This window comes from Oppia nitens, unplaced genomic scaffold (assembly GCF_028296485.1).
Source record: "Oppia nitens isolate AA-2021 unplaced genomic scaffold, nextdenovo-longstitch-racon4-pilon3 scaffold4_pilon_pilon_pilon, whole genome shotgun sequence".
NCBI classification, from domain to species: Eukaryota; Metazoa; Arthropoda; class Arachnida; order Sarcoptiformes; family Oppiidae; genus Oppia; species Oppia nitens.
The window spans coordinates 80,365-152,453 of NW_026533232.1; the positions used below are offsets into that span (position 1 = coordinate 80,365).

The 72,089-nt window shown below is 23.7% G+C and overlaps 7 protein-coding genes and 1 long non-coding RNA gene across 8 annotated transcripts; 3 read left to right on the top strand and 5 right to left on the bottom strand.

Moving 5' to 3' along the window:
- The first annotated feature begins 3,829 nt into the window (after positions 1-3,829).
- LOC128959622 (uncharacterized) lies at positions 3,830-5,949 on the top strand. The gene is made up of 4 exons (XM_054305616.1): positions 3,830-3,925; positions 4,096-4,219; positions 4,626-5,129; positions 5,246-5,949. Exons 1-4 carry the CDS (start codon positions 3,830-3,832, stop codon positions 5,947-5,949), a joined length of 1,428 nt encoding a protein of 475 aa, XP_054161591.1.
- Positions 5,950-6,446: 497 nt separating this feature from the next.
- On the bottom strand, positions 6,447-9,224 carry LOC128959624 (myb-like protein D). The gene is made up of 3 exons (XM_054305618.1): positions 9,212-9,224; positions 9,041-9,136; positions 6,447-8,942 (listed from the first exon to the last, which is right to left on the bottom strand). Exons 1-3 carry the CDS (start codon positions 9,222-9,224, stop codon positions 6,484-6,486), a joined length of 2,568 nt encoding a protein of 855 aa, XP_054161593.1. The 3' UTR covers positions 6,447-6,483.
- A 46-nt stretch (positions 9,225-9,270) lies between these two features.
- LOC128960499 (uncharacterized) lies at positions 9,271-9,679 on the bottom strand. Its single transcript, XR_008484590.1, has 3 exons — positions 9,562-9,679; positions 9,415-9,453; positions 9,271-9,325 (listed from the first exon to the last, which is right to left on the bottom strand). It is a non-coding gene; the product is annotated as an uncharacterized LOC128960499 (long non-coding RNA).
- Positions 9,680-10,654: 975 nt separating this feature from the next.
- Positions 10,655-12,692, bottom strand: LOC128959660 (zinc finger protein 665-like). Its single transcript, XM_054305663.1, has 3 exons — positions 12,680-12,692; positions 12,350-12,610; positions 10,655-12,261 (listed from the first exon to the last, which is right to left on the bottom strand). Exons 1-3 carry the CDS (start codon positions 12,690-12,692, stop codon positions 10,655-10,657), a joined length of 1,881 nt encoding a protein of 626 aa, XP_054161638.1.
- A 952-nt stretch (positions 12,693-13,644) lies between these two features.
- Positions 13,645-19,541, bottom strand: LOC128959661 (zinc finger protein 62-like). Its single transcript, XM_054305664.1, has 2 exons — positions 19,088-19,541; positions 13,645-15,317 (listed from the first exon to the last, which is right to left on the bottom strand). Exons 1-2 carry the CDS (start codon positions 19,539-19,541, stop codon positions 13,645-13,647), a joined length of 2,127 nt encoding a protein of 708 aa, XP_054161639.1.
- Positions 19,542-26,028: 6,487 nt separating this feature from the next.
- LOC128959908 (uncharacterized) lies at positions 26,029-27,388 on the bottom strand. The gene is made up of 2 exons (XM_054305943.1): positions 27,194-27,388; positions 26,029-27,049 (listed from the first exon to the last, which is right to left on the bottom strand). The coding sequence occupies exons 1-2, from the start codon at positions 27,258-27,260 to the stop codon at positions 26,103-26,105; spliced, it is 1,014 nt and encodes a 337-aa protein (XP_054161918.1). The 5' UTR covers positions 27,261-27,388; the 3' UTR covers positions 26,029-26,102.
- Positions 27,389-31,311: 3,923 nt separating this feature from the next.
- On the top strand, positions 31,312-32,422 carry LOC128959955 (uncharacterized). Its single transcript, XM_054305996.1, has 2 exons — positions 31,312-31,463; positions 31,693-32,422. Exons 1-2 carry the CDS (start codon positions 31,391-31,393, stop codon positions 32,370-32,372), a joined length of 753 nt encoding a protein of 250 aa, XP_054161971.1. The 5' UTR covers positions 31,312-31,390; the 3' UTR covers positions 32,373-32,422.
- Positions 32,423-37,492: 5,070 nt separating this feature from the next.
- Positions 37,493-39,223, top strand: LOC128959665 (uncharacterized). Its single transcript, XM_054305667.1, has 3 exons — positions 37,493-37,608; positions 37,684-38,529; positions 38,846-39,223. Exons 1-3 carry the CDS (start codon positions 37,606-37,608, stop codon positions 39,221-39,223), a joined length of 1,227 nt encoding a protein of 408 aa, XP_054161642.1. The 5' UTR covers positions 37,493-37,605.
- Positions 39,224-72,089: the final 32,866 nt, after the last annotated feature.

Sequence of the window (72,089 nt, forward strand, 5' to 3'; positions counted from 1 at the left end):
ATTGTACGATTCGGGTACGAGATTGTCATCGGATTGTAGTTGCCATCGATAGAAGACAACATCGGTTAGCCATTGATGATAGAAATAGAAGATTAAACTGAGAGTTTTTTTTACAAAAAAAATAAAATAAATTTATATTAATAGAATACAAGGTAAGTATAGGTGGTATAGCACAGGTAGTTTTTGTACACAAACTAATACACATACATACACACACATACATACACACACATACATACACACACATACATACACACACAAACACACACACACACTTACATATACACACACATTTACATACACACAAACACTTAAATACACACACACACACACACACAAACATTTACAAACACATACACACACATATATATACACACTTACATACACACACACACTCACACACAAATTTAAAAATAAATTACTACTAACTCGTACGGTGCGTCCGTATTGCTCATGTGTCCCATCCAACCGCCAATGTTGTTATGTACCTTAAAGTGTGGCGAATTCATCAAACGAAACCAGTCCGCCATTGTTCGGGCCTTTTGTAGGATACTGTCGATAAACTCCGTAGGATTCCAGCTGGCAATGTACTGGTCATGGATCCACTGGCGCCTAACACACTGGTGGTGGTGGTGCTGATGATGATGATGATCGTTGTTGTTGTTGTCATCATCATCATCATCGGCACTGGTGATGGTCGTGGTGCTGGTGCTGATAGACATGTTAGCAAAAAACACCGTATCCTGTATACAATGATTGTTAAATCGATTACCAGCCCGGCCTACATAGTCCCAGACAATCGACATGTGCGGCTGATCAAACTCATCAAAATTGGACTATCGGGGTTAATAAAAAATAACATCAAATTATCAAGGTCAAAACATAGATAGATCCCAGCCCACCCCACCCCACAGCACATACCCAGTAGGGTAGTGTAATATCCGGATAGATTAGGCGCATCTGGCGTTCAATTTCTACGGCAATCCACCGATGCCAGGGTATGAACTCCTGAAACTTGTGTGTCCGGCCCCAGTAGCGCGAATGTATCTGGGCCATACTGGCCATAACACCCTGGTCGTATAGTATACGAAATACGTGCATCACTCGCACGCGTTCATCGTGGCTGAGACATTTGAAATCTTTGCGCACGTGTAGCTGTTTGCAGGGCGCCCGTAGTGGTAGCGGCCGCTGATGATGTTGATGATGATGGTTAGGGTGGTGACCACCACCACTACCGTTAGCCGCATCCATAAAACGCTTCTGTATGTACAGGCGGACAGTGTCCAACTCATCATCGGTAAACTCAGACCTATGGGTGCACTTATAGTATATACTTTCCACACATTTGTCTATAAACTCTTTTTTTTTTTTAATTTAAGTTTTAGTATAATTTTTTTTAGTAATTATTTATTAAATTTATTTTTTTTAAAAAAATAACACTTACTATTATCATGATATTTTTGTTGTTGCTGATTATTATCATTATTATTATTATTATTTATAGTATTAGTAGGATTATCATCATCGTCAATATCAAAAGCACTGGTAGTGATAGCACAGGTAGTAAATGCTAACAGTGCTAGAAATTGAATAGTTATAGTAGTAATTGAAACTGATGGCGATAACTGTTTTAGTGATGATGATATTAGTAATAAAAACATTGTGTTAAAAAACACAAAAATAATTTTAAAAAAAACAAAAAAATATATATATATTATAAGTAAATAATTTATTTAAATATTAATTAAAATATAAATGTATAAAAAAAATTTATTTATTTATTTATTCGATAAAAAATAATATATTTTGATAATAAAAAAATATTACATTGCTATTTTTTTGTGAGAAAAATTAATTTAATTTTATGATAATAATAAAACTAACCTAGTAACAAAACTTTTTTTTAAAAATTTCCCAAAAATATAATATATATAAAAAATCTTGATTTTACATTTTTTTAAATTAATTTTTTTTCATATATACAGTATAAAAAACATTGAAAATACATATGTTATTATGTAATTATTTTTTCATCATCATGCAAAGTTAAATAAACTCATTTAGTTTAAAATAAAAATTATTAATATTATATATATATATTATATAGTATATTGTATATCAGTTTATAAAATTAAATATATTAAATATATATTATTTAATAAATTATTAGTGCATTTTTTTGTTATAATGATAATAATAATTATTATTAAATTATAGATAAAAAAAATTATGATAAATACTCATAAAAAATACTATACGGTAGTTCAAATAAAAATGATAATTATATCATTGAATTGTTAGTAATATTGAATTTAAAAAAAAAATCATTTAATACTGTAGTTAACTATACTTGTAGTAATAATAATAATATTAATGATAATTACTTTTTATTAATTTATTTATCATATTTTATTATAAGGCACATACATATTATCTATCAACTTACAATAAAATACTGTATTAAATATTATATCTTATATATATATATATATATTACTATACCGTACTGTCTTATCATATATATTAATTGATAAAATATTTTCAACAACAAAAAAATCTAATAATTAAAACATTATATCAAATAAATAATAATAATAATAATAATAATAATAATAATCAGATCAGTTGTAAATTGTTAAATAATTTTATTTATATTTTATTTTTAATTTTACCGACATATTTATTTGCATACACATTGTTATATATTACATTAGTTTGTGTACGTGTGTGTGTGTGTGTGTGTGTGTGTGTGTGTGTGTGTGTGTGTGTGAGAGAGAGAGAGAGAGAGAGAGAGAGAGAGAGAGAGAGAGAGAGAGAGAGAGAGAGAGAGAGAGAGAGAGAGAGAGAGAGAGAGAGTGAGAGTAATAGTAAGATAAGTGTAAACTTAGATATCATTTTAAAATTATCTATAATATTGACATTAAAATTATATTGTATACAATAATATTTAATTTTTTTACAGTATATCACTATATATTTAACAGTATTTATGTTATTTGTATTAATAATAACTAATGTTTTTTTTTAATTTATTAATAGATATTTCATTTTGAAAATTATAATTAATTATTATTATTTTTTGAGTTGTGGTAGTATTTGTTTTCACATGTGTTTTTTGTTTCATCAAAATAATAAAATAATAGTAAAAAATAAAATAACAAATAAATATATATATTGAATATATTTTATTTTTAAAAATATGTAATATTTAATCGTATAAAGTTATTCAATATTATTATTATTATAATAATTATTTTCAAATATCATATGATTATTTATTAATTTTTTTTAACTATAGTTATTTAATGTACTGAAATTTGAATTACATACCAGTATATAAAAATTATATTATCATAACAGTGATTTGCAATAAAATAAATTAATAATTACAACATTTTATTTGTTATTCAAATAAGTTATTATTATTATTAGTATTTAGTATTAGTAATTGATAAAACTAATAGTAAAATTCATACATTATCAAGCATATGATAATTGTTGACTAATTAATTATAAGCAACAAAAAAATTAATACTAATGTTGTGTATGATTTGCAAACTACTGTATTATTATAAATATATATAAATTTATATATTAATTAATAATAGTTTTGATATACTATAGTGAATAAAACAATATGTGATTTAGTAATAATAATAATAATTCTAATATTTTAAATTATAAATTATTTTTCGACATATAATGTAAACAACATAATAAAATAAATATTTATTTATTAAAAAAATTATTTATAATCAATTTTGGATTAACTATTATATTATCAAACAGTAATAATAATAATAAATATTATTAAAAAAAAAAAAATAAGATGAAGTGGTGGCAAAAATTTAAATTACAATTATCTGATTTAGGATATACTAAGCTAACATATACATCAATATTATTGTACATACATTTTGCATTTGTAAGTTTTACCTTGATAATTTTTTTTATATAAAAAAATAAATAAATAAAATATTTAATTTATAAAAATATATGCATACACAATAAAAATTATCTTATTATTATTATTGATTTTTTTTAATTTTTTGGGCTATAATTTATAAAATTATTTGTTAAAATTGTTTGTTTCAGTGTCTAAAGCAGGCACTGTCTGGTCCAGCATTTGTCGACTTTAGCTACATATTGGACGTACCACTGGAACAGGTGACCTATGTTCCCACATTGACATCGGCCGGCATCATAATCGGCACACTATGTAAGTGGTTATTGTCCCATATTGTATACATGACATTGTTGTACCACAAAAAAAATATTGTTTATTTTTTAAATTATAGTTAATTTTATTTTTTATTTTTTTGTGGGAAAAATATCATCAAGTACATATATTTTATATAAAAATAAACTTAGTTATACTTTAAATTAGTTAATTATTATTAGATAAACTAAACTAGCAAACTAAAAATACTATAAATAATATTAAAATTAATAGTTTATATATATATATATATAAACAAATTATATTCAATATTATAATTATATAATTACTACTATTTAGTTTAGTACAGTAGTTATTATACTTTTATATAAATATATAAACAGTACAATTGAATCGATATATATTAATAATTTTAATTTAATTACTAACTAACTAACCAAATCAGTAGGACTATTGCACCGGTATGTAAACAGACAGTTTACCGTAGTGGCCATACTGATCGTACAGAATGTGGCCAACACCATGATGCCGTTTAGCGTACATCTATGGCAACTGTATGTTTGCGCATTTTTTATGGGCCTAACGGCCAGTGCCTGGCTGGCCACCTATAATGTTTGGCTTATCGAAATGTGGCAGGACAAGTCGGTAAAAGTGCTACTATTTTCACAGCTTATGCACGGCATTGGACAGGTATGCGGCGAACAATTGGATCGGCCGTATCTGACTGGCGAACAACACCACCAACCAGTGTCGTCCCAACAAAAACATAGTACCGATAGTTCAGTGTTTTATAACTATACCGCTATGACTACTAGTACTACTACTACTAATGATAACTATACGTTATATACCGGTGCCAGTGGACCGGCAGTCCATATGGTAACAGTTGACGAAAGGCGAGCCAAACTGATTATGCCGTTTATCATCAGTGCTGGCATTCATGTTATCGGTAACTAACTATATATTATTTGGACAGTTATATTATATCATATCCATGCAATTGACTAACTGACTAACTAACCACCCAATTGATGTCTCCACCCCCACCCCCCATTAAACCTCCAGGTCCTATACTGATGCTTATAATGTTCAAAATCAAGCCCTACCGGCGCACACAAGAAATCTACAAAATTGATGAAACAGCTGAACAACAATCAGCAGATTCGGATGGAGCCGCCGCCGCCAACCGGCTGACCAGATTCGACATCATAGCCCGGGCACTGGTAATCGTTAGCCTCGGCTCTGTCCATACCATCGACTCGCTGTTGCCCGACTTTACCGTCACATATCTCCAGTACATACCCGTACACTTTACGGCATCGGATGCCGCATCGGTAACATCGGCCATATCGTCTACCTATACAGTAGCCCATATGCTGGAACTGTTGGCCAGTTTTGTACTGTCGACCGGTTGTATCATACACTTGCACTTTACAATAGCACTGGTAGCTTTCCTGTGCCTGTTTGCTGTCCAACATTCAGTTACCGGCGTATGGATTGTTTGTATAGCTACTGGGTTTGGTGTATCCATACTGTTTCCGTCGATGTTGGCCTATTTTGGCCAGTATGTACCGATTACCGATCGTATGGCCACTGGCATATGGATGGCCTGGGGTGTAGTCAATTTTATACCGCCATTTTTTATGGGACATTTTATTCAGCAATTCCCGTCGGTGTTTATCATAACAGCCGTAGCGTTGATTGTTATTAGTTTTACAACGCTTCGCGGTTTTATGTATTGGTTTCAATTGAAGCTAACTGTGCGCTGATATACTGTATTATATTAGCCACTAATCGGTAATACCTGAATAGTATTGACCAAAGATATAGGTATACAATAAAAAAAAGTAATAATAATATATTTTTTTAATTTTTTTTTTTGTTAATTACTACTAATAATTTTTTTAAAAATTGGATTAATTTTATTTATATTCACATATTTATTAAAAAAAATGTAACAAATATTTAGATTAATTATAATTAAGATCTTTTAGTACAGTATTAACCGTAAATGTCCTAACAGTACAACAACAACAAAAAATACATTTAAAACGATTGATATTATTTAAAAAAAACAATTTAAAAGCAATGATAAGTTTGTGTACAATAAAAAAAATACATTTAAAACGATTGATATTATTTAAAAAAAAAACAATTTAAAAAACAATGATAAGTTTGTGTACAATAAAAAAACAGATTAAATGAATAATAATAATAATATTTAGTCAATCAATTGATCGTATTTTAAGGCAACATTACTGTCCCCTCCCCTATCCATCCATGGACTGGACTACCGGTAATGGCTAACCATTTTGTTGTTGTTTATGTTTGATGGCTATATGTCTGCTTAAATTGCCATTTAGTTGATATGTCTTATCGCAGTCGGGCCACTGGCACCGATAGACAGTGACACCCGTATGTACGGTCATGTGTCGCAACATTTCGAGTTTTGTCGGAAAACGTTGGTCACAACCAGCGGGCCATTGGCAGCCAAACCTACCCGAGTTGTTATGCTTGAGTGTGTCAGCATCGCCGCCACCACCAGTACCACCGTGTGCTCGACGCCTGTGCTGTTCGTATAGTTGTTTTCGCGAAAACATTTTATTGCAACCCTTATAATCGCATTCAAACTTATTATTATTGCCAGTTGTTTGTCGTCGCCTGGATTGAGTTGTTTTGAGTTTGTGGTGTCGGATCCGTTGGTGTCGATCGAGTTGTAGGGCCTGTTTTGTCTGATAGGTGCAACCAATTACCGGACATTTCATCATCATATAGTCACCGTTGATGTTGTTGTTGTGTTGGTGGTCTAAGGAGTCGATTGGATGTACGAGCAAACGGTGCATATTTAGCAAATGTCTGGTCGAAAATAGCCGTTTCGGGTCACAGTCGTCACATTTGTACGACGACTTGTCACCGCAATCATCGTCATCGACGGCTGTAATGGTAGTGTTGTTTGTTATCTGCATTGTCTGATCATTTGCTGATGATTTCACTAATGCCGGATCGGTAGCTAATAAACTGGTCTCACAATCATCATCATCGGCGTCATCATCATCATCACTGTTGCTGCAGCTGTTCCTGTAGACAACAAGTTGCTGATGATGTTTGCCATAGTGTTTGCGAAACAATTGAAACTGTTTGGTACCAAACGTTTCCGTACAGCCAACCCATGGACACCTATAGGTGCCATCAGTTTCGCGACATTTTTCTGCTGTAATCAATTTGTCGGCGGCTTTCATACGATTGACGGACAGTGTTGTTGGTGTTGTTTTAGAGACAGTTGTCTTCACTTTTTTCTTGTTATTATTATTATTATTGTTATCTTTCAATGGATTCTTCATCTTCCTCTTCAATATCTTGTTTTTACCATTACATTCATGTGTCGATTGATGTAATTTCAATTGACTGGGAGCACAGGCCGAAAACGTACAGTCGTTGATATTGCACCTATAGGTTCCTCGATGTTTAGTCAGATGAAAATAAATTTGTCGTATATGTGTAAATGTTTGCGTACAGCCATCACCCCATTGGCACCGATACGTGCCATCAGTTTGTTTTGTATACAAATGTTTTGTATGTTTACTTTGTTTTCTGAAATCAATTGACGATTCTTTTAATTTTTCGTTACTTTTCTTCTTCTTCTTCTTCTTCTTCAGTACTGTTTGTTTCACTTGTTTCTTGTCTTTCAGTTTATTCATGTCTTTCGATTGATTCTTGTCTTTCGATTGATTCTTGTCTTTCGATTGATTCTTGTCTTTCGATTGATTCTTGTCTTTCGATTGATTCTTGTCTTTCGATTGATTCTTGTCTTTCGATTGATTCTTGTCTTTCGATTGATTCTTGTCTTTCGATTGATTCTTGTCTTTCGATTGATTCTTGTCTTTCGATTGATTCTTGTCTTTCGATTGATTCTTGTCTTTCAGTTTATTCTTCAATGTCTTTCTACTACCTCTTTGACGACCGATAAGTGTTTGTGTAATATGTTGTTTAGTGACACCGCTATTGTTAGTCAAATCCCTATCCTTTTGGTGTTTATTTTTATGCATACTAAGTATGTATTGATTGCGGAACCGTTTCGTACAGTCATCCCAATCGCACTGATATTTATTTCCGGTTTTAGTCTTCGTATTCAATGTTTTTGTTGTTGTTGTTGTCGATTGTCTTAATTTCTTAACTATCACTTTAGTCTTCTTCTTCATCATCAATGGTTTTCTACCTCTTCTTCCTCCAGTTCTTTGACTTTTTTGTATGATATGTTGTTGTTGTTTAGTGACACCACTATTGTTGTCGACATTATTATTATTATTATTATCATTCAAATCCCTATCCAATTGATGTCTATTTCTATGTCTATTAAGTACATATCCATTGATAAAACGTTTGTTACAGTCATACCAATCGCATTGAAATTTATAGACAATTTTAGTTGTCTTTTGATTAGTAATCAAAGATCGTTGTCTATTATTAACCATCAATTCTTCATCATCTTCTTCATCATCAGCAACAACACCATCACTGTTGTTGTTGTTGTTATAGCTATCGTTTGCATCCAAATTAATGATAACTTTATTTGACGATTGTTTGTTACAACACTTATCATCGCTTAAAAGTTGGTCATTACTACTACTACTACTAGTGGTTTGCAAACCAATTGATTTACAACTATTAACTACTAACTCATGAGTAGTTTGTGTCCAAGTGTCCAACAATAATAGACTATCCAATTGTTGTGTTTGACAACCAATTGATTTATTGTTATTAACTATTTAAAAAAATATTATAATAATTTTTTTTTTAAATAAATAAATAATATTTAAATAATAAATTTAATATTAATTTTTCTATTAGTTTCATTCATACCATTATTCAAGTGTTGACTATTATTAGTAGTTTCAATGCACTTATCTTTACTAATATTTTCAACACTACTTGTTTGGCCATCAATTGATTTGTTAACTAATTTTTGAATTATTATTAATTATAAAAAAATTTAAAAAATATATTTTTAAATAATAATTTTTTTAAAAAAACTATTAATTTTCATACCATTAGTAGTTTCAATACAATTATTATTATTATTATTATTATTATTATCTCCTATAATATCATTACCACTACTTGTTTGGCCATCAATTGATTTGTTAACTAATTTTTGAATTATATTATTATTAGTTTTTATATATATTTATATAATATTTAAATAATATTTTTTAAAAAACTATTAATTTTCATACCATTAGTAGTTTCAATGCAATTATTATTATTATTATCTTCTGTAATATATTTTTAAAAAAACAAAATAATTTTAATTAAAAAAAATACAAAAATCTTAAATTATTATTATTATTATCATTGATTACCACCATTGATGTCTATATTACCATTCAATTGATCCGATTGTTGTTTAGTTAAATCTAAAGACACGGAACAGCTGTTATTGAAATCATTCAACGATTTAATAGTTTGTTTGATTTGATTTAAATCAATAGTTAGTTTATTATTGCCATTTGAATCATCAATAAATTGCATATATTTTTCATAATTTTCAGTTAATAACTGATATCTTAATAAATCATTTGTCAAACAATTGACTTCACGTTTGAGTCGATATATCGCTGAATATAATTCATATCGACTTAAATCACATAACGATTCAAATGTTTCACACATTTAAGTACTGTATTTAAGTATCAATTACTTAATAGCTAAATATTAATATATATTTATTTTTATGTTGTTATGCAATAACTATTTGAAAACTACTGTATAAACAAACAAACAAACAAATTGTTTATATATATAAAAAATTTTTTTTTGTTTATCATATGTTTTTCAATAGTTTATAATATACTGTAATAACAGCACGTGTTTTGAAAAATATACAGATATTTATTGAATTTTAGTCTACAGTATAATACTATTAAATATAATATACATGTACTGTAAAAGTAATATACAGGTAGTTATTATTATTATTATTACCTGTATATTATTAATACAGTGTAAATGTATTTTATTACTACAATATATCAGATATTATTATGTATTATAAATACAGTGAAAAACTATTTCTCAAACAAAATCAATATATAAACGTTTAAATTTACCACACATTTCAACATTATTTCAATAGATAACGTCTTTTTTAATAATAATTTAAAAAAAAAAAAGTTTTTTTTCTAAGTATTAAAATTATTTATTAGATATTTATAATGTATATACAATTTTCATACAGTTTTCAATTAATTACATAAATAAAAAAATATCAAAATTTATTATTATTAAAACTTTATACATAATAAATATGAGCTATTAATATACAGTATATATATAATTTTACTATAATAATCAAGATAATATAATAATACTATAAATTTAATGTATACCTTAAAAATATTTATTTTTATTTTTTTTGATATAACATTTCAAACATTATGTAAACTTATGTAACAAAAAAAAAATATATTGTAATAGCTATGCAATGATAGCCTTGTGCTTAATTATATGACTTTTATATCTAATATTATTTGCTGAACTGTAATGGCATTCAGGCCACGAGCACCGGTATATACTTCTACCCTGGTGTCGGGCCATATGCGCTTGAATCGATGCTTTATTGATAAAACTTTTATCGCAATCAGGCCACGAGCACCGGTAGACAGTAGCACCCGTATGTGTGTTCATATGGTAAGTCATCGAAGCGTTTGACTTAAACCTACGATCACATCCCGGCCACTGACACCAGTGAGGACGGGGATCGACATTGGGGTTGTCCTTGTCGTGTGTTTTCCGATGTTGAAGATATTTTAGTTTAATAGTAAACGATTCGTTACAGCCATCGTAATCACAGTTAAAGTCCATTAGTTGATGGTGTAGCTGATGATGTCTAGTCAGGTATAGCCGTGTTTTGAATTGTTTGCCACATAAACTACATTTGTATTGTTTGCCGGACTGATGGACAGATTGATGTACTTTCAGATGAGTATTATCTCTGAAACGTTTGCCACAAACAGTACAGCAGTATAGCATAAGATGAGCTTTTTTATGCTTTGTTAGTAAACGTAACAGTTTTGTACGATATGTACAACCAGTTTCTGGACATTTCAGATAAGGTATGTCGGGATAGACATCGGGATGTACTACCAGTTGATGTGATTTTAACAAATTTTCGTATGAAAAACATTTCGTACAATCCGGACATTCAACTGATTTGTCCGACGAGTGTATGGTTTCATGTATTCTTAATTGACTAAAACAAGTGGCCAGAAAACCACAATCAGATAATGGGCACCGGTATGTACCTAAATGGTAGTGCCGATGTCTGAGAAAGGTTGATGACGACCCGAATGTTCGCATACAACCATCCCATGGACACCGATACGTGCCATCAGTTTGCCGGCATTTTTTGGTGTCAAACAGTTTCATGGCTTTCAGTTCATCTTCGGATTGAATTCGCTTTACTTTCTTCTTGATCTTCTGTTTCACTGATTGTCTAACTTTACTATCAATTACTTTATTATTCTTCAATGGCTTTCTTCCTCCTCCTTGTCGTCGTCGTCTTTGATGATTGTTTTGTCTGATATGTTGTTGTAGTTGTTGTTTAGTGTCGACACCCGTATTGTTGTCGACCATAGTATTGGTATTCAAATCCCTATCCAATAATTGATGTCTATTTCTATGTCTATTAAGTATATATTCATTGCGGAACCGTTTGTTACAGTCATTCAAATTGCATTGATATTTAAACACAGTTTTACTCTTTTTATTCTTCACTGATTGTTGTCTAACTTTTACCACCAATTCTTCATCACTACTACTACTACTCTGTTGTAAACCATCACAACTGTATTCTTCAGTTTCGCTACCATTTGATTGACAATTAATGTCTTCATTGATGTCTTCATTCTTATTATTATCAGATTGATTATCATCTCTACTATTAATATCAATATTATCGACATTTTCATCGACTATTGATTCACAAATAATATGACTGTCATTGTTGTCATCCAAATCAATGTTAACATTATTTGTCAATTGTTTGTCATCTCTTTGATTGTTAATATCTTCAAAATTATCAACTAATTTGTTATCGAAAAAAAATAAATTAAATGATAATAAGTTAAAATTATAATAATACTAATAATAATAAGTTATAATATTGAATACCATTTATGGTTTGATTTACATTATTGTTATCACAATTTTCATCAATTGATTCACTATTACTGATAATACTATTGATATCGCAGTCATTGATATCACTATCACTTAAAACTTCATCAATTGTTTTGTTAATATTTTGATTGCAATTATCTATAAAATCATCAGTTGTTTGACAATCACTTGATGTGTATCGTGTAATGTCTTGAGTTTGTGTCCACACATTCATCGATAGTGAAGATGTTTGACAACCAATTGATTTGTTGACTATTTTTTAAAAACAAAATAAAAATTTATTAAAAACTTTTGATAACTATTTTATTTGTTTTTATATACCGTTTGTGTCCATCAAGTGATACAATTGTTTCAATAAATCCAAAGACACGGAACACCTGTTGATATCATTCAGTGATTTAATACTCTGTTTGATCTCATTTTCATCAATAATTGTGTCATCAATTGTATCAATAAATTGCAGATATTTTTCATATTTTTTTGTTAACAATTGATATCTTAATAAATCATTTGTCAAACAATTGACTTCACGTTTGAGTCGATATATCGCTGAATATAATTCATATCGACTTAAATCACATAACAATTCACTAAATGATTGCATTGTTATTATTATTGATATTATTATTACTTAATAATCACTTAATTTAAAATATTTAAAAAAAACATTTAATACAAGTATTAATATTATTACATAATATTTATTTACATATCAATAGATTACGTTTACATTAATATTTGACTAAAACTAATAAATTTAATTAAATAAGTTTACTGTAATTATATAATACTTAAATTTTATTAACTAGATAATAATTAATTTAATTATATAATTTTAATAATAATAATGTTATAATAAACTTATTAAAACTTAACAGTAATAAACAAAAAATTAGTTTATAATAATAAAATAATATATATTACAAACTGTAATTAATTAATTTTAGCATTTTATTACTTAGTTAAATATACTAGCTAAGTTTAATTAATAATAGCCAATAAAAAAGTAATTTAATTTATATTTAAAATATTTTTTAAACTTTTTTTTAAAAAAATAAACATATATTTTATTTTAAAAAACAGTAATATTTATTGGTTTAATTGATATCTTTTGGATGATTATGTTTAAGTAAACAAAAACTTAATAAACTTATAAATTATTTATTTTTATTTTTTAAAAATAAATTTAACAGTAATACTAAATAATGTAAAGTATTATTATTATCGCGTTAACTATAAATTAGCAAATATATAAAATATAAAAAAATATTGTAAATTATTAATATCTATTTGTCGTCGACTACTATACCCTTGTGTTTCATTATATGACTTTTAAGTCTAACAGTGTTTTGTGTACTGTAATCACATTCAGGCCACGAGCACCGGTAGGTATTTTTACCCTGGTGTCGGGCCATATGCATATCATACGATGATTTTATGATAAATGACTTATTACATTCAGGCCATTCGCACCGGTAGACAATATCACCCGAATGTGTATTCATGTGGTAAGTCATCTCAGCGTTTGACTTAAACCTACGGTCACATCCCGGCCACTCACAGGCGTGCGGACGGGGATTGTTGTTGTCCTTGACATGTGATTTCCGATGTTTAAGATATAAATGTTTAATAGTAAACGTCTCGTTACAGCCATCGTAATCACAGGTATAGTCCATTTGTTGGTGATGTAGGCTATAATGATGTGTCTGGGCTTTAATCGACTTAAACTGTTTGCCACACACTTGACATTTGTGTTGTCTGATAGACTGGTGTTTGGTTTGATGATACCGAAGCAAATAATTGCTTTTAAAACGTTTACCACAATCAGCGCAAACAATTGGTAAACTATGTCCGCGTTTATGTTTATTAAATTCACCCAAAAGTTTTGTCCGATAAGTACAACCTGTTTCCTGACAATTCATATATGGTTTGTCGGGATAGGCATCGGGATGTTTAGTCAATCGATGAGTATGTAGCAGTTGTTTCGATGAAAAACATTTACGACAATCCCGGCACTCGTATGGCTTATCATCCGAATGAACCGTTTGATGTACTTTCAAATGACTGTTACTTTGGGCCATAAAATTGCACGAATCGATCGGACACTTGAATGTACCCAAATGTTGGTGTCGGTGCTTAAGAAACGCTGAACAACTGTTCAATAGTTTCGAACAGCCAACCCATGGACACCGATAGGTACGGCCATCCGGTTGACGACATTTGTCGGTATCAAACAATTCCATGGCTTTCAGTTCATCAGCCGATTTGATTCGCTTCTTAATAACAACAGCTGTCGTTGACTTTTTCTTCTTCAACTTCTTCTTCTTCGTCTTCGTCTTCTTTATCACTGTTTTATTCATTTTATTACTTGTTTTCTTTATATGACTCAATCGATGCGCTTTTAAAAGGTGGGGACTATCGGTAATATACTGACAATCGTCGTCGTAATCACACCTATAGGTTCCCTCTCTATGTCTATGCAAATGTTGTTTGAAATGTTGTAATTGTCTAAATGTTTGCATACAGTCCGTCCATTGGCACCGATATGTACCGTCCGGTTGTCGGCATTCAGTTATATTCAATAGTTTTTCCTTTTTATCGGTACTTCTCTTCTTCTTTTTCTTCTTCACTGTTTGTTTAACTTTCTTCTTGTCATTAACTTCTTCATCACTACTATTACTCTGTTGTTGTTGTTGTAAACCATCACAACTGTTGTATACATCTGTTTCGCTACCATTTGATTGACAATCAATGTCTTCATTAATATCTCTATTATTATCATTACTTAAATCATTGTTCACTTTATTTGTCTGAATATTGTTGTTATTGTTGTCTTCATTGATGACCACATTGTTTGCGACATTTTTATCGGCAATTGTTTCGCTAATATTATTATTATTATTACATTCATTGGCAGACAATACAGGTATCACTGATACATCAGTCAGTTGATTGATATCTTCAGTATTATTATTATTATTTTGTTTATCATTTGATTTAAAATCTGATTAATAAAATAAAAAGTTTTAATAATAGTTATAATTTAATTATAGTAATAATAATAATACTAATAATAGTTATTATATTGAATACCATTTATGGTTTGATTTACATTATTGTTATCACAATTTTCATCAATTGATTCACAACTGATAATACTATTGATATCGCAGTCATTGATATCACTATCACTTAAAACTTCATCAATTGTTTTGTTAATATTTTGATTGTAATTATCATTTAAATCATCACTTGTTTGACAATCACTTGATTTATATGTAATAATACTAATAATGTCTTGAGTTTGTGTCCACACATTCATCGATAGTGTTGTTGATGAAGATGTTTGACAACCAATTGATTTGTTAACTATTTTTGTTAAAACAAAATATAATTTTATTAAAAACTTTTAATAACTATTTATTATTTTTTTTATATACCATTTGTGTCTATCAAGTGATCCAATTGTTTGAATAAATTCAAAGACACGGAACACCTGTTGATATCATTCAGTGATTTAATACTCTGTTTGATCTCATTTTCATCAATAATTGTGTCATCAATTGTATCAATAAATTTCAGATATTTTTCCAACTTTTTTGTTAACAATTGATATCTTAATAAATCATTTGTCAAACAATTGACTTCACGTTTGAGTCGATATATCGCTGAATATAATTCATATCGACTTAAATCACATAACAATTCACTAATTGATTGCATTATTATTATTATTATTGATATTATTATTAATACTATTAATACTATTTATTTATTTATAGATTTTAAATGTATTTTATATTTTAAAAATAATAATTCAATAAATGTTTTCAAAACAAAACAAAAATACAGCTGTTTTTTATTATATTAACATATATTTCAATAGATAACGTCATAATATTTTATATTATTATTAGTAATAATAATAATAATAATTAATATAATACTGTATAATATATTTACAATATTTAGAAAATTAATTTTAATTAAAAAAAAACCTAACAATCAATAGATAGTAAATAAACAAAATATTTTTTTAATTATAATAATTTTTTTTTTTTGAAACTTTGTTTTGTATTAAAAATTTTTAGTTATAAAAATCACAACAATTTAACCTAAGTTTATCATATATACAGTATAATAATAATTTTATTTTCAAATATAAATTAAGTATTAATGTTTGAGCTAACATACCGGTGCCACTACAACAGGTAAGTTATGTTTATAATATACAGTATTATAAATTATAGTTACAATACTTTTTTTGTGATTTACTTTTTTTTTTTTAAAATAAATAAAAACTTATGTGAGTATATATTTCTAAAAGTTTTGTTACAATCGATATAATCATTAATGCGGCGGTAATTTTTTTTTTGTGGTCACTGCACCATTGCTATTATTTATGATATATTTTTATTAGTATTATTTATTTTACCGAAAAATTGTTGTCCACTACCCGGGAACTGGTTAGTCAACCAACCAGTCAGTCAGTCAGTCATTACAGATCCCGTTTTTTTTTAACAAATATTTTGTGTCTATTTTTTTCCTCTCTATTATCAGTGACTGGTTTGTTCATTGGTGGGGAACCGTTAGTTATTATTATTTTTGTTACTATACTTATACCAATCGGACATATAGTTAAATTCATTATTATTATTATCATTAATTTTCTTCCTCTTATTATTTACGGATACATTTACCACCACTTGTTCATCATTACCACCAACACTACTACTACTACTTTGTTGAACAATTGATTGATTGAAATTGACTTTATTTTCTGGTTTATAGTTTTCATTATCAGTAATATTATTGTCCAAATAAATTATAACTTTATTATTAGTATTATTATTATTATTGTTTGTCAATTGTTTGGCATCAGTGATATGATAATTGGTATTATTATTATCATCAGTTGTTTGCAAATCAATTGATGATATTTTTTGATTTGTATTATTATTATTATTATTAAATTCATAAGTTTGTGTCCACATGTCTAGTAATAGACTATCCAATTGTGTTTGACATCCAATTGATTTGTTAGTATTATTATTATTATTTATAGCATTAGTTTTATTGCAATTATTATCATCACTACTTGTTTGACAACCAATTGATGAATTGTTAGTCAAACTAATGTCCAGTTTATGTTTAATCATTAATTTTTTATCATCTCTTGTATTATTATTATTATTATTATTACTTTTATTACCAATATTACAATCAATTGCTATTTTTGCATCTGTTTTGACTTAAATATAAAATATTTTTTTTTTTAAATATAATTATAATACTATGAATAATTATAATATTTATATAAATAATAAACATTTTTATAATACCAGTTAATATTTCTTGTTTAATATTGTGATTAACTTTAATATCATTGAAACTATTATTATTATTACTTTGAATCAAATTATTTGTATTATCAATAGATTTAGGTTTAATATTGTCATCAGTTTGTGTCCACGTTTGTACCGATTTGTTCACTAAATTTATAAATAATAATAAAAAAAATAATATTTAACTAAATTAACAATAATTAATAATAACTTTTGTTTTTTTTAAAAAATAAATACCATTTGTGTCTATCAAGTGATCCAATTGTTTCATAAAATTCAAAGACACGAAACACCTGTTGATATCATTCAGTGATTTAATACTCTGTTTGATCTCATTTTTATCAATAATTGTGTTATCAATTGTATTACTAATTGTTTGAATAAATTGCAGATATTTTTCCAACTTTTTTGTCAACAATTGATATCTTAATAAATCATTTGTTAAACAATTGACTTCACGTTTTAGTTGATATATCGCTGAATATAATTCATATCGACTTAAATCACATAATGATTCAAATATTTCATACATTATTATATATTTAATATATAAATTGTAAATAATTGCACTTTTTTATAACAAAAAAAAAATAAAATATCAAACTATTAATATAATTAACACAAAAAAATAATACAATGTATAATAACATATATAATTTTTATGAAGAAAAATAATATAAAATTAGAAACAAAACATTTTAACACGTTTTAAAATTTAAAAAAAAAATCAAACATTAAAAAACTATTGAAACATAATTATAATAATAATAAATAATAAAATATTTCAATAGATAACGTAATTTTATTATAACCTGTTTTTATATTACCTGTAATTACCTGCTAGATAAATATACAAAATATGCTTAATATTATACTATTAGATATGATTTTGGACATTAATGATATTATTATTATTATTTTTTAAGTATATAAACTAACATTTTAAAAATATTAGTTTATAAAAAAAATAATAATCACTATTAAACTAATATTGATAATTAATATTGTTTATTAGATAATAAAATTATTTTTTAAAACATATTTATTATATTAACTATATTTTTTTTATTTTATATTATATTTTTTTCAATAGTAATAATTATAATTATAATTATAATTATTATCATTATAATTATCATTATTATTATTATCGTCATCATCATCAGTACCATCACTATAGTATGGATATCTATAATAAATAAAAAAAACATGTATTAAAAAAATAATTATTGAACAAAAATACTGTAATATTCACAAAATACATACCTAGACAGCAACCGGTTACCGGTAAAAAATACCGGTGCAGCCGATTGTTGTCTACCTATAGGTGCTGGGCGTCGCCGTCGTCGTCGCCGCCGCCGCGGTGACCGATAGTTGTACCAACCGTTATAATAATCATTATCATCGGCAACAATGTCATTGTCTTCTAGTAATGGTAACGGTATGTTCGGTGGCTGGTCGTACATGTGGTCCAGGGAACTCATAAAACTAGTATTATTATTATTACTACCGGTATTCCTATTCCTTCTAAATATACTCTTCAACCACAATGTTTTTGTTGTTGGTGTTGTTGTTGGTGAACCAAAACTACTACCAGTCCTACTATCGTCCAACCAGTCATCAGCCATACGTTTTGTTGACCACCAGTCCTTCAACCAGTTCCACAGTGACGGCCGCCGTTTGACTACTACCTGCTGGCTCTGGCGTTTCAATTGTTTGGTCAGCGGGTTATAGTGGCCAGCCTTACGATAGCCTTGGTATGGTATGTCTAGATTGTGATCGTGATATTCACGGCCCGACTCTTCTACGCTGTCTATCCGGCCGTCGGTGTCTTTCATTGATTTTTTTCTATTCATATGAGCTTTAAATATAAATTTTTTGCCGTTTACTGTAGTAGTAGTAGTAGTAATAATCGGTAGTAATAAAAATAATAGGACTTTCCGTAAAAATTAAAATAATAATAATAATAAACTTTAAATTTATTTAATGACATTATTATTATTATTATTTGAAATTATATAATATATTTACCAATTAATACTAAATAAGTGCATAATGTAATTAATTTAGCATTTTTTATCATTAGTAAAAAATTAAACATTATTATTTTATCATCATCAATAATAATAATAACTTTAATATTATTTTATTTATTTATTTTTAATGGCAGACATTTAAATTAATTAAATATATAATTAAAAAAATTTATTTGTAAACAATATTTTTATACAAATAGTATTAATTAATTATTTTCTAATATAATTACCGGTAAGTGTTTTAATTTTTTTGATTTTAATAATATATTATTGTCTTTATAATAATGTATTAATATTTTAGTATATAATTTACGTAATATTTTTTTAAAAAAGTTTTTTATTTATTTAAATTCAATTTAAAAAAATACATATTAATTATAATTAAGTAATAAATTCTCACTAATAAAGTTATAACAATCACAATATGTATAGAAATAATTGCTTAAATAAATAATAAAATAATACAAAAAAAAATTAAATATTTGTTATTAAATCATAATTAATTAATTAATTAATAATTATTATTATTATCCAAAAATAAGTACCGTAAATTGTAAAAAAATGATATAAATAATAATAATAATTACTATTATATTGATAGTATAATATTTGGCAGTAAATTTGATTATCTAAAAAATTATTATAATAATAATAATACAAATTAATATTATTATTATTATTATAAATCACAATAACAAAATTGATTTCAATTCAATTCAATTATAAAAAAATTAAATAGTTGTCTAAAACAACAACATTAACAACAATAATAATAACATTAACAATGAGAGTATCATTCAATAAAGTGGTTAATCAATTACCGCTAATTGTTGATTAACTAAATTATCGGTAATTAATTATTTGTTTTTTAAAAAAAATACCTATAAATCGTATAATTATTAATATAAAAATAAATAAATATTTATTTTATATAAATATAATGTAAATATTATTTAAATAGGAACTCATAATTTGTACGGTACGGTATATTATCCGCACATATATATATATAATTATTTGGCACTATAACTGGCACTACCGGTACTAGTATTACTACTACTCTGGCCAGTAAACCGTTTACCGCCCAACAGTATTGTCTTCAATCGGGGACATTTTCCGATCCATTCCTCTACGGCCCGGTCGGTAATCTTGGCCTGACATCCGCTAATACAAATCGATTCCAATTGAGGTAATTTGGCCAACTGTTTGACCGTTTGATCGGTCATCAGATCTTTGGCCCGATAGCTATAGATCAGCAGATCCCTGAGTTTTGGTAAATGTTTGTCGATATTGTAGAAAAATATATCGTTAACATCGATGTCCATGAGTTTCAAGTGTGTTAACTGTCGACAGGCAGTCAATGGTTTACATTTAAAGTGTAGGTCACTGTCGTCGGCGGTCAGATCGCCAACACTGCCGGCATTACTGATAAATAATGTCGAATAGTATAGACTAAGGGACAGTCGTTTCAGACTTTTGTAGTATTTCATCGATTCGAGTACCTGACGGGCCATTAGTTTGGATTTCAGTGATAAATGTAGATTCAATTCAATCAATTGTTTGCATTCGGTGGCTACCGATCGGAGAATATCGGGTAAACCCATTTCGGGTGTATGTTGTGCGTAGCTGTCGATCAGGAGGTGCCTCAAATTGGCCAGTCCTGAGATTTGGCCGCACAATACCCGCGTGAGGCTGCCATTGGTTGTCAGTTTCAGATACTTTAGTGACGCGGAGTTGGTTTTCAAATATTTTTTCAATATATGAATGTCGCCGTTCTTATAGTTGATGGCCAGCCGTTCCAGTTGATCGAAAAAACATTGACTATCGGCATAGATATGGCACAGATTTAAGGCTGAATTACCGTCAAACCAGCGGACATTCGGACACAGTTTGAGTACCGATAGTGGCCGATCTCTGTCGGCTTTTTTCAAACTAAACGGAAAACAACCGTAGATTGTTATGGCGTGAATGTCGGGTCCAAAATGTTCAAATAGTTTACGATAGGACTCAAAGTTGGCCACTGCTGGATAGTGGCGATCGTTAATCGATAGTATAATACGCTCGATTCGGGCACAGTTGGCCACTATTGTGTCGACAATCGAGTCGATGTTGGCAAAATCTTTCAGTCGTTTCAAATCGATTACCCGTATTGCCCGACATTTGCGCAACAAAGTGGCCAATCTGTCCAAATGCATGATCGGCAACGGTTCCAGAATCAAGTCTTTTGTTGGCCGCTGAATCAGCGACCAGTTGTTAGTTTGTTGTTTGATTGACTGTCCACTACTGGTTTTCGCCACCGCCGCCGCCTCCGTAACTGATATTTTGCAGGCGTCTACTGTATCGTTGGCGGTCACCTCTCGTTGTTGTTGTCCAATAGCGGCGGTTGATGTCTCCTTATGAAAGTCTATGCGTGACTGTCGTCCGTCGGCAACTTTTTTGACACAACCAGCGGGTGGATTGTTGGCCACAATATTATCCGGCGCTAATTGTAAGCTATTATCTCCGCCGCTGCCGTTATCTTCATAGATGTCCACTAATAAAAGTTGATCCGATTTTACATCATTTGGCGGCACAACAAGATTGGCAGTACTTGTTTGGCTATTATTATTACTACTACTACTACTGGATGATTGTTCCCCGAAATTGATGGCCGATTTTGTATCACTATCGGTGACCATCAAACAATCAGTAGATGCGTGAGAATCATCTTTCATTGTCCATTCGGATGCTTCGGGTAAGAGAACTGCCGACAAATCGGCTGTTGACGACTCGTTGTCATCCATACAATCCATAAGAGACGCCGTCGCCGAAGTAGTACCGATAGTAGTAGTAGTAGTGGTAACAGTAAGAGACTCGTCAGCAACTAAATCATCGATAACTTCGGCATCAGAATCGATGGCCATTTTGGCCGCCGCTGCCAATTCTTCTTCGTCTTTGTCATAATAACAATGATTAGCAATATTTATATTACTGTTATTATTATTATTATTATTAGCAGCGGTCGCGGTATCAATCGTTTTAGTGACCGATTCAATCGGTTCACTACTGATCGGTACTATTTGAATGTCTGCTTCGTCGTTATGCTGGTCGTCAACCATCCGATGTTGTCCCGAAATGCCGTCACCGTCGCCGCCGCCGTCGGTTCCATTCAGTTGATGATAGTTAACACCAGTTGATTGTCCTCCAGCAGCCGTATGATCACCACCACCACTGACGACATCGATGACCATCAATAACTCCGGCTGGGGATCAGCTTTCGGTAAAGTGGACACAACTGTGGCGGCAGCAGTGTTGTTGTTTTTGCTGAATAAACCTCCGGCGGCGCCGTCGCCGTTCAAATGTTGGCCATTATTTTTTGCGGCGGCCGCCGCCGTTGACTGATTGGCTGCAGCAGTGACCGCCACTACTTTCAGCCGATTGATAACATTGGCGTCGATGTCGACTACATTATGATAGACACAGCGCTGAAACTGTCGGGACAGACATTCGCATCGAAACTGGTCTTCGGTCGATAAGTGGCCGACAATTTGCCGAACAAGACTGTCGCCGAAGCGGCCAATCGACTTGTTTGGCTGCGATACGGTTGTCGTTGCTGTTGCGGTGGTGGTCGTCATCGCCGCCGTCGGTAACGACATGTCCAGTCCTGTAGTAGTAGTAGTAGTATAGCGCGCGTGCAGTGACTACACACGTGTTGATTGCTTATCTGTCCTCGCGATTGGTCAGATGTTTACTTGTGTGTGTGTGTTGGCCAGCGATGATGTCCACACGTGTTGCGCCGCTATCGGCCACCCGATACCCGCCGTCGCCGCCGCCGATAAAATGTCCTCAAAAAAAACTAGACAAACAAACTATAAGTCAATCAATCAATCAATTGTTTTGTTGTTTTAATAATTCACACAAAAAAAAGTTTATCAAAAAAAAACAATTTTTTTTGCTATTGTTTTCAAACAATTTTTTTTGTATTATATTGTATTTCAAACTTATATTAAATTTTTTTTTGTATTATATATTATTTTTCAAATAAAGTGTTGGTTTTCACAATAAACTGTTTTTTTAATATTTTTTTAATAAAAGTGCAAAATATATAAAATTATTAATTAATAGCACACTAGAGGGCACAGTATATATACAGTGAATATACTGTACTTTTAGTGTGTAATTAAACACATTGTGTATAACTTTTATTAAAGTTTATATCACTTTTTGTTAATTAGTATTGTATTGTACTTTAATTTTTATATAATAAAAACAACTAATTAATTACTTATATATATATATAATTATAAATATTTTTGTTGTTTTTTTTTCTCAAAATCATTTAATTTAATTAAAAAAATCTAGAGTTAGTATCACACATCAGGAGCATTTAAATGTTGATAATAACAATATTGTTAGGCAACTATTATCGCTTTATGAGACCAAATAAACAAATTAATTAAATTTTCATAAATTATACTAATATTAATTTTTTTTATTCATAATTGACAATAAAAATAAAATGAGTATTTAAATTTTTTTATGTAATTTTTATATAATATAAAGTTATTAATATTTTTTCCGGCTTATCAGCTATTATTTAATATATTGTTTTATTTGTTTTCAACTTTAACTCATTCATTCAAAATTATTCAATTGTATCTGTTGTATGGTTAGTATATATGACTAATAATAATAATAATAGTAATTATTATTATAACAAAATAATTTTAAAAAAAAAATTATATCTATACTAAAAACCCAATTGTTATTAAATTAACTATAAAATTATTATTATTATTATTTGTTTATATTAATTTTAGTTTTACAAACTTGTAATTATATATATAAACTGTAAGTTATCAATAACAAATAATTAATAATTAATAATTTTTAAAAAGGGATTAATAAATCATTATTTTTTTAAATAATAATTTTGTTAATTTAGCATAATAATTAAACATTTATTGAATTATTAATATTATTAATATTATTAATATTATTAATATTATTAATATTATTAATATTATTAATATTATTAATATTAATTAATATTAATTATAATAAACAACTTACTAAATATTTATTTATTTTTCTATAAATCTTTACAAATAAAAAAAACAAATATAATTAATTAACTAATAATTTATTAAAATACATAATATATTGAATATATTAATAAACTGTAATTTATTAATATAGACATATTTTATTTATGTATAAATTGTACATGTTGATTTTGTTAATAGAGTGAGAAAGAAATATATTACAGTACTTAATGTAATAATTTTTAAAAAATATTTAATTTATATAAAAAATTTTTAATCTAACTAAAACAACTCAGTATTTAAAAATTATATTTATATTTTAAAAAAATTAACTTTTAATTTTAACTTAGAAATAAGTAAATAATAATAAATTGTTATATAAATAATAGTTGTAATATAATTTTTAATTGGAATAATAAAAAATTTATTGAATTAATAATATTATTATTGTAATATTAATTATAATAAACAACTTAATAAATATTTATTTATTTTTCTATAAATCTTTACAAATAAAAAACAAATATTATTAATTAACTAATAATTTATTAAAATACATAATATATTGAATATATTAATAAACTGTAATTTATTAATATAGACATATTTTATTTATGTATAAATTGTACATGTTGAATTTGTTAATAGAGTGAGAAAGAAACATACTACAGTACTTAATATAATTAATTTTTAAAAAAAATTAAAAACAATATTTAATTAATATGAAAATATTTTAATTTAACTAAAACAAAAGAGTATTAGAAATAATATTTAAAAAAATAACTTTTAATTTTAACTTAAAAATAAGTAAATAATATATAAATTGTTGTATAAATAATAGTTGTAATATAATTTTTTTTTTTTAATTGGGATAATAAAAATTGTTATTATTATTTCTCAGTAAATAATAAATACTATTAAAAAACAAAATAAATACAAAAATCACAAACAAACCTATAAAAAATTATCTAATAATAAAAATTAAATAATAATAATAAATCACTGATTTTAATATCATATTTATAGAGAGAGTGAGAGAGAGAGAGAGAGAGAGAGAGAGAGAGAGAGAGAGAGAGAGAGAGAGAGAGTAGATATAATGCAATAAAAATAAAATAAAAGTTAAAATACAATACAATAAATAGTTATAAAAAATGTTTATTAAAGTTAATATACTTTAGATTATAAATAGTTTTCTTATTAAATGCAATAAATCATACAAACAAACAATCAAAAAAAAATTTCAGATTATTTATCAAATTTTAAGTACACTTTTTTATATATTGAAACCCCCGTTCCCCTCCCACCATACTATAGTGCAGGACCTCCCGGTGCCACTCACTCAGACATGTCCTAAATCATGCCATTTGCCGCCCTTTTTCATACGCAAAGTCCGACGATAGGACACGATTTCCAGTTTGACGTCTTCGACCAAATCGGCAACTTTGGCGGACAACGGGTCAAACTTTTCGGTCAGTTTAGCGAGCAGTTCCTTTCGCAGGGCTTCCAAGTCCTTAGAGGTAACACCGCCGCCGCCACCGCCACAGCCGGCGCTGCATTCATCGTGCAGTGCAAGCAAACCGTCGGTTAAACGGTCGGTAATGTCTTTCAGGTCGAGTATATCGCCGCTGAGCTCCTGATTGTCGCCCTTAAGCCTATCCAGCGATTTGTTAACATAACCGGCAAAATGGTCGCTAAAATCGTCGATCTGGTTGCTAACCGATTCCAGCTTATGGTTGACGGCATCCATCGATTTGGCTAACTGTCCGATTAGGCGATCCTTGGCCTGTAGTGCATCCCTGAGCTGCTGACTTTTATATTCGAGTAGCTCCCGGAGCTCGAAAAACATTAACTGCAACTCCGGAAAAGTCATGAATATGGTTTTTTCGCAAACTACCTGTGCCTTTGAAGCACAGCCAACATCCAGCCAGTGGCCAGTTTTGGTGTCCAACACTACACAGTCGTTAGTCGACGACCCATTTGTCGGGCTATTGGGTGCCCAATTGGCGTAGACCAGTGGCGTACCATCAGCTGTCCACTCAAAACGTCCTGTTTGGTTGTTTAGTCGGGCGCCCAACCATACCCTACCCGCCCGGCCGCTCAAATAGCTGAGCACCTGGCGTTGTTGTGTCTTGGATCGTATGGTCAACAGTGTCGGATGATATTGATTGGTTAGTTCGGCACCCGAACATAGGGTCACGGTTTCATCGTTGTCCGCTTGTTTGTCGGCAAAATCTTTGTAACACTTTTGGTCGCCGACTTGTTTGAAACTATCGCCACATCTGAACTCTAGATAGGAATGGTAGGTATGGATGGGTTGGATTAGATTAGGTAGAATAGAGAGGACAGGTATTTAATTTTTTGTTAAACATTTATTTATTTAAATAATAATTATTTATAAACAACAAAATAAAATTATTTTTTTTACATTACCTTCAATTGTGTGACAAAAAACTAATGAAAATAAAAAAATTATGCCAATAGTTGACAACAATTTCATAATTATTTTATTTTTTGTTGAATATTTTAATTAAATATAATAATTCAAATGTTATTGAATTCACTGTTAAGGTTATTGTAACTAAAAAATTTTTTTTTTTGTTTATTATATTTTCATCTTATTTTTTTAAAAAAAGATAAATCTTACAAATTTACTTAGAGTTTCTTATATAGCAAATAATAAAAAAATTTGTTATCAATTTATGTTTTAAGTGTTGATAATTATTTTTTATGACTTAATTGTAATTTATTATACATTGTATCTGTACTGTACTATAGACTATAGTTATTAACTATTTCATTATATTTAGGAAATTATAATTTAACAGTAATTTATAAATAATTGTAAAAAAATAAGTTTACTGAAAAAAATAATTAATTAATATATTTTAGATTTAATCTAATATACTATTTATATTATTAATTTTTCAGGAAAAATAAATATTTTAAATTAAATATTTATTTAAATTAACAGTTAGTAACTAAAATGAAAAATATTTATTTTTTTAAATCAAATTTCTGGTATTAACTGTATATAAGATATAATTTTCTTAAGTATTTCATATAATAATTATAAATAATCTTATAATACATAATAATAATGAGATTATCATTTTTGTAATGATTTATTATAATGCTAATAAATTTTTGGATATTAAATTTATTTTATTTTTTTGTTGATATAAACAATTACCTGGTTGGTAACAATTTTATTTTATTTTTTTTTAGTTTCAGCATTTTATTTTTCATATGAATTAATACATGATATTACCTTTATATTGATAATATTGATAATAAAATAATAAATAACAAAAAATACAAATTAATAATCTGAGAAAACACTGGGGTTTTAGTAAAAAAAATGATTAGAAGTTAAATATATTAAAAATCATAGGATTTATAAATAAAAAATTATAGGATTTATAAATTAAAAATTATAGGATTTATAAATTAAAAATGAAATTATTTATATAATACACTATAAATATATAAAATTTTCATTATATTTATCATATACTATATAATAGTATTTGTTGTAAAAATTATTTTTTTCAGAAATATATTAATAATAATTAAAAAAAACATTACTATAAATATTTATTTGTTAATTAAATGTTTTATTTTATTTTCTACAAAATTTTTTGTTTGTTTATAATTATTTCAATATTATATTTTTTTAATATTTAAATAAACTAATAACTTAACTAAATCATTGTTATTTTAAATAAAAAAAATAAAATAAAAAATTATTAAATAACATAATTTTCATAAATATTTTGTTTTCTAAAAAAATGTTATTTTAATTTAATATAATCAAATAATTAAATTAAATATTTTTGTTGTGAAAACAATTTTTCTTTTAGACTACAGTATAACATATTTTATTTTTTTATATAGAAAATAACTTTTTAATTAATAAATTAAAAACTACAAACAAATAATATTAAAAATACAGCAGCCATTCAATTAATTGTTAATTTTTAAATATATAATACTATTAATAATATTTTATACACAAAAAAATAAGTAAATATTTTATAACTATTTTATTTAAGATTTTATTATAAAGAGATCAATTATGAAACAATTAAACACTGGTCGCCACCACACGGGTATCTATGTATGTCCACTACTGCTACTTGTACTACTACTACTAGTGCTTGAGGCACCGGTATGTTTCGGTAAATTAGGCTACAAAATGGCCGACGGTGTGGCCTGTTCTAGTGACAAATATTGCGAATCGGGTCAGTGTAAGGACTGGGATACAAAAAAATTTGGCGACAACCCTAACGATGATCATCGGGGTTATTGTGCTAACCAGGATCGGCCAAAATGTAAGCCAAACAGTATTACCTGTAAAAAAGATAAGGACTGTTGTAGCGATAGGTGTGAACTGGCCGGACAGTCGGTATGGAAATATTGTACACAATATGCCTGAATCAAAAACAATTAGGGTGGGGTGGGTGCGGGTGGGATGATCACATTCACGTAAATTACATATATATATATATATATATAAACAATATAAAAGTCAATTATTGTAATTTATTATTATTATTATTATATATATACAGTATATATTTATTCAATTAATTAAATACTTATTTATAATTATTGTATATATAATCATATTTAATTTTTTTATATTAATAAGAATAATAATAATTAAATTATAATTAAATATTTGATTTGATTTTATAAAACTATTTATTTATTTATTTTTTTTGAAAAATTAATTGTTTATAATAATATCTAACTTTTATAAATTTAAAATGAATAATTAAACTAAAACATTATAATATATAAATAGTATTTTGAATAAATAAAAAATCTTTTTTTTCTACAGTAATTAATTCAATTTATTTATAAACTTTTGAAAAACAATTTATAATAGAAATACAGTATACTGTATATTGAAAATGTTATGTAAAACTATTATATACAGATATCAAATAATAATAAATTAATTTTTTTTTAAAAACACACACACATTTCATTAGAAAATAACACTTAAGAATTTAATTAAAAAAAACAAAAATATTAATTAATTAAAAATTATTAAAAAATATTAATATACAAATAGCCATTTAATATATATATATATTTTTTAATATACTGTACTGTTTATACATTATAATAATAATACAACAAAAATAACTATTTATTATATAAAAAAAAATTAGTGGAAATAATTATGAGACAACTAAACATTGGCCACCATCAGCACCATCACATATCTGTGGATATCATCTATTTATGTCTACTACTTGTACTACTAGTGCTATGGGAGGCACCGGTATGTTGGGGCAAATTGGGCTACAAAATGCCCGACGGTACCGGCTGCGAGGATAACAAACATTGCGAATCGGGTAAATGCAAGAAATGGGACGACAAAAAATTTGATAACAATCCCAAAGATGATTGGGGCTACTGTGCTAACCAGGATCGCCCTAAATGTAGGCCAAACGGACTTAAGTGTAAAAAAGATAAGGACTGTTGCAGCGATCGGTGCGAATTGCAGGACGATTTAGGAAAATTTTGTACTAAATATTCATAAAAAAAAGTGGGTGTGGGTGGGGGTAGGGGTGGTGTTGTTGATGTGTATTGTATATACCGGTAAATATATATATATATATATATATATGCAAACAGTATATATCATATCATTTATGCAAAAAAAATTAATAATTTTATTAATAATTTTAATATTAATAATAATAATAATAAACTAAATAATTATTAATTAATTTGATTTATTTATTAAATAATATTTTTATTTTATTCTTGTTATTTGTTTTGTTTTTTTTATTCTCTCTCTAATTGTATTAATTAAAATAATTAATAATAAAAAATGTTATAAATTTGATTCTAATATTTGATTTTAAAAAAAATTATTATTGTAAAATTTTTAAAAAATTTTTAATGATAGTATTTCAGATAAAATAAATTAATAAAAAAATTTTTTTAATCCAAACAAACAAAAAAATTAGTGGAATTTTTTTCATAAAAAAATATTTGTTTGTTTGTTGTGTTGATTACAAATTACTAAATGATTTTATTTTTTATATTTATATTTTTTTAGTATAGTCATTACACTGTATACAGTAAATATCATTTTAATAACATTTAAATCCCATTAAAAAAATAATTATAAACTAATTTCAATCTAAATTGTAATAAATTTTAATTACAATTTTGTGTTAATTAGCTAAATAATTATTAAATAAAAAAATAACTTTATCAATAATAATAATTATAATAAAAATCTATATAATATAATAATTTAACTAATAATTATATTTTAAAAAATTGTAAAATTATTAGTATTGCACGGTTTTTTAGAAAAAAAATAAATTAATTAAAAAAATATTTTTAAGTCATTAAAAATTTTTAAATGATTATTTAAAAATGATTATTTATTGATTTATCATTAAAAATTATTTAAATATTTTTGTCAACATATAGTATACTGTATATACAGTGTATATTAATGCACTGTATATTGAAAATTTATATAAATACAGCACAAATTAGGTACTTATAAATTAAAACTAATCCAGGATAACTTACAAATAATATTATTATTTTATAAGTTATATTATATTACAGTTAAAACTATTTTTTTTAAAAATGCAAATATTATCATTAGTATTGCCAAACAAACTACTTATTAGTTTAATCATAATTTTATATTATGCTAATTGTAAGTATATTATTATAATTATAATTATTACTAAAACTTAAATTATAATATATAACAATAATAATAATAATAATTTGATAAAAATTAATTTATTAAGTATATTATTATTATTATTAAAACTTAAATTATAATATATAATAATAATTAGATAGCATAATAAATAGATTTATTAAATAAAACATTACTAATTTTTTAAATTTTATTTATTTTTAATAAAATATATATCCAGGTAATGCAGCACCCACCACTGGTATTAATGCCGATGTCGATAGTAGCTACCCGGCCATCGACATAGGCGAACTAATTAATAAAGCTGGTTTCGGTTTTGTTAACGTCCTAATCGGCAAACAGGTCAACCAGTTTAGCAACGATATGAACCAAGTGTTCCTGAAGGCTGGCACCGATAGCCAACACTTTGACTATATTGTACGCCATAATATCGGCGAACTGGTGGACACTTGGCAATGGGTTGTCGACTATCATCGTCGACTGCACAGCGATCACGGACCCGAAGTCTATGGCCAACGATTGGATTCGGTAGTCCAGGCACTCGGTCAGCTGTCCCAGTCGATTGACAAAATTTTCGACCCGAAACTCGGTGGCCAAACGGACGCTAGCGATGATGATGGCCTGGAGCCGGTATCGGCTGATATAAAAAATTTGCTAACAATGGCCGTCAATTCAATCGGTCCATTGATTAGCAAACAACTTGAAGACGGTTTGGTTGGCTTTTTTGATAGTGTTTTTGCAGCCATCAACCAGGCTATGAACTGGTCGCTGGCCAAACACTACGGGGAACTGGGCGTTAATGCTGAACAATTGCCCGACAAGTATGCCTACCTGAGCCAATTTCAACATGAATGGTCCAAACAGTTTGCTAGTATACATGAAATATTATCAAAAAAATAGTTTAGTTTGTTGTTGTTGTTGTTTATTATTATTATTTTATTTAATCAACTAAACAGTATTAATTAATTTTAATTTAATTAAATTAATTAGATAAAAAATTAATATTATTAATAATATAATACAATATTTTTTTATATATAAGTAAAATTAATCATATCAATATTATCATTTTTCATGTAATTTACATACAGTATACAGTACTGCATTTATTTTACTTGCTAATTACAAAAATAAAATAAACAATTTGTTTGTATTTTATTATTTATATATATATATATACAATATATAAATATGAAAATATATTATAATACTTGAAACATTTTATGATATATATTTAAATAATATTTACAATATTAGTGTTTACAATATAAATACATTATAGTAATTAGTTGTTTGTTTTAATGTTTTTTTAATAAATTTTTTTTATATATAATATTCAAAAAATAAATTACTTTTCTATTTGCATAATATGCAACAAGTACAATTAATTTAAATAAAAATATTAGTATATTATATATATATAAATAAATCTTATGTATACAGTATATTCAATATATAAAAATAAATCAATTTATATATTGATTTATTTTTTAATAAATATTACACTTTTATTATTGTCTTTAACAAACAAAATATACTGTAAAATAATTGTATTATTTATTTGTCTATAGAAATAAAACTAATAAAACGTAAATTGACTAAAATATACTAAATCTATTGAATTGAACGAAATCCTAGGACAGGTATATATACTAAACAACCAACAAACAAACAGTATGTTTGGCCTTAAATGTCTGATAGCTTATCATCGTATTACTGGACACACCTATTTGGGTTCAAGTGTCGATAATGATGAAAAATCAATGAAATTTTCAAAAATTAAATCATTATTAATCCTATGGAACATTATGCTATTGGCACTGGTAGCCAAACATTGTTATATTGAATTGTCAATTGTAGTCTATGGTGGTCATCCACCCCGACCACCACCACCAACACAACCAACACAACAACAACAAGCAAATGGTGGCCACGAAATGGATGAACGACCCGATAGTAATCATTTTTATATGAAACCAGAAGCGGCTGATGACAGGATGTCGACACCCGATGGACAGTCAACTAATGGGACCGGTGGTGATAAAAACGGGTCGTCCAGAAAACTATTGCTACGTGTGCTCAACGGTGTACGGGGTGTTAGCTATGCCTCCCAGTCGCTTATCATATGCCTGTTCATTGCCTTCAGAGGTCATCGCCTACTTGAGCTGTTACGCCAGTCGGAGCTTCACCTACAAGCTGTTACAGCCGGGTATGAGAAGCGCACCGGTATATGGATAGCTGGTCTACATCTATCATTAGCCCTAGCTTTTCACCTGGTACACACTGCCATTCATATGGTATGCGATAATCGCTTCTCCGGTTTTATGCTGATGCCTACCCTTTCATTTTTTGCAATTACAAACTCGCAACTATTGCCCATATCGTTGATAGCCTACCTGAGCTGTACGGTACGTAAGCAATTGATGGAAATGTCCAGTCAATTGTCTATTAGGACAAACTTGAAACAAACCTATCGATCAGTTTGTCGATTGCAAGCACTGGTCAAACAATTTGATCGACAAATTTCTGTCTATAATGCCATACAACTGTCCCTTTGTTCACTGATTTCCATATCGTTTACATGTTTTCTGTCCATTGATAGCAACCGTACCCGCAATCCCAATGCTATCATTGGTCTAATCGGATCGTTGTTGATAATACTGGCCATATGTTTGACTTCGGATATCATACCCAATACCTATCGGGAATTTTGCGACCAAATCGACCACCGATTTACTGAATATATGTTCAATGATTTTGGGATAACAATACCGACACCGTCGACAACATTAATGATAACTAAGCTGATGACAACACAAGCAATGGTGACGACACCCATACCACCACTACCACCACCACCAACAACAACAACGGTAACCATCAATCTTATATGGGTTCGCCTGATATTGAATCACATGAAAGACATGCGACCCGATATGTGTCTAACTTTTCGTCAACTGTTTCCCGTCAATAGCTATACTTTCCTAACATGTATGGCACTTATACTGTCCTATTCGGTAATTTTAATACAAACCTATTAAAAAAAAATTATATCATGATTACATATAAACAATTATTATTATTAACCAAACCCCTACCCACCCACACCCACTAATTTTTAATTAAATAATAACACTTACAAAATAATTACAAACTGTAACTAATAAATTAACTATATTTATAACTATATTATATAAAAATTTAAATTATTTAATATATAGTTTATCGTTATTTAAAATATTATAATTAATTAAAAATATAAGTAGTTTAAAAAAAAGTAACTTTTATTTATTATATATATTTATTATATATATATTATTTTCAAATAATTAAACAATTACATTTTTATTTATAATAATAATAATATAATTATTTATATTTATATATTAAATTGTATTCAATAAACAAGACAATAATAATTTTTTAAATTAATTAATTTTACATTACATTTATATACTGTTTTATTCTCAATATTAAAAAATAATACAAACCTATTAAAAAAATTGATTTAAAAAAATATTATATTATAAAACAATTATTATTATTAACCAAAACCCCCATCCACTAATTTTTAATTAAATAATAATATATGATATAAAATATCCTTTATTTTACACTATATAATATTTTATGAAAAAAAATAAAATAATTACAAACTGTAACTAATAAATTAACTATATTTATAACTATAATATATAAAAATTTTAATTACTTAATATATAGAATATTTGGAAGTCGCATTATTTAAAATATTGGTAGTGTTTAAAAAAAGTTAATTTTAGTTATTTTACATTTTTAAATTTATATACGGTAAATAATTAAACAATTACATTTTTATTTATAATAATAATAATAATAATAATAATAATATAATTATGATTATTTATATTTATATATTAAATTTTATTCAATAAACAAGACAATAATAATTTTTTAACATTAATTAATTTACATTACATTTATATACTGTATATATATATATATACTCTAATAATTAAAAAATAATACAAACCTATTAAAAAATTGATTTAAAAATATATTATATTATAAAACATTTATGATTATTAACCAAACCACCCACTAATTTTTAATTAAATAAAAATATATGATATAAAATAGCCTTTTTTATACACTATATAATAGTTTACACAAAAATAAATAAATTAATAAAATAATTACAAACTGTAACTAATAAATTAAGTAATTTTATAACTATAATATATAAAAATTTTAATTGCATTATATTTAGAATATATGGAAGATCATCAATAATTAAAATATTATAATTAATTTAAAAAAGTAATTTTTTTTAGTAATTTTACAATTTCTAAATTATTTAGAAAATAAATAAATAAATATATATATTATTTTCAAGTAATTAAATAATTACAATTTTAATTTATAATTATGATTATAAATTATATTTATATTAAATTGTATTCAATAAACAAGACAATTATAATTTTTAACATTAATTTACATTACATTATATATATATATACTCTCATAATTAATATATACTGTATAAGTGAGTATTTATTGTTTAGTTTGGTGTAAAATTTATCTTTAAAAAACATAAAATAATTTATTAATTTAGAGCTAAAAAACTAATAATTATGTTTTTTATACAAATACAATATCTTTTTTTAAAAAAATATATCAATTTGCAATATATTTTACTATTGATTTATCGAAAATTTTGTTATACTGTATATATAACTATAAAAACAATAATTAATTTGTCAAATATTATACAATAGAAAACAAATTATAATATTATTTAATTTTTTGTTGTATTTTAAAAATAAAATAAACTTGCACACATTATAATAAAAAATTTATGTTGTTTATAAAAAACATATACAGTAAATAATAATTAAAATAATTGATTTTTTTTGTATGGTTGCTAAGTTATATATAATTTTTTTCATACATATAATTTTCTAATCAAAAATCAAAATTAAAATAAATTATTTCATAAATCCAAGATTTATAAATATATACTGTTTGTAAAAAAAACATTTTTAACTATATATATGATAGATAATTTGAAATAGATATATATTTGAACCTATTATTAAAATTTATTATATATATATATATTATTTATTGGAAAAATATAATATAAGTCATAATATATCAAAATATTAATAATATATTTATATAAAAAAATTATTTATATGTTATATTTTCATACAAAACTTTTTTTCCCAAATAAATTATAAAATATTGATAAATAATATTTTTATTTTATTAGTTATTACATGCATTAAGTTTACTTTATTTATACTGTATATAATTTATGTCTCATTAAAATTTATTAATCGTTTTGTTTATAAATTTAAAAAAATATAAATTATTTAAATCAAATATTTTTTTTTAAATCTCAAAAAAATATATTGCCTAATAAAATGCATTAATAAAATATAATAAAATATTGATTAACTAGTTTTTAAAAAATAATTATTTTATGTATAAATAAAATCTTACTGACTATAATATAATCAATACAACAACAAAATAAAATCATTTTTCTTATCAAATAAAAACATTTTGTTGTTTACAAAAAAATAATAATAATTAATTGTAAACATTTTTAATTAACAATTGTAATAATTATGTTACACAGTTATTAATTGATTTATTATTATTATTTAATTATTTTGTTTGTGTGTGTGTACTATTGTTTACTTCAATATAATAAAAAATAAGTTATTAATTAAATAATTAATAATTTAGTAATTATAAAAAGTATCAATAATTGCAATAACATTAATATTTGTTATCTAAGTTAAATAATAATAATATTTTGTTTAAAAAATATTATGTTTATTATTATAAAAAGTCAAAAAAAATTATTAATTAACACAATATATACTATAAAATGAGAAATTTTTATAACTTTACTAAACATTATTATAATAATAATAAAAATACTACTAATAGTAGTAGTAATAATAATAATAATAATAATAATAAAATTAGTGACCAAAAGTTGCTAACAATTACACCAACAAAACTATATCATCTATTGGTAGGACTGGGATGTTTGGTCGGCTGTTTACTACAGGTATACTACATAAGCGACATATACTTTCAATATCCGACAACAACTATTGTCAAATACGATACAATGGTTAGCAGTATTTTACTGCCAGCAATAACCATATGTATTAACAAAAAATATTTATTACTACCGGAGCTCATACAGGTAGCAGTCGGCACCACCAACACCACCACCACCACCGGCAATGATAAGGGACAGCAAAGGGACGACCAATTTTACAAACAGATAGTCGACTATATTAACAGTTTGTCGATTAGGGATCAGTTTAAGGCTATGTATACAGCGGATCATGTGTTTGGCGAGGACTGTTGGGTTATTAGGCCGATGCTGTTTACCGCTAATAATAACAATAATACTACAGGCGATTACATACCGTGTCGATTGGTTGGACCAATCAGACGGTCGGTCGACTATTTTAATCAATGTTTTACTATATTTTCGCAAAACACCGATAGCTTGAGGACAGTTGTCAATAATCATAGCTATAGTGGGAACCGGCGTTTTACTATCGATTTCGATACAACTATTCAAAACTATTGGCTGGAAATTATGAATCTGAAAATATTGGCAAAAAACAACATACCGTCAGTTAATTTGTTTATACATTCGGGCGATCGTCGGATATACGACTCGTGGGACTACAATATGATTACCGTTGACTACCGTCGGCGGACAAAATCGTGTATAAAATATCATAAAACACGTGTCCAACTGATGCCCTGGCCCTATGAAACCCAGTGTGTGGACAATCACATGGGCAGTGATAGGTCGGGAGTAGGAGGACGGGGAGGACGGGTATATCGATCGTATTTGGATTGTCTGATTCAATGCAAAATACATGAACTCCGAAAGCGGCCAGATTTTCTGGGTGGCCAATGGCCGGGAAATTTTTTGATAGATGAATCGGATACAGGTGCTGCTAATGATAATCATACTATGATTATTAATGTTATTGAACTAATGGGCGACAATACAAGTGCTGATTTGACGGTATGTACTCTACAGTAGTATACAGTTATAGATTATATTATAATAAAGTTTAAAACATTTATTATTAATTATAATTATTATTATTTTATAGTTAATCATTATATTATTTTTTTTGGTCCAACTATTGTAAAAAAAATATTTATTTTTTTAAAAAACTATTAATACATTTAACACTAACTATTCAATTATAGTATTAGTTAGAAAAAATATACAATTAATAATTAAATCTTTTAATTATTATTTAATAATAATAATAATAAATATACAATAATTACCGGTATATTTAATATTTATATATATATATATATATAAATAGATTGGCCGTAAGTGTCGACACCAGTGCGGCCAACAACAGGATTGCCGAAAAAGTTATTATACTTTTTTTGAAACAAAATTTCTAAACAAATCGGAAACCATGTTTGTTATGGATGTCTTTCCTCCCGATCTACCCGACCTACTGGTCCTACATTCGGCTAAACTACAACTGGAAGAGTTCGGGTGCTATTTGGCCAGTATTTTCTCGCTATGGTTTGGCCTATCAATACTAACCGTTTGGCAAACTGTTGGCAACAGTTGTCGACAACTAAATGAATTGGTTATCACATATAAATCCCGATTGAAACTAGTGGTCAACAATCCCGTACTGATTGTCGGTACTCGGGTTAAGTTATCACGATCTGATCAAATCAATTAAATCACTAAAATTTATTTTTTAAAAAAACATAAAAATGTTTTACTAAAATGTTAATAAAAATACTGTAATTATAAAAATATTTTTTGTAGAGTTTTAGTTTTAAAAATCATTATTATTATAATAGTGAATATAATTATCTAAATAATAATTTTTGATTATTATTATTATTATTATTATTATAATAGTCTATATAATTATCTAAATAATAATTTTTGATTATTATTATTATTGATTTTTTGATTGGTATATATATATAAAATTTATATAAAGTTTATAAAAAATCAATAATTGTATGTGTATCTGTGTGCTAATAAAATAAAATAATTTTTTTAGATATGATTAAATGTGTAATTGATTTTTATTTAAAATATTTATAGTTTATTATTTAATTTTGTTTTTATTTAACATATTATTTATATTAAAAAAAACTGTATTACAATATACTGTTTATGATATAGTATTTTAAAAAAAAAAATAAAATATTAAAATATAAAAAAATATAAATCATCATACTTGAATAAATAATATATATTGATTGTTAATTAAGTTATATATTATATTATAATAATAAAATAGTTATATATGATAATATGATGTGATAATGATCATATTATGATATATATATACAGTATAAATATTAAAAATTTATTCATACTTTACTAAAAACATTAATGTTATTATTTATAATAAATGATAAACTTTTAAAAATAAAATAATAATTTGATTAATTATGAAAATTAGATAAATATTATTCAAAATACTATCATAAATATTATTTAGAAAAATAAATTAATAAATCAACTTGCAACATTTAAAAAAATAATAATATTTTTATTTATTTATTTTTTCATTTAAAAAGTTTAGATTTTTTACTTTTTCTAAATTGTATAAAAATATACAAATAATAATAATAATATAATTAATATATTAAATAATACATTTATTTTTAGATACTTTTGTATGAATTGTACAATAGATATGAAAATTAATAGCATTTATAATAAACCAAACCATTTAACCTGATATACCGTATATAATAATAACTAAAATATAAACTAAAATACTAATACTATCCTAAATCTAAAAAAGTAAAATTAAGTTGCAATAGTATACAAGTAATGTTGAATGTATGTTAAATAATATAATAATATCTAAATCTATGATAATTTATTAATAATATATAATAAATAATTTTTTTGTAAAATTAATGATTTTAATACAGGCAATAGTGACAAAAATAAACTTGTTTTATAATATAATAAATTACGAAATTATTTATACATTTACAGGTACTTAAATTACCTATAAATACAATATAATAAACTACAATACAATACAAAAATAAGATTATCTATAAACTATTAATAATAAATTATAATAATAATAATAATAATTATAAAATTATTGTAAAAATTTATAAATAAAGATAATAAATAAAGATAATAAATAAAGATAATAAATAAAATACTATCTAATAATATATTTATATATTATAAATATATAGATAATTAATCTTATAAATTATATTATAAGTTATAATTATAATTTTTTGATATCACAATCTAACTTAGATATAATAAATATAAACTAAAATACAAAAAATACAAAAATAAAAAATTTTATTATTTTTAATCTGCTATTTCTAATAATTCATTGTAATAATTATATTAATACTTAATTTAAAGTATAAATATAATTCAATAGCTAATAAATATATAGTTATTTTATTGTTAAAAAAATATTATCTAAACTAGTTTAATTTATAAATTATATTTAATAAAAATTAATATATAATAGATAATAATTATTTTTAATAAAAAAATCATAATGATTCAAATAACTAAATTAGCTAGCTACAATTTATACGATAGTCAACAACAACAAGTTACTATAGTTAACAATATTCAGTCAAATAATAATAGAAATATTAATAACAAACATAAACGTTTCAAGCAACTTATTGAAACTAATCTAGCTGAAATAAATGGGTCAAACAACAAAATCCATAGACCAGTTTTAATAATAAATAATTTTCTACAACAACAACATCAGCAACAAAATCGTATATTTATAGACAATAATAACAATAATAATAATGAGATCCAATCGGCCGGTAATCACTTGTATTTATGCGGTCTATCATTGTTTCCCTATAACCAGGGGAACAGTAGTAGTAGTAGTAGTAGTCGTCGTCGATCCCTATGGTATAACCCGGTGCTTATAATGACAGTCTATTTGCTAATGATTGTACATAATATTGTATGCCTGCTAATTGATGACCACAAACATCCATACTATCATGTAGTACTGGGTGATTTTTGTTATATTATAAATGCCCAACATCATATTAATCCGGCAATCATTGTATTTCTATCATCGCAAACAATACTACAATTATTTAATATTTTCGATTATATTAACAATAAACCACCTAGCTACTTAAATATATTTGGTAATTATATATATATATAAATATTTTTAATATAAAGCAAAAAACATTTTTTTTATTTAATTTACTTATTTTCATAGACTTTGTATTAAATCAAGTATATTCTAACAAAAAATAATAATAAAATTAAATCTATTGTTTTTTTAAATCTGATAGCTCTAATATCCAAACAAAATTGTCCCAGTGATATTGCTAAATTTATTCAACCAGAAACTATCAAAAAATTGGTCCAACTATTTAGTTATGGAGTAAAATTTATAGCCGTGTATCGTATATTTGTATTGATCTTATGTTTTACATTTTCATTTGTACCGTTAATAGCTGCATACACCCCTGGGGAACTATTAGTATTTGGTTTACCATGGTCATTATTATTTATGCTAAGCGTTCTATATTCTATTAATCAATATCTAAATCAGCTAGTATATTTTTGTTTTATATGTACATATTTGAAATACAAGTTACGCCATCTAAACGGTGAACTACGCGATCGTATTGCATATAAAACCCATAAGTTTTCAATGATTATGTATCTATTGAAAGACATGGACCGGGTTTATGAAGAAATTTTACGCTACAATCGAGAGTATTGGTCCCGGTTTTTGTTGATTACCATAAGTTTTATGGGTTCGTTTGTCATATTATTTTTCTACCATTCCCTGTATGGCCAGGGTAATAGCCTAATGGTTAAGCTATTGCTAATAATGTCTACGTATCTCTGTGCATTATTTACCATGGTCATAATGGAAATGGCTGCCATAATCTATAAAAACGTATTCAGTGCCTATAAATTGCTAAATAATTTGTATATTATTTACGATAAATGGTCACTGACTATGATATTAAGATTTAAGGAATATATTTATATATTAGAAATTTATTAATTTTTAAAACTTAATTTTAGTTTTTTTTAAAAAAATATTATTTGTAGCTAGCATCATTTATTGAACAAGTTGCTACAAAACGTGTGGCATTTTATTTTGGCGCATTTTGTATTGTTGATGATTATCTAATTTTTCAGGTAGGGTATACTAAATTTATAATAAAAAATACATTTTTTAAATAATAATAATTATAATTTTATTTTAATTATTATTTTTTTATATATTTTTTCAGTGTATTATCATTAGTGGAATCTATTTTTTGAAAGTCATTGAAATATCAGTTTATACATACAAATAATTTTTGGATGATTTATATTTAAAAAAAATAAAATTAAATATAAATTATAATATTACTAATTAATAGAAAAATAAAAACTATTGTCCAATTTTTAATATCCTAATATTAATAATAAATAATTTTTACTGTTATTTTACATTTTTTTAATTACAAAAAAATACCATGTTTTGTTTATCATAATTATTGTAATAATTATCTCTAAATTATAGTAGTATTTAGTGAGGAAAAAAACTGCAAAAATCTATAAATTACTAAATTTTATATAAAATTAAAATAAATTATATAAAAATAATAATAATAATATCAGTCATAGGATGTTTGCAATAAAAATGTTACCCAGGTTTGTGTAGTAAAAAAATTAATACTATTTGTTTTAAATATGTGTTATCTTATATATATATATATTATAAATAAATAGCATATGTATGTGTGAATTCCGGCCTATGTTAATAATAATAATAATTATTATTATTATATATTATCTAACTATTAAATACAGTATATATATATACTATTAAATATATAGTATAGTATTATTAATATATAAGATATTATTAAATTGATCAGACATTTGATTAGATTAATTATATACAATATTTTAATTTAATAATTAATGAATATTTTATTCAAGTAATTAAGTTAATGATCTTAATAATTTGTGTATATATAATAATAATAATAATAGTAATTGTAATAGTAATAATAATACTATACAGTACAATTAATTGTCTATAATCAATAAATTATTTAAATAATTGTAAATAAAATACATTAGAAATAATATCATATATATAAAGTACTGCAATCATAAATAATTGTAAATATTGTATACAGTATTATAAATAAATATAATAAATAAACCAGTTGAGAATGCTAGAAAGCATTTCCACACGAATTCCTAATCATAATTAAAAATTAAATTCAGTATGATAAAATAAAATCAACTATAGTTATGTAGGGTATCAAACGATTTAGTATGACAAAATAAACAACTATAGTCATGTGGGGTATCAAATGATTAAGTATTACAAAATAAACTACTATTTCCTAAAAAATAAACTTAAAAACGAAAAAAATAAAAAATCAATATTCAAAAAAATTCAAAAAAAAAATTCAAAAAAAATTTGTAGCGGATAGTAGATTCGAACCTATGTCCTCGTGGGACAGACAGACCGACAGACAGACCGACCGACAGACCGACTTATAGAATGCATATACGTATTCCTTTCAGGAATTCGTGATAAATTAAATTTAAATGCAGATCCTTTACATTATTAGGATTATTAACACAAATCTAAACTTAAAAATTAAAATAAAAATTAAAATAAATTAAAAAAAATATTTTATAAAAAATTTTGACACTATTTTCTTTATATTCCTGATAAAATAAACTTTAAAAAAAATTTTTAAAAAAACAAAAAAATTTTTTTTTATTAATTATTGGACTCCATTTTGTTTTTTTTTTTTGCTTAAAAATAAACTTAAAAAATAATAAAAATAAATAAAAATAAAAAAAAACACAAAAAAAATCGTAGCTGAGCCTGGATTCGAACCTATGTCCTCGTGGGACAGACAGACCGACAGACCGACAGACCGACAGACCGACAGACCGACAGACCGACAGACCGACAGACCGACAGACCGACAGACCGACAGACCGACAGACCGACAGACCGACAGACCGACAGACCGACAGACCGACAGACCGACAGACCGACAGACCGACAGACCGACAGACCGACAGACCGACAGACCGACAGACCGACAGACCGACAGACCGACAGACCGACAGACCGACAGACCGACAGACCGACTTATAGAATGCATATACGGATTCCTTTCAGGAATTCGTGAATATCTTATAATATATATATATATCTTATATATAAATAATTAATCTTGAATTATTTTTTTTGATGTCACAATCTAACTTTACTTATACTGTAAAAATAAAAATATTTATTTTTAATACTATTTCTAATAATTCATATTTATTTTACTATAGTATTACAAGTGATAAATACAGTATATATATATATATAGTTTTAATTTAATAAGTATTTATAAATATTATATTTATATATATACTGAATATATTAAAAATATTATCTAAATTATTTTAATTTATAAATTATATCTTTTAGAAAATTATTTATTTTTTTAAAAAAATCATAATGATTCAATTAAATCAATTAGCTAGCTACAATAATGAAAATAAATATCATGTTAATCGACATAAACGTTTCAAGCAACTTATTGAAACTAATCTAGCTGAAATAAACGGTTCAAACAACAACAACAACAACAAAATCCATAGACCAGTTTCAATAATAAATAATTTTCTACAACATCAACATCAGCAACAAAATGGTATATTTATAGACAATAATAACAATAATAATAATGAGATCCAATCGGCCGGTAATCACCTGTATTTATGTGGACTATCATTGTTTCCCTATAATCAGGGGAACAGTAGTAGTAGTAGTCGTCGATCCCTATGGTATAACCCGGTGCTTATATTAACAGTCTATTTGCTAATGATTGTACATAATATTGTATGCCTGCTAATTGATGACCATAAACATCCATACTATCATGTAGTACTGGGTGATTTTTGTTATATTATAAATGCCCAACATCATATTAATCCGGCAATCATTGTATTTCTATTATCGCAAACAATTCTACAATTGTTCAATATTATCGATTATATTAACAATAAACCACCTAGCTACTTAAATATATTTGGTGATTATTATTTTGATATATATATATAAATTAAAATATTATATACTGTTTATATATAGTACTTTTAATACAGTGCTAAAATATACAGTATATTTTAAAAAAATAAAATATTACTATTTTTATATTATTTACTTATTTAATTAATTTATTTTTATATAAGTTTATAAGCTATTTAATTAAATTTATTAAATAAATTAATAAAATATATTTTTATTTTTAAAAAATAAAAATTAATTAAATTCCTTTTTTAGCTCTAATATCCAAACAAAATTGTCCCAGTGATATTGCTAAATTTATTCAGCCGGATACTATCAAAAAATTGGCCCAACTATTTAGTTATGGCGTAAAATTTATAGCAGCCTATCGTTTGTTTGCACTGGTCATATGTTTTACATTTTCGTTTATACCTTTAATGGCTGTATACACCCCTGGTGAACTATTAGTATTTGGTTTACCATGGTCATTATTGTTTATGTTGAGCATCATATATTCTCTGAATCAATATCTAAATCAGCTAGTATATTTTTGTTTTATATGTACATATTTGAAATACAAGTTACGCCATCTAAACGGTGAACTACGCGATCGGATTTCGTATAAAACCCATAAGTTTTCAATGATTATGTATCTATTGAAAGACATGGACCGGGTTTATGAAGAAATTTTACGCTACAATCGAGAGTATTGGTCCCGGTTTTTGTTGATTACCATTAGTTTTATGGGTTCGTTTGTCATATTATTTTTCTACCATTCCCTGTATGGCCAGGGTAATAATATACTAGTTAAGGCATTGCTGATATTAGCAACATTTCTTGCAACATGTTTTATCATTATCATTATGAAAATGGCAGCCATTATCTATAAGTATGCATTCAATGCCTATAAATTGCTAAACAATTTGTATATTGTTTACGATAAATGGTCACTGACTATGATATTGAGATTTAAGGTAATTTTAATTTGCAATTTTATGTTTTTTTAAAAAAATTATAATTAATTAATTATTTTTAAAAAAAAATATTATTAATTGTAGCTAGCATCATTTATTGAACAAGTTGCTACAAAACGTGTGGCATTTTATTTTGGCGCATTTTGTATTGTCGATGATTATCTAATTTTTCAGGTAGGTTGAAAAAAATTGATTTTTTTAAATATACAAAAAAAATAATACAAATTTTGAATTTTGATTATTTTTAAAAAAATTTTATAACTAAAGAGTATCATAATTACTGGTATCTATTTTTTGAAAGTCATTGAAATATCAATCTATACATACAAATATGTATTTTAGTAGATTTATAATAATAATAAAATAAACTATGTAATTTATAATAAATATTTAATATTATTTTATTTAAATCTAATTATAATATTTAAAAGTTTAAAAAAAATGTATTATGTACATTATAATAAAAAAATAAAATAAATTATTTTATTCAATGTTATACATAATTTTAGTCAATATTATTGGCAATAATAATAATAATAATAATAATAATAATAATAATAATAATAATTATTATTATTATACAGTATAATTATCTAATTTATGCAACTTTTTTTTATCTTAATATTAGTTGTATCATCAAAATTTGATCCAGACAATGTAATAGTAATTATAATATTTTAAATATATAATAATAATAATAATTAATGAACATTTCATTAAATTTATAATTAACTTATTAAGGTTAATAATTTAGACATTTTAATGCAAAATAATATATGTAGTTAATTATATACATAAAATATATACATATATATTGTATATAATTAACTGTCTATAATCTATAAGTTATTTAAATAATTTTAATTACAATAAAATTAGAAATATAACTAAAAAAATACTGCAATACATTTGAATAATTAATATAATTATTTTCTAATGTCATAAAACATCAAAAATATTATCTATGAATATGAAAATATATAGTTATAATAGTAACTATTTTTAATTTATACTATTTCAATAATTTATTGTTTACTTATTATACAAATATTAGTACAATTGAATTAATTAAATAAATAAATACAAGTACAAGTGTACAAGTGTACAAATGTACAAGTACTGTATAAAAGTTATTATATTTTATTATTGAATGCATATATTGTATATTAAAAAATTATTTTATGCATTAAATAATACACTACTAAATCAATAAATTACTATTTAAAAAAATACTTGACTATAATTTTTTAGTTATATTATATAACAATTTTCAATAATAAAAATCTAAAAAATGAGTCTATTAGCTAAAAAACTAGCTAGCTACAATTTATATGATAGTCAATCATCATCATCAGTTATAGTAAATAATATTATTAAAACTAATAATAATAATAATAATCATGTTAATCGACATAAACGTTTCAAGCAACTAATTGAAAATAATCTAGCTGAATTAAATGATACCAATAATAATTATACTAATATAATACAACAACAACAACAACATAATCAGTCAATAACAACAATATTAGACAATAATCATAATAATTATTATCAAATAAATACATTGGCCGGCAATCACTTATATTTATGCGGTCTATCAATGTTTCCCTATAACCACAGGGGAAACAACAATAGGGGTCCCACTCCTAGTCGATCCCTATTGTATAACCCGGTGCTTATATTGACAGTCTATATGCTAATGATTATACATAACCTGATATGCCTGCTAATTGATGATAGCAAACATCTATACTATCATATTGTACTGGGTGATTTTACTTATGTATTAAGGGCTCAACATCATCTAAATCCGGCAATTATATTATTTTTATTATCGCAAACACTACTACAGTTACTAAATATTTGGGATTATTTAAATAATAAATCACCTAGCTTTTTGAACATATTTGGTAAATATATAAATATTTATATATATATATATATATTTTTACTTAAAAAAATAAATTATATTTTTACAAAACAAAATAAATTATATTTTTACAAAAATTAATTAATTATATTTTTACTATATTTTAATACAATAATTATTTAATAAATAACTATAAGTTATAAGATATATATAATAATAATTTATAACTAGTTTTTTAATATACTATTTTTATGTTTAATTTTAGAGTAAATTTTATTATATTTGTATTGCATAAATTTGGTTGAATAAATTTGGCAATTTGACTGGGACAATTTTGTTGGCCAGTTATTAAAGCTAGTAATTTAGTAATACTTGAAATATTAAAATTATTTAATACATAAATGTATACATTGTATATACTGCATATATATATATATATGCAGTATATACAATGTATACATTTATGTATTAAATAATTTTAATATTTCAAGTATTACTAAATTACTAGCTTTAATAACTGGCCAACAAAATTGTCCCAGTCAAATTGCCAAATTTATTCAACCCGATAATATTAAAATATTGGCCCGTCTACTTAATTATGGCTTAAAATTTGTATCAATATATCGTGCATTTTGTATGATATTATGTTTTGCCTTATCATTTGTACCGTTAATTGCTGCATACACACCATGGGAACTACTAGTATTTGGTTTACCATGGTCATTATTATTTATGCTAAGCAGCTTATATGCACTAAATCAATACATGAATCAGCTAGTTTATTTTTGTTTTATATGTACATATTTGAAATACAAGTTACGCCATCTAAACGGTGAACTACGCGATCGGATGACATATAAAACCCATAAGTTTTCAATGATTGTCTATCTATTGAAAGACATGGACCAGGTTTATGCTGAAATTTTATGCTATAATACGGAATATTGGTCCCGATTTTTGTTGATAACCATTAGTTCAATGGGTTCGTTTGTCATATTATTTTTCTACCATTCCCTCTATGGCCAGGGTAATAGTCTAATAATGAGAGCCCTGTTGATAATGAGCACCTACCTAAGTACCATGTTTACCATGGTTATCATGGAAACGGCAGCCCTAATCTATAAGCATGCATTCAATTCATATAAATTGCTTAATAATTTGTATATTGTCTACAATAAATGGTCGTTGCCTATGATTTTAAGATTTAAGGTAAAATTTTAATTTTGAAAAATTTTATGTTTATTAATTTAATTTTTTTAAAAATAAAATTAAATATTATTTTCAGCTAGCATCATTTATTGAACAAATTGCTACAAAACGTGTAGCATTTTATTTTGGCTCATTTTGTATTGTCGATGATTATCTAATATTTCAGGTTGGTACTAAATTTGTTATTTTTTAAAATAATAGTTAAATAAATTAAATAATTTAATTTAATAAGATTATTTAAACATTTTAATTAAAACAAAAAAAAATAATTTAATTAATTTATTTTACAGTGTATTATTATCAGTGGAATCTATTTTTTAAAAGTCATTGAAATTTCAATCTATACATACAAATATATTTTAGTAGATATTTAAATTTTTATATAATTTAAAAAAAATAATAGTTATATATTTTAAGATATATTATAATAGTGTTGTATAATACTATATTTTTTTATTTGTTTATCAATTTTAACTTGTATATATCATATTATTATTTTTAATAAAACAAAAATATACTTAATTAATTATTTGTTATTTAATAACAACAACGCAATTTGTTATTTTTAAAAAAATAGTCTATTTGTTTGTTTATATTTTTTAAAAAATTTTAATATCAAATTAAATTATTTCTAAATAAACATGATTAATGATTTTAATGTTTATAATTTAATGATATTCAAAGTAATTATTATAAATATTAAAAATATATATTTTATTAGTTATAAAAAATGACAAATAATTTATATTTTAAACTTATATTATAAATAGATTTATTGTTTTTATTATTGATTAAAACAACATAATGTTGTCTATGATAATTTATTTATAGTATAATTGCTTAATGTTTTAAAAAATAATAAGTAATAATATTATATAATAAATTTTTAGTCGCAAATAAATACCTAATCCTAAAAAAAAGTCTAAAATATACATTTATTTATGACTGGAAATTTATAAATCATTAAATCTATCAACAACAAAAAAATATTAACTAAACTTTTATTTTACAGTATTTGAAATTTATAAATTATTTAATGTAAATCATTAGTGATAATAATTAAATATTTTTTTAAAAAAAAATTTTAATTACTTATTTTTACTAATTATAAAATTACTATTATTTATTAAAAAAAATATTAATAAAAAAAACAATTATATAATTATTCTTGGATTGTAATGATATCTAAATAGTTATAAAAAATATAACAAAAAATATCATTAAAACCATTATTTATTACAATTATTAAGTAAAATACAATTTTTATTGTTTTAATATTATGATTGTATTCATATTATTCAATATTATTAATCAATTAATAAAGTAATAAATAGTTATATTTATTATACTATAGTTATAACTAATATTATGAATATTTTTTAAAAAAAATATATAATATTATGTGTGTGTAAAACTATTGTTAATATTTAAAAATAAATTATATTAATAATATTTAAATATAAATTACAATCTATTTATAGGTTTATGTTTAATATTATAAAATATGATTAATTATTACTGTTATTATTATATTATAAATTAACTGAAATTAAAATGATATATTGTTTTTCTAGTAATTACACATTACTAATAATAATTATTATTTATTGTATAATCTTTAATTTTTATTTTGATAAACAATTATAATTTATATTTTATTATTAGTCGTTAAAATAAAAAATATATAATATTAATGATATGTTTAATATAATAAATAATGATTAATTATAATTATTATTAAAATTATTCAAAATTATATTTAAATAAATATATTAAATAACAAAACAAATCTAAAAACATATATTTGTTTTTCAAGTATTACAAATTACTATTAATGATATTAATAATTAATGTGTTTTTTCTAAAATAATTATTTCATAAAAATAGAAAAAATATTTTTAAAATACTCACAAAAAAACTGATATCACTTTTAATAACAATATAATGTCCATAGAAAACAACCAAGATAATAATAATAATAATACAATTAGTTTACAACAATTACAACAACAAAAGCAATACAAAAATAATTTAATATTAAAAAACAATTATATGATGGCATCGGTAGGCAATCAACTGTATGAGTGCGGCCTATCGTTGTTTCCCTATAGCCGTGGGGACAGTAGTAGTAGTAGTAGGAGATCCCAATTGTATAACCCGTGGCTTATATTTACACTAAACTTGATATTAGTTATACGATATATTGTATGTCTATTGTTAGCCATTGATGATCAGCTGGACAAACAGTATCAGTACTATCATATTGTACTTGGTGATTTTGCTTATGTACTAAATGCCCAGTATCATTTTAATCCATCAGTTATACTATGGTTCGGTATACTGATTACAATGCAATCGATAAATTTCTATCAATATTATATTATTAAAAAACCTCCCGACTATTTAGAAGTATTTGGTAATTATTATTTTATTTTATTTTATTTAATTTTATTTAAATTTTTATTAATTTAATTTTTACTAAATATATATATTGTATATTATTAAGAAATATTTGGTAATTATTATTTATTTATATTATTTAGTTATTGGTAAAAATTTTTTACTTTAAAATTTAAATTTCTACTAAATATATATATATATATTTATATAAATTATACTATTTTACTGTATTAGTTTTAAAAAAATTATTTTTCTTGTTGTAGATGTTTTAATTTATACAGATAAGTCAACAAGTAGAAAATATCTGCAAGCTCAATCAATTAGAAAGCTAACTAAACTATATAATTATTGTTTGATTTATGTAGCTATTAATCGTGTAACTAGTGTTATGGCAGCATTTATTTTATCATTTGTGCCATTAATATTTGCCTATAGTACCCGGGAACTATTAGTCTATGGTTTACCATGGTCATTGATTTTTTCATTAGCAATCTACTATACGGTTAGACAGTTTCTCTATCAGGTTGTCTATTTTAGTTTTACATGCTACTATTTTAAATATAAGCTAGATTATTTTAATAATAAACTTACCAGAGCATCTAATAACAATAATAATAATGCAAATAAATCACGTATAACTACTGGAAAATCAATTAAAAATCTATTAAAATCCATGGACTTGGTTTATAAAAAAATTTTATTATATAATTCCGAATATTGGTCACGATTTTTGTTGATTACTGTAACATTTATGGGCGGATTTCTAATACTTTATTACTATTATTTGTTGTTTGTCAAAAATGATCTGGCTAGTAAACTAGTCCTACTGATAACCGCTAATCTGTGCACGTGTTATACATTGATTATCATGAAAATGGCGGCATTGATCAATAAGCACGCGTTTCGTAGTTATAAATTATCAAACACGTTGTACGTTTCAACTAATAAACAATGTTTCAATGTATCGATGAAATTAAAATTAAAAGTAATGTATTTTTTTGTAGTTTTGTGTTTTAATTTGTTATTTAAATATTATTTTTATAACTTAAACACTTAAAATTTTATAATATATTTTATTTATTTTGTGTGTGTATGTATAGCTATCAATATTTATCGAGCGTATTGCCAAAAAACGTGTGGCTTTCTATTTTGGCGGTCTATGTATTGTCAATGATTATTTGATTTTTCAAGTATTAATTTGATTTTTATTTTTGAATAAATTAAACTAAATATTTATAAAATATTTATAATTTTAAAATATTTGTTTTAATTTTTTTTACAGATCGTAACTATAATTATATGTTTTTTTCTCAAAGTTGTTGAACTTTCAGCTAATAATTAACAATAACAACAATAATAAAAATTTTATTAAAAAAAATTAGTATCAATTACTAGTGATGTAGTGATAGTTGATGTTATATATATTTTTTTAATTTTTAAAATTTTATTAATTTACTATATATAATTATCTAATTGAAACAATTATTTATTTTTAAAAAAAATAATATAAACAAATTCATTATTTTTTTTCTTATTAAAATTTTTTATTATTATTATTATTATTATTAATACAGTAATATAAATGTTCAGTAAATTTAAAGTTCAAATTGTAATCAACAAAAAAATTTGAGAAAAATAAATTATAATTATATAAATTGTTGAACTTCCCGTTCAAAATGATAAACATTGCTTACTATATATACAATTTGAAATTAAAAGTAGTTTTTTATTTTTAATGTTTTATTTAATTTACAAAAAAAACTAAAATAACTTAATTAGTCAAATATTATTATTTATTTATTTTACTATGCAGTCTATGTATCAAATTTTTTTAATGATAATTTCATTTTTTGAAATATTAAATTTATTTTGTAAAAAAAATAATATATTTTTATTATCTGTTTTTGTTGTTGTATTTTTTTAGTTACATATTGTAAATCTCATTATCTGCTTTCAGCTAAACAATAGACAATCAAAAACAAAAATAATCCATAATTTTTATACCCATACTTATATTAGAAAATTATTATAAATATTAATTAATTAATTTAAAAATAATATAAATGTTTTAATTATCAAATGTTATAATATGTTTTTCTAATTATGATACTATATAAATAATAATACATTAGAATATAAATGTATAGTAAATTTCATATTAAATTTTTATCAATAAATATACATTTACTAAAATTATTAAATAATTATATTTATATTTTTAATAAAATATTTTAATATTAGAAATAATAAACATAATAATACAATTAAATGCAATTAATTTTATCAACAAAAAATGACATCAACAACAATATATTATTAATTATTAATATTAAGTTAATATTTTGTATTTAATATAAACTTTATATACTATCCAATAATCTTTATAAATATATTTATAGTGTTTGATTTTATTTGATAGTTTATTTTTATTATGTTTAATTATAATTATAATTATGTTAAAAATTAATACTTATTTATTAGAGTTAAAAACTATTAATTACATAATTGTTATTAATTATTTTATTATTTTTGTCATTGATATATTAAAATTTATACAAATAATTTTTTTTTATAAAAATAAGTACATTATTATTAATTAATATATATAATCATAATATATTATTTTAGACATTAACTATTATTATTATTATTTAGTTGAATATATAATATCGTTGATATTTAGAAATTTTAATTAATTATCTCATTATTTATTTTATAAATAATAATAATTTATATTTTATTATTAGTCGTTATAATTATCATAAATAATATCTATTATATACTTATATATATATACTGTACAATTTTTTTTGTTTAAGTTTAATATTATAAATGATGATAAAATATATAAAATAATAGCTATAAATTTAATTTAATTTGAATTATTATTATTATTATTATTAGATTATATATTTAGACAAAAATAAAACTAAATTTATTTTTTTAGACAATAACAGACCTATTAATAATAATAATAATTTATATAAGAAATAATTTTTAAAAAAATATTTCATGTTATTATACATATATATAAATAAATATACAATATATACTGTATATACAGTAATATACACTAAATAAAGTTATAATAAAAATAACAATTATTTTTTTAAAATTTTAAGTGTCATACATTTAATTAACTATTTTAATATTATTTACTGTAGTATTAGTTGGTATAATATTTTTTTAAATGTTAAAATTTTTTTTATAATAAATAATAGCTATGTGGTTAATGGATTTAAAAATAAAATTATTAAATTTATTAAATAATTTATAAATATAATGATAAAACTTAAAAGTTATGAAAATAATAATCATCAAAATAAACAACAACAACAACAACAAGTAAATCATAAAATCATATTGAAAAACAATTATGCAATTGAATTGGCCGGTAATCACTTTTATTTATGTGGCCTATCGTTGTTTGGCCCCAATAGCCAGGGGAACGGTAGTAGTAGTAGTAGACATTGTAGGCGATCCCTATGGCATAATCCGTGGCTTATATTGTCGATACACTTGACAATGATTGTACACAACATTGTTTGTTTGCTTATTGATGATAATCACCCTGATCATCACTACTATCATATTGTACTTGGTGATTTTGCCTATGAACTAAATGCCCAGTATCATTTTACGCTTGCAATGATCATATTTCTATTATGGCAAATACTAATGCAATTCATAGACATGTATCAGTTTATAGTTATTAAAAAATCACCAAGCTATTTGAAAATATTTGGTAATTATTTTTTAAAAATATTTTAAACTTTATTTTTATTTTTATATCTAATTATTACTTGAATTAATAAATTATTTGTAATAAGCAACAAAAAATTAACTTTAATTATAAGCATTATATTATTATCAGTATTATTACTTTATTATCACTATTATCTAATTATTATTTAATTAAATAAATAATTTGTATCAAACATTATAAGCATTATATTAGTATTATTAGTATTAATAATTTTTATTAAAATTTTTAACTAATTATTATTATTATATATATATAGATATTTTAAGAAAACAAAATTCATCAAGCAGCAAATATTTAACATTGAATTCTATTAGAAAATTAACTAGATTATTTACATATGGTATTAAATTTGTCAATACATATCGCATATATTCCCATATCATTGGTATTTCACTATCATTTTTACCATTAATACCTATATATAGTATCTGGCAACTTATATTATTTGGTTTACCATGGTCATTATTATATATTTTATCATTAGTTAATATGATCGATCATGTTCTATATCAGCTAGTCTATTTTTCATTTATATGCTACTATTTTAAATACAAGCTTGATTATTTTAATAATAAACTACGTGCACGCGCGTTGCGCAAAAATAAGGGTAAAAATAATAATAAAACAATAAATCTGTTAAAATCTATGGACACGGTTTATAAGGAAATTTTACAGTGTAATTCTGAATATTTGTCCCACTTTTTGGCAATTACTGTATCAACTATGGGTTCATTTCTAGTACTATATTTCTATCATACATTGTTTATCAAAAATCCATTGTTTGTCAAATTAATATTATCATCAACCACATTTATTATTTTTGGCTATACCATGATCATTTTGAAATCGGCAACAATGATTCATATACACGCGTTTCGAGCCTACAAATTGCTAAACAATTTATACGTATTTTATTCGACTAAATGTTTTCAAACAATTTTGTTAAGATTTAAAGTAATTATTTATTTATTTATTTATTATGAATAAAAAACTATAAAATTTTAATTTAATTTAACAATTAAAAAATTATAGATTACTATATTAATGTTTGTTTTTTTAAATTTTTTCCCCAGATATTATCATTTATTGAGCGAATTGCCAAAAAACGCGTGGCAGTGTATTTTGGTGGCTTATGTATTGTTGATGATTATCTAATTTTTGAGGTTGTTTAAATATAAATAAAAATTAATCTAAAATTTATTAAATATAATATATAAATTAATATTGTTTTATTTTTATCTAACAGATTGTTATGATTATAATTAGCTATTTTCTCAAAGTTATTGAAATTTCAAACATATAATTAAATAATAATAAATCATTTTTTTAAAATATCAATATTATTCAAACAAATTATTGTTAAATGCATTTATTTAATCATTTTAAAAAATTATATTTATTGCATATAAACTTATATTAATAATAATATCTTACTAATACTTATTAATAATTGTATAAAATAAGTGTCTATAATTATATTTTAATATTTTAATATAACCTAATATTATATTATATTTTAAAAATTTATAATATTTTATTAACTAAAAATATACTGTATAAACCTTTATATGAATTACATCTAAATGTTTTGTTTTTTTTATATTGCAAAATATATTTTTAATTATTATTATAATTTTTTATTATAATTTGTAAATAATTTATTTCAAAAAAAAGTAAAAAAAGTAAAACTAAAAAAATAAATATTTTTTAGACAATAACAGAACAATTAGTAATAATAATAATTTATATATAAAACAATTTTTTATTACTTACAAAACTTTAATACATATAAACACAATCATTAAATCATAAATTTATTTTATATAAATATGTTTTAAAATTTTATTATAATAAAAATAGCTATTGTTTGGTTAATAAAAAAATTTATTTAAATATAATGATAAAACAGTAGTAATAAAAATAATCAAAAATAAACAAAAATAAGTAAATCATAAAATATTGGAAAAACAACACTTCAATGGCATCGGTAGGCAATCATTTGTTTGAAAGTGGGCTATCATTGTTTGCCTATAGCCCGGGGGACAGTAGTCTCCGAAATCGCCAATCTCTATGGTATAAACCGTTAGCTATATTGACAATAAACCTAACATTGATTATACATAATCTGATATGCCTGCTAATTGATGATGATCAACCTGGTCATAAATATTATCATATTGTACTGGGTGATTTTGCTTATGTTATTAATGCTCATCGACATTTTACACCAGCAGTTATCATATTTGTATCAATGCAAACCATATTGCAATTAATCAATATTTACAGCTATCTAATTGTTAAAAAGTCACCTAGCTATTTGAAAATATTTGGTAATTATATAACAAAATTTTTAAAAATTATTTATTTTTGTTTTTTTACTAGTAAATATCTTTTAATTTATTATAACTTTATATATATATATAAAATAGATTCTAAATATTTAATACTTATTAATTATCTAATATATATTATAAATAATTTTTTAAAATTTATTTATTTATTTATTTTTTATCTATTTATAGATATTTTTGTTAAACAAAATTGTCCAAATAGAAAATATATACGTGCTAGATCAATTAGAAAATTAGCTAGATTATTAAAATATGGTTCAAATTATGTATCAATGTATCGCATATTAATGTATATAATATGTTCAACACTATCATTGGGTCCCATAATATCTACCTATAGTATACTAGAATTATTATTATTTGGTTTACCATGGTCATTTATATTTGTTTTATCAATTGCCTACTCAGTCGATCAATATGTTTATCAAACAGTCTATTTTAGTTTTATATGTTTTTATTTGAAATTTAAACTAGATTATTTTAATCGTAGACTTCAATCGATAGTCAATGCAAAACGTAAATTATTTAGCAGGCAGCAAAATAAAATTATTAGTCTATTAAAATCCATGGATCAGGTTTATCGAGAAATTTTACATTATAATTCTGAATATTGGTCCAACTATCTGGCAATTACTGTATCATTTATGGGTTCATTTCTAATACTATATTTCTATCATACATTGTTTATCAAAAATCTATTGTTTGTCAGATTATTATTATTATCAACTACATTTATTATTTTTGGCTATACCATGATCATTTTGAAATCGGCAACAATGATTCATATACACGCGTTTCGTGCCTATAAATTGCTAAACAATTTATACGTATTTTATTCGACTAAATATTTTCTACCAATTTTATTAAGATTTAAAGTAATTATTATTATTTTTTAAAAAACTAAATTTTATTATAATTTAACAATAAAAATGATAGATTACTATATTTATGTTTTAATTTTTTTTTAGATACTTTCATTTATTGAGCGAATTGCCAAAAAACGTGTGGCAATGTATTTTGGTGGCCTATGTATTATTGATGATTATCTTATTTTTCAGGTATTTTTTAATTTAAATGATAATTTTTGAAAAAAATAATAAAAATTTATTTAAAAATATATATAGTTTTAATTACAATTGTTTTATTTTTTCTAACAGATTGTTATGATTATAATTTGCTTTTTTCTCAAAGTTATTGAAATTTCAAACATATAAATAAAAATAATAAATAATTTTTATTAATATATCAGTAATATTGAAACTATAATTAAAATTATAGAAATTGTTGTTAAAAACATTTAATTAATCATTTTGTTAATTATATTTATTGTATATTAACTTATAAAATATTAGGTAATAATATCTTACTAATACTTATTAGTTAATTGTATAAAATAATTGTCTATAATTATATTTTTATAATTTAATATAATCTAATATTATATTTAAAAAAATTTCTATTATTTCTAAACTACTGTATACTAAAAATATATATAAATTTATATGAATTATGATTTATCTATTTTGGTTTACTTCAATAATAATATATTTTGAAAAAAAAATATCTAAATGTTTTGTATTTTTTTTGTATTGCAAAATATATTTTTAATGATTATTACTATTTTTTTATATTAATTTGTAAATGATTTATTTTAAAAAATTAATAGTAAGACAAAAATAAATCTAAATTTAGTTTTTTAAGACAATAACAGAATAATTAATAATATTATAATAATTTATATATGAACTAATTTTTTCTTTTTATTTCATAAGTTATTATACATATAAACACAATCACTAAATCATACATTTATTTAATTATTAATATATTATTTACTGTACATATTATTATTTTTAGTTAATATATTTAAATTATTTTAATTTTATTATAACAAAAAATAGCTATTGTTTGGATATTAAAAATTTTTATTTATTTATTTATAATTATTTTTACTTAAATTTATTAAATAATTTATTTAAATATAATGATAAAACTTTAGTAATAAAATTCAATCAAAAATAAACAACAACAACAAGTAAATCATAAAATATTATAAAAAACAACAATTCAATGGCATCGGTAGGCAATCATTTGTTTGAAAGTGGGCTATCATTGTTTGCCTATAGTCCGGGTGACAGTAGTCCTACTAATCGCCAATCTCTATGGTATAAACCGTTAGCTATATTGACACTAAACATAACAATGATTATACATAACCTGATATGCCTGCTAATTAATGATGATCAACCAGGTTATCAATATTATCATATTGTACTGGGTGATTTTGCCTATGTTATTAATGCTCAGCGACATTTTACACCAGCAATTATAATATTTTTAATAATGCAAACCATATTGCAATTAATCAATATTTACAACTATCTAATTGTTAAAAAGTCACCTAACTATTTGAAAATATTTGGTAATTATAACAATTTTAAAAAAAATTATTATTTAATTTTTTCTACAGATAATTACTATTAATTTAATAGTTAACTTTATATAGTTAAATATATTTAATTTATTTTGTAGATATTTTGGTTAAACAAAATTGTCCAAATAGAAAATATATACGTGCTAGATCAATTAGACAATTAGCTAGATTATTAAAATATGGTGTAAATTATGTGTTAATATATCGTATATTTGTTTTGATAACACTACCAACACTATCGTTTGGACCAATAATATCCACCTATAGTATCCTAGAATTATTAATATTTGGTGTACCATGGTCATTTATATTTATAATATCCATGGTCTATTCAATTGAACAATATCTCTATCAAATACTATATTTTAGTTTTATATGTTTGTATTTGAAATATAAACTAGATTATTTTAATCGTAAACTTCTAGCAACAATACGCAATGAAAAACGTAAATCATTAATTATTAAGCAACAACAAAATAAAAAAATTATACATTTATTAAAATCCATGGACCAGATTTATCGAGAAATTTTTCAGTATAATTCTGAATATTGGTCCCACTATTTGTCGATTACTGTATCAATTATGGGTTCATTTCTAATACTATATTTATATCATTCATTGTTTATTAAAAATATTATGTTTGTCAAATTATTACTATTAGCAACCACATTTTTTGTTTCATGCCAAATCATGGTCATTTTACAATCGGCAACATTGATTCATAGACACGCGTTTCGTGCCTACAAATTGCTAAACAATTTATACGTATTTTATCTAGCTAAATGCTATCAAACAATTTTGTTAAGATTTAAAGTAATTATTTATTTATTTATTTATAATATAAACCTAAAATTTTATTTTAATTTTTACTATAAAAATTATATTAGATTACTATATTTTTAAAATTTTTATTTTTTTCAGATTCTATCATTTATTGAACGAATAGCCAAAAAACGGGTGGCAATGTATTTTGGTGGCCTTTGTATTGTTAATGATTATCTAATTTTTGAGGTATTTTTTAATTTAAATGATAATTTTTTTGTAAAATATAATAAAAATTAATTAAATATAAGTTTTTTAATTAAAATTGTTTTGTTTTTCTAACAGATTGTTATGCTTATAATTTGCTTTTTTCTCAAAATAATTGAAATTTCAAACATATAAATAAAAAATAATAAATCATTTATCTATAATATTTTCAAACAAAATAAAATTATAGAAATTATTGTTAAAAGCATTTAATTAATCATTTTGTTAAAATTTTATTTATTATATATTAACTTAACTTATTATATATTAAAATATTAAATAATAATAATATCTTACTAATACTTATTATTAATTGTTGTAAAAAATAATTGTCTATAATTATACTTTTTATAGTTTAATATAACCTAATATTATATTTCAAAAATATTTTTTTTCTAAACTTCTGTATACTAAAAATATATATAACTTTATATGAATTATGATTAATCTATTTGTTAACTTCAATAATATAAATATATTGTAAAAATAAATCTAAATGTTTTGCATTTTTTTTGTATTGCAAAATATTTTTTCTAATGATTATTATATTTTTTATTATTATAATTAGTAAATGATTTATTTCAAAAAATTAATAGTTAGATTAAAATAAAACATAAAAAAAATATTTTTAGACAATAACAGAACAATTAATGATAATAATATATATATGAAATAATTTTTTTCATATTATTTTATAATTTATTATACATATACACACTATCTATAATGATAATCACTAAATATAGATATATTACTAAATCATACATTTATTTAACTATTATATATTATTTACTGTACATATTATTATTAGTTTATATATTTAAATGTTTTAATAAAATGTTATTATAATTATAAAAAATAGCTATTGTTTGGTTAATAATTTTTTTTAATTTATTTATAAATTTTTTTAATTATCAAATTAAATCAAAATAAACAACAACAACAACAACAACAACAAGTAAATCATAAAATTATGAAAAAACAACACTTCAATGGCATCGGTAGGCAATAATTTGTTTGAAAGTGGGCTATCATTGTTTGCCTATAACCCGGAGGACAGTAGTCCTCCTACTAATCGCCGCCAATCTCTATGGTATAAACCGTTAGCTATATTGACACTAAACATAACGTTGCTAATACATAACCTAATATGCCTGCTAATTGATGATGATCAACCTGGTCATCAATATTATCATATTATACTAGGTGATTTTGCCTATGTTATTAATGCTCAGCGACATTTTACACCAGCAATTATGTTATTTTTATCAATGCAAACCATATTGCAATTAATCAATATTTATAACTATTTAATTGTTAGAAAGTCACCTAGCTATTTGAAAATATTTGGTAATTATAACAAAAATTATTTATTTGTTTTTTACAAATAATTATTTACAAACTTATTATAATTTTATATATATATAAAAAATAGATTATAAATATTTAATATTTATTAATTATCTTATATATATATATAAATAATTTTAAAATAACATGTATTTTTATTTTATTTTATTTATTTATAGATATTTTGGTTAAACAAAATTGTCCAAATAGAAAATATATACGTGCTAGATCAATTAGAAAATTAGCTAAATTATTAAAATATGGTGCAAATTATGTGTCAATGTATCGGATATTTGTTTTTATAATAACTACAACACTATCGTTTGGACCAATAATATCCACTTATAGTATCCTAGAAGTATTAATATTTGGTGTACCATGGTCATTTATATTTATACTATCCATTATCTACTCAGTCGATCAATTTGTCTATCAAATAATCTATTTTAGTTTTATATGTTTGTATTTAAAATATAAACTAGATTATTTTAATCGAAAACTTCAATCAACAATAGTTAGCAATGTGGCTAAACGTAAATCATTTATTAAGCAACAATATAAAATTATACGCTTATTAAAATCCATGTACCAGGTTTATCGAGAAATTTTAAACTATAATTCTGAATATTGGTCCCAATTTTTGGCAATTGCTGTATCATTTATGGGTTCATTTCTAGTACTATATTTCTATCATACATTGTTTATTAAAAATATTTTGTTTGTAAAATTATTACTATTAGCAACTACATTTTTTGTTTCATGCTATGTCATGGTCATTTTACAATCGGCAACAATGATTCATAGACATGCGTTTCGTGCCTACAAAATCCTAAACAATTTATACGTATTTTATATAGCTAAAGGCTATCAACCAATTTTGTTAAAATTTAAAGTAATTATTTATTTTATTTATAATGAATAAAAAACTAAAATTTTAATTTAATTTAACAATAAAAATTATAGATTACTAAATTAATGTTTGTTTTTTTATTATTTTTTCCCCAGATACTATCATTTATTGAGCGTATTGCCAAAAAACGTGTGGCAGTGTATTTTGGTGGCTTATGTATTGTCGATGATTATCTAATTGTTGAGGTATTTAAATATAATAAAAATTAATCAAAAAATTTATTAAATATTTTTTTAATTACAATTATTTTTTTAACAGATTGTTATGATTATAATTTGCTATTTTCTCAAAGTTATTGAAATTTCAAATATATAAATAAAAATAATAAATCATATTTTTTAAATATCAAAAATATTCAAACAAATTATTGTTAAATGCATTTAATTAATCATTTTTTTAAATTTTATTTATTGTATATTAACTTATATTAATAATAATATCTTACTAATACTTATTATTAATTGTTATATAAAATAATTGTCTATAATTATATTTTTATAGTTTAATATAACCTAATATTATATTATATTTTAAAAATTTATATTATTTTATAAACTACTGTATACTAAAAATATATATACCTTTATATGAATTATGATTAATCTATTTGTTTACTTCAATAATAAATATTTTGTAATAACATATCTAAATGTTTTGTTTTTTGTATTGCAAACTATATTTTTAATGATTATTACGATTTTTATAATAATTTATAAATGATTTATTTCAAAAAATTAATAGTTAGACAAAAATAAAACTAAATTTATTTTTTTAGACAATAACAGAACAATCAATAATAATAATAATTTTTATATGAAATATTTTTTTTCATAAGTTATTATATATATATACACTAAATATTAAACTATTATTCAACTATTAAAAAATAAATATTATTTAAAAAAAACTTTAAGTGTCATACATTTATTTTACTATTTATATTATTTACTATAGTATTAGTTTGTATACTACTTTTTTAAATGTTTAAAATTTTATAATAAATAATAGCTATTTGGTTAATAGATTAAAAAAAATATATTAAATTTATTAAATAATTTATAAATATAATGATAAAACTTGAAAATAATAATCATCAAAATAAACAACAACAACAACAACAACAACAATAAGTAAATCATAAAATCATATTGAAAAACAATTATGCAATTGAATTGGCCGGTAATCACTTTTATTTATGTGGCCTATCGTTGTTTGGCCCCAATAGCCAGGGGAACGGTAGGAGTAGTAGTAGACATTGTAGGCGATCCCTATGGTATAATCCTTGGCTTATATTGTCGATACATTTGACAATGATTGTCCACAATATTGTTTGCTTGCTTATTGATGATAATAATCACTACTATCATATTGTACTGGGTGATTTTGCCTATGAACTAAATGCTCAACATCATTTTACGCCAGCAATGATTATATTTCTATCATCACAAATACTAATGCAATTCATACACATATATCAGTTTATATTTAGTAAAAAATCACCAAGCTATTTGAAAATATTTGGTAATTATTTTTTTTTTAAATATTTAAAAATATTTACAACTATTTTTTTAGTTACTTTATATCTAAATTTTATTTAATTTAATAAATAATTTGATTTATTATTATTATTAATAATTTTTATTAAAATTTTTATTTAATTATTATTATTATTATTATATACTGTATATAGATATGTTAAGAAAACAAAATTCATCAAGCAGAAAATATTTAACATTGAATTCTATTAGAAAATTAACTAGATTATTTACCTATGGTATTAAATTTGTCAATACTTATCGCATATATTCCTATATCATTGGTATTTCACTATCATTTTTACCGTTAATACAGGTTTATAGTACCTGGCAACTTATATTATTTGGTTTACCATGGTCATTATTATATATTTTATCATTAGTTTATATGGTCGATCATTTTTTATACCAGTTAGTCTATTTTGGTTTTATATGCTACTATTTTAAATATAAGCTAGCTTATTTTAATAATAAACTACGTGCACGTGCGTTACGCAAAATTACGCGTACGAATAATAATAAAACAATAAATCTATTAAAATCCATGGACATGGTTTACGCAGAAATTTTGTTATATAATTCTGAATATTGGTCTAAATATTTATTTATTGTCGTATCATTTATGGGAACATTTATGGTATTATTTCTCTATTATTCGTTGTTTATTAGAAATTTATGGTTAACACGTTTGTTTCAATTATTTTCATCGTGCGCGTGCACGTGTTTTATTTTGATTATATTGAAAGCAGCGGCCGTTGTCTACAAACACGCTTTTCGTGCCTATAAATTGCTAAACATGTTGTACGTTGTCTACGGATTTTCTAGTAAATGGTTGCCAACTATGCTATTGAAATTCAAAGTAATTTTTTTGTGTTTTTTAAAAAATAAAAATATTTTTTATTTTTATATATAATTATCTATTTTTATACTAATTTATATATATATATATGTAATTTTTTCTTAAAAAAATATTATTTGTTTTTAGCTAGCAACATTTATCGAGCATGTGGCCACAAAACGTATTGCATTTAAATTTGGTGGACTATGTAATATTGATAATTATCTAATTTTTCAGGTATTAAAATATTTTTTTTTATATTATTATATATATTATTTTTAATTTTTTATTAATTAAAATGTTTTTAACTATTTTTGTTTTTTTATAGATTGTTATGATTAATATCGGCTACTTTCTTAAAGTTGTTGAAATGTCAATCAAATAGTATATCTAATATTTTTATTAATTATTATTAAAACTAATTAATTTATTAAAAAATTAATTTGTTTTAACTTTGTTATTTGTTAATATATATACTGTTTTATAAATTATTTTAATTGTTTTTCCAACAATTACAGTATTGTTGTTGTTGTTGTTGACTATTTTAAATTTCATATTTATCTGTGTTTATTAATTTCAGTCAATATATTATCATAAATGTAAAGATTTTTTTTGTGTTGTTGAAAATTATTGAAATTATTTTTCAAATAATTAAATAATTATAATAATTAATGTATAAAATTATATACTGTATTATAATGATATTAGTGATACAATATATAGTAATTAATCATAATGCAATTAATTTTATATAATATCAATATATCAACGACAAAAAAAATAATTAATAATAATTATGATATTAATTGACTTTAATATACAGATATTTATATCTAATATATTATAATCAATACTATGTACACTAATAAACTATCTTTCAAAAAAATAAAATTATAAATAATGATACATTATCAAGGTTATTTTATAGTATTATATATATAAAGTTTATATTAAACTAGAATATTAAATTATAATTAATAATTTTTTTCATGTCATTTATAGGATATAATTAATTGTATGTATAATTATTATGATATCCAATCCTAATTAACAATATTTTAAATATAAATATAATCATAAATTATTATTTATTTTCAAATGTCTAGCTTTTTTGACTACAATTTCAACTTAAATTTACTATTTTTTCTATTATAAACTGTATTATTAAATATTAGTTAGAAATCATATAAATATTTATGTAATAATAATAATAATTACAATTATATTATTTATTCAAAAAAATATATAATAATTTTCTAATACAATTAGTCCATAAAAATTACTACAAAAAAATGATTACCAATAATAAACTAGCTAGCTACAATCTATTGGAGCTAGCTAAATCTAAATCAATTGTAAATTATAATAATAATTATCATCATCATAATGATGATCGTAATAAACGTCTAAAACAATTGCTTGAAGATAATCTTGGTGAATTAAATGGCAATAATAATAATAATAATAATAATAATAATAATTATAATAGATTAATGTCTACTAATAAAACAGGTATTATTCAACAAAATCCTATTATAATAGTCAACAACAACAACAACACTAATACTAATACAATGATAGCATCGGCAGGTAATCACTTGTATTTATGTGGTCTATCATTGTATACCTATAGCACCGATACTACTAGTAGTCGATCTAAACTGTATAACCCGGTGCTCATACTGCTGGTCAATAGTATTATAGTTTGTCGTAGTATTGCCAGTATGCTTATACCTAATAATTACCCTGCTAACAATTATTATCATGTATTGTTAGGCGATTATTCACACTATTTGAATGCTAAATACCATTTGAATCCATGTTTTGCCATATTTATACTGGCTCAAATTTCAATGCAATTAATCAATACGTACAGTTATTTAAATAATAAACCACCAAGCTATTTGAGAGTATTTGGTAATATATTATTAATAAATTATTATAATATTTTTTTATTAACTATTTTAATATTTTTAAAAAATTACTATTTAAATAACTATTTAAATATTTTTTTATTAACTATATTAGTATTTTTTATTAAATATTTTTTTATTAACTATTTTAAATTAAAATTAATTTTTTTTAAGATATATTGATAATTAGAGAAAAAACATAACTATTTACTAATGTGTATTTAATTTAATATAATTTAATATAACTTTAAATAATATAACTTTAAATAATATAACTTTAAATAATATAACTTTAAATAATATAACTTTAAATAATATAACTTTAAATAATATAACTTTAAATAATATAATTAAATATGACTTTAATTCATATAATTTTAATTCATATAATTTAATATGACTTTAATATAATTTACTTATTATAATAGAAATTTTATCAAGATCCGATTGTATTAGCCATGATGTTGGCAAATTTATACCGGAAAAATATCTATCAAAATTAGCTAGATTATTTAACTATGGACTCAAGTTTATTAGCATCTATCAAATTAGTAGTATTATACTAGCAAGTTTTCTAGCATTTTTTCCATTAATGGGCACCTTTACCCAATGGGAACTGGTACTTATTGGTATACCATGGTCATTTTTATTTGTCCTATCATTGCAATACTCATTGACTAGTTTTTTATATCAATTATTATATTTTTGTTTTATATGCTATTATTTGAAAATCAAATTAAATTATTTAAACCGTGAAATACGTTTACGTATTGAATACAAATCGCGTAAGTTTACCAAAATTATCTACTTATTAAAATCCATGGACTCGGTTTATGCAGAAATTTTACGCTACAATCATGAATACTGGTCCCAGTATTTGTTGATTACAATTAGTTCAATGGGTTTGTTTGTAATATTATATTTTTATTATTCAATTTATGGCGAAAATATATGGATTGTAAAAATATTGCTTATAATTTCAACGTATATATGCGCGTTTTATACATTGGTTATTATGAAAACTGCATCCGTTATTCATAAAAATGTATTCAATGGCTATAAGCTATTGAATAATTTGTATATTGTCTACGATAAATGGTCACTACCTATGCTATTGAGATTTAAGGTTTTATTTTAAATTTATTATTTTAAAAAATATATTAATATAATTTAGAAATTTAATTATAATTTTCTAAATTTAATTATAATTTTCTAAATTTAATTATAATTTTCTAAATTTAATTATAATTTTCTAAATTTAATTATAATTTTCTAAATTTAATTATAATTTTCTAAATTTAATTATAATTTTCTAAATTTAATTATAATTTTCTAAATTTAATTATAATTTTCTAAATTTAATTATAATTTTCTAAATTTAATTATAATTTTCTAAATTTAATTATAATTTTCTAAAATTTAATTATAATTTTCTAAATTTAAGTATAATTTTCTAAATTTTTATTTAAAAAAAATTCAGCTAGCATCATTTATCGAGCAAATTGCTACAAAACATGTAGCATTTTATTTTGGCTCATTTTGTATTGTTGACGATTATCTAATTTATCAGGTATAATTTATTTTTATAATTATTTTAGTCAATTATATTATTTTATTTTATGCTATTATATTAAACTAATTTTTATTTATTAATTTATTTATATATTTTACTTCTAGAGTATACTAATAACTGTCATTTATTTTTTAAAAGTTATTGAAATATCTGTTTATGACATATAAAATGATAAATGAAAATAAATACTATAAATCAAATACAGGTAAACCTGTACACTATTAATAACTAAAATTTAAAAAAATAATAATAATTAATCATTAATTTATGTTTAAGTTATAGTTATATTATATTCCATATAATTTTATCATAAATTATTTTTTATAAATGATAAATATTTTTTTCATCAATAATTATTCATACATTATATATTGTTATATATATAACCAGAATTATAGTAAAATAAATCATTTATTACATTAATAACAATAATTAAATAATTTTTTAAAAAATACATGATTTATTTATTTTTTATTGTATAATAAATTTTAATTTATCAAATACAGTATAATTAATTATTATTATTTATTATTATTAGATAAAAAATGTATTTTAAAAGTCAATTTAAAATAAAAATAAATTTTTTTTATTAATGTTATGTTTAGATCTATTATTAATTATTATAAATCAATATTTTTGTTTGAATGATAATTCGCAAAGTTTTAAGAAAAATGCAATCAATAGTATAATAATCTAAATATAAATAAAAATTATTAATTAATATATATAGAAATAAATTATAATATTTATTTAAATATTTTAAAAACCTCTAGCGATTTATTACTATTAAATAGAAATAATTTCCAACAATAAAAGCCAATTGATTTTTTGCCTAACGTTTCCATAAAATTTAATAACTATTTTGTATATAATATATATATATAATAAATATTTAAAAAAAATATAAATAAATAAAATTATTTTATTATTTACAATTAAATATAAAGAATATATAATTTTTTAAAATAGAAAATTATTTAGTACATTACCTTAAATTTTAAGCTAGCACATTTTAATGATGAAACACGATTGGCGTATAGACAACACAATTGTTCATAAGTACGGTTAGATTGGGCGCCCACTGAGGAGGCGGTCGACAATATAAATAGTAAAAATAGTACAAACAATAGGAATATATAGATAAATATTAGCCGTAATAATACGGTATCCATTTGGGCAAACAATAGGGTAAATAAATTAAAGTTAATCAATATTACTACAGATGCAACTAATAGACACAGATAGTCGCACCAGTAGTTTCGGTTAACCGCATTGATCTCCCGGTGCATGGATTCCCATTCAGTTAACTGTTTTCTAATATTTGTGATACAAAGTAGTTGACGACTCCAACCCCTATATCTATTACTACTACTACTACTGCTGCCAATACTGTCCCCGCAATACAACACTAATTTATCTAAACGTTTGTTCAGACGCCTGAGCTTAAGCCACAGATAATAGGATATTATGGAAAAATAGTTTATATGATAGACTAGCGAAACGGCCGAGTAGTGGACAAACAATGTAAACCATAGTACCCACGGTATGACAACCAGTAGGAACTCCCACCAGTAAGTGGTATGCATTGTTAGCGGTACGCCGGCCACCAGTATGGCCACTGGTAGACTGGTTCGGTTCAGTATACGGGCAACAAACAAATGGATACGTGACCTGAGTATCAATTGCTGGACATCCCGGTGCTCGGTTAAACCAATAGACCGGGGACTCAGCTGACCGGACATCATACGAAACGGTCGTAAATAGTTGTCGTCGGGTGCTATACCTCGGATGTAGTAGTAGTAATAGTTTAACAATTGTGTGGCCAATGCTAGCCAACCGTATACTATAGTGGATATACCTAATTGATAGCGTATACCTGAAAAATATATAAAGTTTCCCATTAGTAGATTCCAGTGCCAGTCATCATCATCGGGTGCAACAATCAGGTCGACCACTAGCTTAACTAAATAGCCAGCTATTGTTAGCGAAATTAACCATGGTGAATATAATAGGCTACGATAATGTTGCACTGGTAGGTCAGCATCACTGTTGATTGGCTTGAATAGAGATACACCGTATCGATAGAGATCATTGCCCGCATGTTTGATGACCACTAGTTGTTTGTTGTCGGTGTCGGTGGTCATGGCCAACGGTATGTCCATATTTTTTTTTGTTAGTTGATGTCAATTATATTAATATTTTATTTTATATTTGTATTATGTATTTGTGTTTATATTTATAGTTATTAGTAATACTCGAAAATAACTAACTGATAGTTTGACATTTTGTATAGAAATTAATAAATTTTATTACTATTTATTTATTTGCAAAATAAAATTAAACTATATTTAGA

Excerpts from the sequence above, each read along its gene's own strand:
- LOC128959622 (XM_054305616.1), top strand. The coding sequence starts at position 3,830 with ATGAAGTGGTGGCAAAAATTTAAATTACAATTATCTGATTTAGGATAT. Across the intron at positions 3,926-4,095 it reads TGTACATACATTTTGCATTT|TGTCTAAAGCAGGCACTGTC; the intron begins GTAAGTTTTACC and ends TGTTTGTTTCAG. Across the intron at positions 4,220-4,625 it reads CATCATAATCGGCACACTAT|TAGGACTATTGCACCGGTAT; the intron begins GTAAGTGGTTAT and ends TAACCAAATCAG.
- LOC128959624 (XM_054305618.1), bottom strand. Across the intron at positions 8,943-9,040 it reads TAGTCAACACTTGAATAATG|TTAATAACAATAAATCAATT; the intron begins GTATGAATGAAA and ends TTTTTTAAATAG.
- LOC128959660 (XM_054305663.1), bottom strand. Across the intron at positions 12,262-12,349 it reads TGTAAATCAAACCATAAATG|TTGATAATTTTGAAGATATT; the intron begins GTATTCAATATT and ends ATAACAAATTAG.
- LOC128959661 (XM_054305664.1), bottom strand. The coding sequence starts at position 19,541 with ATGAAAGACACCGACGGCCGGATAGACAGCGTAGAAGAGTCGGGCCGT. Across the intron at positions 15,318-19,087 it reads TGATAATGATTATTATAACG|ATATCAATCAACTGACTGAT; the intron begins GTTGGTACAACT and ends ATAATACTGAAG.
- LOC128959908 (XM_054305943.1), bottom strand. The coding sequence starts at position 27,260 with ATGAAATTGTTGTCAACTATTGGCATAATTTTTTTATTTTCATTAGTT. Across the intron at positions 27,050-27,193 it reads TTTTTGTCACACAATTGAAG|AGTTCAGATGTGGCGATAGT; the intron begins GTAATGTAAAAA and ends ATTCCTATCTAG.
- LOC128959955 (XM_054305996.1), top strand. The coding sequence starts at position 31,391 with ATGCAAATATTATCATTAGTATTGCCAAACAAACTACTTATTAGTTTA. Across the intron at positions 31,464-31,692 it reads AATTTTATATTATGCTAATT|GTAATGCAGCACCCACCACT; the intron begins GTAAGTATATTA and ends ATATATATCCAG.
- LOC128959665 (XM_054305667.1), top strand. Across the intron at positions 38,530-38,845 it reads ATACAAGTGCTGATTTGACG|ATTGGCCGTAAGTGTCGACA; the intron begins GTATGTACTCTA and ends ATATATAAATAG.